Source organism: Eleutherodactylus coqui, chromosome 10, assembly GCF_035609145.1.
Source record: "Eleutherodactylus coqui strain aEleCoq1 chromosome 10, aEleCoq1.hap1, whole genome shotgun sequence".
Taxonomy (NCBI): domain Eukaryota; kingdom Metazoa; phylum Chordata; class Amphibia; order Anura; family Eleutherodactylidae; genus Eleutherodactylus; species Eleutherodactylus coqui.
This window is the reverse complement of record NC_089846.1, coordinates 93,919,582-93,991,670: the sequence shown is the minus strand read 5'-3', so window position 1 is coordinate 93,991,670 and position 72,089 is coordinate 93,919,582. Positions and strand designations below refer to the sequence as shown.

The following is a 72,089-nucleotide window of genomic DNA, read 5'->3' as shown; positions in this document are numbered from 1 at the left end:
TGTATAGAGGTATGCAAAATGAAGACAGGTGTCTGGAAAACTGAGGAGTCAAAGATGTCTGTCTGTCAAATTCTGCAGAGACAAATTGTGACTGGGAGGGAGAAGTCATGATGGCAGTCTGGGACGGTTGAAGAAGAAAAGGGAAAGTGAGCAACCCCAGTCAGAGGGGACATCAGTGTTTACTGGAGTTACTGTAACTGTACTGTAATTGCTTATACGGTCTGCAAAGCGCCTGTGTACTGGTATCTACCGCTCTATTGTTTTTATATGGGGCTAACATTGGTCTTTGTGTACTTTTTTTTCAGTAACACTATGGGGACATTTTATTATGGTCTGTTGGTATTATTAGTCTCTCATATATTGTTATTAGTAATATCAATCTTTGTAGTGGTTTTTATTTAGTAATAGCATGGTGTTATTTCATCACTATTTTGTGGTAATTTGTTGTCATGGTGTGCGGTATTATTTGGTCCTCATATAGTGTAATTTTTCATAATGTTGATCGTTGTAATTCATTCAGTAACAGTATGGCGGTATTATTCGGTCGCTATGTGGTGGTTAGATGCGATCATGGTGTGGCGCTATTATTGGTCCCTTATATACTTTTGTTACTGGTAATGTTGGTCTTGGTACAATGACTGTATAGATAAATGGGGCAGAGCAATCTCATTGATATTCTGTTATTTTTTTCTTTGACTTTTACAAAAAAAAGTTTTATGTTTTTTAACTGTGTACATTTTTATTAAACAGTGTTTATTCTGTTACTTATTTAGTCTTACTGGGTGTGGCACAGGGCGATCGGTATACTCTGCATAGCAAAAAATTATTCATTGTGAGTCTGAAACTGCAAAGCAATCTATTAAGCTGGGCTGAAGGCACCGCCTAATAGTCATACACCTGTGGCACGCCTGGAAGCCTTTCCTAAGCCTGGGACTGCCGAGGTTACCTATTCTCATCCCATGGAGACAGAGAGAGCCCCTTTCCTCTGATTAACCTCTTAGATTCTGTGGTCCGTATTGACTGCGGCATCTAGGGAGTTAAATAACCGATATCTGAGTTTTCTCTGATCTTGGCCATTACAGCAAGAGCCCGGCTGCCAGTCAGCACAGAGCCCTCGCTGTGATTATGCGGACGCAAGGCCCGTGACATAAATGTCCGTCATGGAGGCTTAACAGGTTAACGTGGGCGGCACCTTAATGTATAATAGTACCGCCAGCTCTAACATGTTCTGTGCTGCAGCGAGCTAAGTACGCCGCGTAGCCTTCTCCTTTAGCAGAGCTACGGCTGGTGATTTGCTGACTTGGGCCCACCTAACATAGGGCACTTTGTAATTATTCTCCAGAGCCACTTTGGGTTCCCAATCTGCCCCTGGTTGAAGGCCACAAGGATCTGTATGGGGGGCAGTGGAATAATGCTGGGGACAATAACCCCAGAGCAGGACTTGCATATTCTGGTTACAAGTACACTATAAGCTTAGCAGTAGTACTCAATGTCAAATAGCAGCTGCTAAAGCAAATAAGATTTTACGGTCCCTAAATCTCTCGTGAGACCAGGTCTCAAGTATGGGTTTAATGCCACACTTTGCATCCATCGGCTTACCCCCTCCTCAGCAGGATCCCTCCTCCAGCAACTGCTTGTTCACTGACAGTGGCCCAAAGGACATGTGGGTGTCGTTGGATGCGTTCTTAAAGGGCCAGTGTGCACTTAACATATTCCTCCCTTGCCAATCATGGGGCACCCTTGGTTCTATCAGGCATCGTCCTCCCCCTGCAGGGCGCCTGACTTTGTGGTGTTTTTGTGCTGCATAAGGTTCTACTTAAAATTCGTCCTGGTTCCAGTCTTTGGCTATGTTTTCGTCTATGCTGCTGCCGCCGGCTTGTTCTACTGACTATGCTGCCCACTTGACCTCCGGCCTGCCGTACTGTCCTGACCCGTTGTGTGTCCTGACCTCCGACTTGTTCCTTGTGCTGAAGTTGGGCTGCCTGCCCCGACCCACATTGTCAGACTACTCTTCTGCTCACACATCTTGCTCTGTAGTACTGTTGGCTGCCACTAGGACCACTGGCAGAGTAATGGCCTGGGGTCCCTGTAGTAAAGTCCATATCCCGATTGATGGGGTTAAAGGGTGAAGGCTGGGGACCTCAGGTGTCCCCTCTGGATTTGGCCTAACCAGTGTGTGGCACAGTGGGTCTACGGCCGCTGACCCTTAAAACTTAGCTTTGGCTCCACATTGTAAATATATGGACAAGCGGGGAAAAAGTTCAAAGGCGCCCATTGGATTATTATGAGAGGCTAGAAAATATGGCTTGTTCAGCTTGAGACACCTTAGAGGTGATATAATTTACATGCATATGTGTGGGTGCCACAAAGAATGGGAACAGGGTTTATGCATCCCAAGGACTGTACAGAAGCCGAACGGACATTCATTATGTGTGGAGGAGACTTCTATATAGGAAAGGGTTCTTTACAGTTAGAGTAGTCAAACTATGAAATACACTATCCTACTAAAAGTAATTGGACATCTGAGTAAGAATAAAAAGTAGTCATTATTTCCACATGGTAATGCTTAGTGGGGCTCCTTTGGCCCTAATGACATCGGATACTCTCTATGGTGGACTTTCTACTAACATCTGATACACTTCAGCTGGTATTTCCCTTCTTTCATCCTGCAAATGTCTGGCGAGTTCTGTTTAAAAAGATGCATCGGCCCATCTACAATAGTGCAAGGAGCGTCGTCATTGGACAATGAGCAGCGGAAGAATGTTCTATGGGGTGACGAATCCCACTACTGCACCTTCAGATCAGATGGATGTACCCGGGTGCGGAGGAGCCTGGGAAATGCCTTCTGCCTGAGTGTTTTGTTCCAACAGTTAAAGGGGTTGTCTGCCATCTTTTCTGCTGATGACCTATCCTCTGGAATTAATGGGAGCGCCGCGCTGCTCCTCCTCGTCCTCCTCTCCTGCTCAGGCCGTCACATCCAGTCCTGACCATGAGAGAAGCAGGAAGTGTGGTACTCCCTATGATTTCAGTGGGCGTGAAGCCAGTGCCCGCACTTCCTGTCCGCTGATAAGGACATCCGATCCGCTGCACTGGACACCAGGTGGATGATCAGCTGATGGATGGAGGTCCCAATCGTCCATCAGCTACTGATTACCTATCCAGAGGACTGACAGAGGATAGGTCATCAGTGAAAAAAAGGGCAGACAACCCCTTTAAGTACGGCGGAGATTCCATTATGGACTGGGGATGTGTTATGTGGCATAGTCTCAGTCCGTTGGTTGTAGTAACAAGAACCATGAACAGAGAGGTGTACCTTCTAGAGCAGTGATGGCGAACCTTGTAGAGACCGAGTGCCCAAACTGCAACCCAAAACCCACTTATTTACTGCAAAGTGCCAGATGTCAGGGGGCGGGGCTTATCATGACGTACTATTTTACCCCTGTCGTTCTAAAAGGGACAGGGCCGCTTCAAAATAGACCGTGCAGATTTTGACTGCTTTTTGGATGCGGAAATACTGCAGAATGTCCTCAGCGGTGATTTCTGTGGAAAGGTCTGCCGCATTTCCACATCCAAAAAGCAGTCAAAATCTGCACGCTGTCTATTTTGAAACAGCCTTGCCTATTTCCGCCACATGTAAACATACCCCAGCCGTAATAACGACCTCCCCCAGCGGCATAGTGACCTCCCACAGCGGCCCCCAGCGTAATAGTGACCTCCCACAGCGGCCCCCAGCGTAATAGCGACCTCCCACAGCGGCCCCCAGCGTAATAGCAACCTCCCACAGCGGCCCCCAGCGTAATAGCGACCTCCCACAGCGGCCCCCAGCGTAATAGCAACCTCCCACAGCGGCCCCCAGCGTAATAGCGACCTCCCACAGCAGCCCCCAGCGTAATAGCGACCTCCCACAGCGGCCCCCAGCGTAATAGCAACCTCCCACAGCGGCCCCCAGCGTAATAGCAACCTCCCACTGTGGCCCCCAGCATAAAAGCAACACTCCACAGCGACCCTCAGCGTAATAGCGACATCCCACAGCGGCCCCCAGTTTAATAGCAACACCTCACAGCAGCCCCCAGTTTAATAGCAACACCTCACAGCGGCCCCCAGTGTAATAGCGACATCCCACAGCGGCCCCCAGTGTAATAGCGACATCCCACAGCGGCCCCCAGTGTAATAGCGACTTCCTATAGCGGCCCCCAGAGTAATACTGACATCCCACAGCGGCCCCCAGTATAATAGCGACACCCTACAGCGGCCCCCAGAGTAATAGCGACATCCCATAGCGGCCCCCAGTGTAATAGTGACTTCCTATAGCGGCCCCCAGAGTAATACTGACATCCCATAGCGGTCCCCAGAGTAATACTGACATCCCATAGCAGCCCCCAGTGTAATAGTGACATCCCATAGTGACATCCCATAGCGGCCCCCAGTGTAATAGTGGCATCCCATATCAGACCCCCTCCCCTCACTCACAGTTTTGGTGAGCTTTCCTCCTGCGCCTCAGCCTCTGCAGCTCCCAGGGTCGGCGTTGTCCTCTGTCCCGGTTCTCCCTGCCTCGACGCTGTCCTTTATGCCGGGGCCACTGGCCAGGCCCTGCACTGCCTGTGCTCCCAGCCTCGGGCCCGCCGCTCTCAGCCTCGCAGCAGTCCTCCGCCTGCAGCCAATCAGAAGCTGGGGGTGTGAATCAGTTGTTTGACAGATATATTATGTCGCCACCCCTTACTTCCGGTGGCGACATAATACACCAGTACCGAGGAGACGCCGGGGGAGGAGGATCCTGGCGGCACACTGACGTCACAGTGTGCACTGGGATCGGTGCTCCTAGCAGCGCAGCTGAGTAAATGCCGGCAGGGGAGCCACGGTCCCTGCCGGTATTCACAAGTGGTGAGCGGCCGATGGCGGTGCATACCAGTAGAAAGGGCTCTGCGTGCCACCTCTGGCACGTGTGCCATAGGTTCGCCACTACTGTTGTAGACAATAATGTGGTAATACCCTGGGAATGGTCGGCCATATTTCCAACAAGACAACCTGCCTCGTCACACATCCAATGCTGTTTTACGTTGGTTTGAGGATATGGATGCTCTACGATTGGACCGGCTACACAGAGTCCCGACCTGAACCGCGCTGAACATCTTTGGGATGAACTGGAATATTGGTTCAGGAAATATGAACAGCATCCATCTTCTCTGAGAGAACTCGCCAGACATTTGCAGGATGAATGCAGGGAAATACCAGCTGAAGTGTATCAGACATTAGTAGGAAGCATCCATGGGGAGTATTTGGTGTTATTAGGGCCAAAGAAGCCCCACTAAGTATTAACATGTGGAAATAAAGACTACTTCTGATTCTTCCTAAGGTGCCCAGTTATTTTTGGTAGGATAGTGTAGTGATGGCAGAGACACCGGCAGCCTGTAATAAAGCGTCGGATGCTTCTGATAACTAATGGCATTGAGGGTTATAATTTATCTAGCGACTAAAAAGCTTGTTTCCAAAACCAGTTTGCAAAGTTTTCAGGAGGGCAAAAAAACTAAAACAACAAATTTTGTGTTTAGCGCTGAGCACTTGTAGTTGTTCTGTATATTAAGTCCAATTTACACACAATGATTATTGCTCAAAATTCATTCAAACAATGACTTTTGAGCGATAATCGTTGAGTGTAAATGCTACCATCGTTTACTTTTCGGCTAAACAATGATTTTTAGTTGAGCTTAAAATCCATCATTCAGTCGGGCAGCTGATAGCATGGAATGCGTGTTGTGATTCTCCGTGGGAGCGCTGATAACACTGTATTCAGCTGCAGTCCCATGGCAGAACAAAGCGGCTGTATGCAGATAACTGATCACCTGCTGTTCTCTGCATACAGCTCAGTGAAGCTCATTTACTTGCAAATGCAGGTTATAAGCTACTAATGGATATTAGTGCCCATTAGCGGCTTATGCAAGATGATCGCTCAAACTGTCAATCATCCTATCTTTTGAACGCATATTGAGCGATCATCTTTGTGTGTAAATGGGGCTTTACAGAGGTTGCTGCAGACTGCAAATACAACATTTTGACTGTGCAGGTTGTCTTATTATTGGGCACAAATAGTTTCACTCTTAGGGCCCCTTTCCACTGACGAGGAAATCACGCGTTTTTCCTGTAATGCGAGAGTGAGTGAAAACGCATGATTATGAAACCATTGAATTTCAATGGTTTCATTCTCATGGTCTTCACTCCAGCGATGCTGCATGAAAAAAAGTTCATGTGCAGGGGGGGTGGAGGATGGAAGAGCCAGGAGCAGGAACTGAGCTCCCGCCCCTTCTCTGCCTCCTCTCCACCCCTCTGCACTATTTGCAATGGGGAGAGGCGAGACGGGGGCGGGGCTAAGTTCTGAGAATTAGCCCCGCCCCTGTTCCGGCGTGAAAACCGAGCCGATATACGTTTGTGGGAATGCAGCCTCAGTGCGGGTCTCCCACAGGCTTCTATTGAAGCCTATGGAAGCCGTCTGGATCCGTGGCACACCCGCAGCTGAATTCCTGCTCTCCAGCGCGGGAGAGCAGGAGTTCAAAAAAAAAAAAAAAGGAATGCATGGCGAGCACAACTGCTGGGCCGAAGACAGAAGATTCGGCCGCGACGGAGGGCAGATCCGCAGCGTCCGGCCAGGTAAGTAGATTCTTATTTTTAGGCCTCATGTCCGCGGGAAAGGAGGGAGCAGCTGCGGGATTCTGCATGAAGAATCCGTGGCGGGCCCGATTTTCCCCGTGGACATGAGGCCTTAGGCTGGCTCCACATGGGCGAGAAAATTGTGCGATTTTTTCCCCCTGCTGCGATAGTTAGTAAAAAAAAAAGCAGAATATGAAACCAATGATTAACAATGGTTTCCTTCCCATCTGTGATGTTTTCACTGATGCGATATTGAGTGGATAAAAGATGATGGCGTGCGCTATCCCTCTGCGATGTGCAATTTTTTTTTTTAATTTACAACCTACAAACGAGGTTGTGATGAGATTTTAACATTACAAAGGCCCATTGACTTCAAAAGTTTGGAGTCACCCAAACAATTTTGTGTTTTCCATGAAAAGTCACACTTATTCACCACCATGCGTTGTGAAATGAATAGAAAATAGAGTCAAGACATTGACAAGGTTAGAAATAATGATTTGTATTTGAAATAACATTGTTTTTACATCAAACTTTGCTTTCGTCAAAGAATCCTCCTTTTGCAGCAATTACAGCATTGCACACCTTTGACATTCTAGCTGTTAATTTGTTGAGGTAAGCTTGTGAAATTGCACCCCACGCTTCTAGAAGCATCTCCCACAAGTTGGATTGGTTGGATGGGCACTTCTGGCGTACCATATGGTCAAGCTGCTCCCACAACAGCTCAATGGGGTTCAGATCTGGTGACTGCGCTGGCCACTCCATTACCGATAGAATACCAGCTGCCTGCTTCTGCTGTAAATAGTTCTTGCACAATTTGGAGGTGTGTTTAGGGTCATTGTCCTGTTGTAGGATGAAATTGGTTCCAATCAAGCGCTGTCCACTGGGTATGGCATGGCGTTGCAAAATGGAGTGATAGCCTTCCTTATTCAGAATCCCTTTTACCCTGTACAAATCTCCCACCTTACCAGCACCAAAGCAACCCCAGACCATCACATTACCTCCACCATGCTTAACAGATGGCGTCAGGCATTCTTCCAGCATCTTTTCATTTGTTCTGCGTCTCACAAACATTCTTCTTTGTGATCCAAACACCTCAAACTTGGATTCATCCGTCCACAACACTTTTTTCCAGTCTTCCTCTGTCCACTGTCTGTGTTCTTTTGCCCATCTTAATCTTTTTCTTTTATTGGCCAGTCTCAGATATGGCTTTTTCTTTGCCACTCTGCCCTGAAGCCCAAAATCCCGCAGCCGCCTCTTCACTGTAGATGTTGACACTGGTGTTTTGCGGGTACTATTTAATGAAGATGCCAGTTGGGTACCTGTGAGGCGTCTGTTTCTCAAACTAGAGACTCTAATGTGCTTATCTTCTTGCTTAGTTGTGCAACGCGGCCTCCCACTTCTTTTTCTACTCTGGTTAGAGCCTGTTTGTGCTGTCCTCTGAAGGGAGTAGTACACACCGTTGTAGGAAATCTTCAATTTCTTAGCAATTTCTCGCATGGAATAGCCTTCATTTCTAAGAACAAGAATAGACTGTCGAGTTTCAGATGAAAGTTCTCTTTTTCTGGCCATTTTGAGCGTTTAATTGACCCCACAAATGTGATGCTCCAGAAACTCAATCTGCTCACAGGAAGGTCAGTTTTGTAGCTTCTGTAACGAGCTAGACTGTTTTCAGATGTGTGAACATGATTGCACAAGGGTTTTCTAATCATCAATTAGCCTTCTGAGCCAATGAGCAAACACATTGTACCATTAGAACACTGGAGTGATAGTTGCTGGAAATGGGCCTCTATACACCTTTGTAGATATTGCACAAAAAACCAGGCATTTGCAGCTAGAATAGTCATTTACCACATTAGCAATGTATAGAGTGCATTTGTTTAAAGTTAAGACTAGTTTAAAGTTATCTTCATTGAAAAGTACAGTGCTTTTCCTTCAAAAATAAGGACATTTCAATGTGACCCCAAACATTTGAACGGTAGTGTATGTCATCACGCAATTTTGTTGTGCGATTTGATCACGGGCGGCAGCGATGCGATGCGAGATTATTCTCCAAAAAAAGCTTCGCTGATGCTCAAAAATCGCAGTGAATGAAGAATTTCTCACGGCAAAATTGCGATCGCCTGTGTGGAGGAGCCCTTAGGCGGTCTCACACAAATAATTACGGAATCTGCGATTTCTGCAGACATTCAAAGGCATGTAGCTTTGATTTTTCCTTCACACTTGTAGATACCATTTGTGTATTCCGCTAGCGGAAGAAAAATAGTAGCATGCTCTATTTTGCAGCGGACTCCACACGGACGGCCTCCATTGGAGGTATCTGACCCGCAGGCTATGCAAAATTAATATTGGTTATCGGCTGCGGGTACCCGCGTCATTGCTAAGCAACAGCACCAGAAGTACAAACCGAAAAAAACTGTACTGCGCATGACCGCCTGCGAGCCCAGGCAGCCATACGCAGGTTAGTGCCGTGCGCAGGGTCACCGGCCGGGCTCACACTTGGAATGCGATCCGGCCGTGTGAGCCCAGCGTTAGTAGCTAACCACACTGCCGTGATTCGCCTCCGTTTTACATACGGAATCTGGAAGTGTGTCCCAGGCTGACCGCTGATCACAAGCTCCTATGATCCCCATGGTTTGGGTCAGGCCCCCGCGGTCAGCCCGAGACACGGCAGTCCAAACAAATATAATTGCAGCATGTCCCATCTTGTCAGACGAAAATCGCCCATTCACATCTATGGCTGCATTTCAAAAAACAGACTGCACTCATTTGATGCGATTGTGATCCATTTAATTGTATGTAACCATGGTAACCTTAAAAGAAAGTGTAGAAACTTTCATGTGTTTTTTAAGAACCTGAAAAAATGGATACAAATTGGATGAAAATTGCGTGGAAAAATCACTAGTGGCCGCCGAGATGCGCTCGCTGCTGTTATCCATTTGCGTGATTTAACGCTCAGATAGCCACACTGTTTTAGCGCGGCCGTCTGAACGCTCACACAGGGCTGGTGTGAAAGAGCCGAGGAACATCCTTTCATCAGAATGTGGACCGAGCTCGTTTTCACGAAAGATAACGCGGCCTTTTCTCTACCGCAGGTTGTTCTCCTTTTCTGCAGGAGAAAAGTGGTATAACAGCCAGAAATGTGGCTATTCCCCATGCAGACGGCTGCTGGGTCTGAAAGGAAGAGACAACGCACTGCAACTAGAGCGACCACCACTTTACAGCAGCTTCATGGGTCCTTTACACAATGGAAAGTAAGAAACACATTGACTTCTGTAATATAAACACAAGGAAAAAACCTTGATGCTCGGCGTGTAGAGAGTAGATTCTTGGGTTCTCAGAAGGCAATGTTTATTGGAACATTGCCTTCTGAGAACCCAAGAATCTACTCTCTACACGCCGACCAGGATCACTGACACGCCTACGAAGTAAGTCAGCCTTCCACCTATTATCTATCTGCCCAAATATACTGGAGCATCAAGGTTTTTTCCTTGTGTTTATATTGCTGTTTGCTGCCTCTGGTAATTTTTTGCCTAGAGCCACCTTGTGATGCTCTCCTTGTCCTTGGGATGTCCTCCGGACCAGTAATTTGGAGCAACATTTGACCTTATCTGCTATCCAGGATCATTAGACGAACCGTGACCTCTTCTTAGGGTCCGGTTACGTCTGGGGTGAGTTCTACCTTACTCCTCTCTTTTCCTCCACATTCTGCCATTTCCTCCACCCCTTATTGGAGCGCTACTCTCACATCTTTTTACATTGACTTCTGTGGGAGAGCGTTGTGGTCATGTTCTGTGATCTGTGCAGGGAGGGGAAGAGGTGAGCTGTGACATCAGCTATCGTGAATGGTGAGTCCTGTGTTATCTATATATAGGTGTCCCCTCTCAGTGTAATCCTGTCTGTGATGATAATGAGATGACAGCTGAGAAGTTTTCTCTACAGGACAGGAAGTGTCAAACTATTATTAGGCTTAGTGGTCAGTGTGCGGAGAGGGGGAAGAGGTAAGCTGTGACCTCACCCATTGTGAATGGTGGACCCTGTGTTATCTATATGTAGGTGTCACCTGTCAGTGTAACCCTGCCTCTGATGATAATAGGATGACTGCTGAGAAATGTACTCTGCAGAATAGGAAGTGTCAGACTATTAGGCCTCGTGGTCAGTGTGAAAACTGCAGGATTTTAGGATACTTTTTTTAAATACAGATTGCGACATCAAAAATAAATTTAAAAAAAGTCACAAAATATTCTTATATGTCCTCTATATAAAAATGTGATTTATACAAGCGGGTTTTTCGGTTCTCTGTAAATAAAGAATCCCGTTGTGGGATCGCTAATGCCTTATTGTAGGACAGATGCCCCGCAGTACAGAAAAGCGGCCACATGGTGGCGGTAACGCCTTATGCAGTTTGGACAGCACGCATCATCATGTTGGACTTTACCAAATGCAGATGACACGTAAGCGCAGCCATTGTGCATCCCACCAGAGGAGTACAGTTATATCAGCGGCGGTGTTGGGGCGCTGTATGCCCCCAGCTACATTTTTTCCTACACTGTGCTTTTGTTATTGCAATGTTTTGTCCATTTAGATTCACCCTGTCCTGCGCTCACATGTAATCATATAGTGCATACATGTCTGCAGCGCTGTACACAGATCACATGGGTTGCTGCTTCCCTGTGCCGGCGCCACGTCACAGTTCGCTTCTGTTATGGAATCCTATGATGGAATCTAGCGGCACCAGGTGGACCTCATTCACTTTAAATGGATCCATTCAGCTTCCGCTAAGCCCTCCGGCATCTTCCTAGATAACGCAGCGTTCTGCGCTATTTCATCTGGTATGTTAGGCCAGATCTAGGCTAGTGCCTCGGAATGGATCCTCTGACAGAGGTGTGAACACGGCCTTAATATGTGGGGAGAAATCAGAGAACCCAAAGGAAACCAACATGGGAAGCACATAGAAGCTCCATGCAGAAGTGCAGAGCCCCAGCGCTGCAGAGCAATGTGAACCACAGACCAGCTATACAGTCACACCGGGTGCTGCCCCGCAGCGTATAGTGGGGGCACCAGGCAGATGGTCCACCCAAACACTGCAGCCGTGTCTTGTGGAGCTACATGAATCATCCTCCTCCCAGCTCTGGCTCCTCCCCTCTGATGTTCTGAGGCGTCGCCGTCAGCCTATCGGTGCTTCATAACACAATTACTTAGTTTGGCTACTGTGTTTAGGGGTTGTATTCATGTACTTCGCTGTTCTGGTATTGAATCTATGTACTGATCTTGGTTCTGGTGTCGTGTTTATCTAATGTACTTAGTTCAGTGGCTGCATTTATGTAGTGAGCTTGGTTTTGCTGTTGTATCTATGTATTGAGCATGATTCTGGTACAGTATGTCCTGAGCTTGGTTCTGGCACTGTATTTATGTTATGAGCTTGGTTCTGGAGTTGTATTTATCTTATGAGCTTGGTTCTGGTGCTGTATCTATGTTATGGCTTATGCCCACTAGCGTATGTGTAAATTGCTGCAGGTCTTACTCATTTTGCAGCCATAAAGTGCCCGCAGAGACCACGTATGGCACTGCACATACCTGTCTATCACACACACGTGCAACTTTTTTTTTTTTAATTCCCCTCTCTGTTTTAGAGTGGGGATGTGTATGAAAACTCTGCGCATATGCAATGTACTACCTATGGACAGCGTATTATACACAGCCCAAACAAATGTATAGGGCTCATACACAGAGAAATAGAGCATGCTGTGATTTAGTGCATGCTGTGAAAGTCCATTGACTTTCATTGACTCCATTAACTGTGTAGCACGCGTCCGTGGACATGAGCCTTTAAAAGCTTGGCACTGGTGCTGTATCTATGTGATGAGCTTGATTCTGGTGCCGTATTTATGTTCTGAGCTTGGTTCTAGTGCTGCTTTTTTATACTGAGCTTGGTTCTGGTGCTGTAATTGTATTATTAGTTCTGCTGCTGTATTTGTTATCCGCTTGAGTCTGGTTCTGTATCTGCTCTCAGCTTGGTTCTGGTACATCACTTATTCCCTGAGCTGTGCTGTTGTGGGGATGCTGCAAGTAGAATACAGGCAGACTGCCCATCAGTACAATATGTATAGTTTTTTCTGCTGACAGGGTAGAGGGGGCACCAAAGAAAATTCTGTCCATGGTGCCATCTAACCTACAGCTGGCACCGACCACCAGGATGCCATTTCTGTTTGACAGTTGGAAGCAGGTATTGGAATATTCTTAGTTTTCAGCTCTAGTACAAGGTGGACTGTAGAGCAGCGCTGCAGGGTAAAGCAGCAAAGAGGTTCTGCCAGCAATAACATCAATGCAACCCCTAAGTTTTCACCAGGAGACCCAAAATATGAAGATGTGATAAACCCAGCAGGTGAATGGCTCTGTATCCTGCTGTACAGCGAGGCAGTTTGAGGCACATCCTACCTCGCACCTCCAGCCTCATTAGCTCCTGTACATCTAGATTACAATGTCTGCCTTGTTATGTGGATGGCACGTGGCTGAGCTCCACCCGTATCACGCAGGATAAGCATCGGCTGCCAACGCCCCTCAGGTAAGTCCGCAGACGGGCAAAACCAAAGGGACCGTTCACGCGTGCCGGACTATTCTGTAACAGTGTTGCAGTATAAGTCGGCCAGGAATTCCGCAGCAAAATCTGTGCAGCAAACTGCGGACTATGATGTGGAATTACCAACAGGATTCCGCTAGTTTCAATTCCGCACCAAAATGCGCCAGTAAGCAGTGCGGATTGTGGGGCTGAATATTCCGTCGACGGGCAGATTGTGCGGCGCGGTTGTAGAATGTGACATCCTGTGTGAAGCTGAAGTTACAATGTGGCGGCGCAGACAAACTTGGGGAAGCTGAACACAATAGCAGATCTCCAGGCTGAGTGTTTATCTACAATGATACATTGTAACAAACAGTCAGCCGTGCGTGCAGCACTAGGTCAGGAGGGGTACTGTTGTGTTTAGCTTTCAGTATTTAGTCTTTGGATGTAAATAATGAATGTTTCTATTCACTGCCAGCAAGCAGAGATCTGGAAATGCTTAGGAATGTTGTCGCAGTGTGTTGGAAAGTTACAGAAGTGTTCATTCTAGCAGGAGCAAGTTTCATCTATTTGTTTTATTTACTGGACCGGCCCTTTAAATAGACAAAGGCGTTTACGTCGTTTAGCCGGAGATGTTTGTCGTCTGCTCGGAGTTGCCAAAATAAGATTAAATCAGACGAGCGGCTGCGAGGGTGGCGCCAAAAATCACAGCCGCCAGCTAACCTCCTTACAGCATATTGGGTGATGATGCTGGGTAACTGATATACCCCCTCACCCCATATCGCCAACTAGCGCCTCCCCCACGGGCCATCACCCAGCTCTCCCCAACTCCTGAAGAGCACATTTACACAGTAGTCGCATTCAAATCCCTGGAAACATTGTAACAAACCCTCAGCAGTGAGAAGTCTCGGGTCAGAGCAGAGCATCAGCCTCTGTGTGTAAGGCGGGTGGCTACGGGCGGATGCTTGCTGCGGACTCTGGAGTGGGCGTTCTGCAGCAGATACCCTCCGTGGCACGCTATGGGAAAATGCTCCTTTATGCACACGAGCGGAAACCAGTTGCGGTTTATGCTTGCGGATGAAAAATCGCCACATGCTCCAACTTGCTGCCGTTCCCGCACGCTTCTGTGGGGGGTCTGGAACGTAGACCGATATGCGAATGTTGCCTGTATCCAAATTAAGAGGAAATATTATATAGAGTACTCATAGTTGAGAACCATAATTAACCACTACACAGACTGTCTAGTGATCAGAATGAATTCTAGTTTATTTTTGAAGATTGCTAGTTTTTATGCAAGATGAAAAGAAGGCATTTCCAAATGTTACCTGATGCCTAGTTACAAAGTACTTTTGGTGACCAAACCCTCATTCCAACAGGTTACAACATGACTGTAAATCAAAAGCTTTCTAAACAAAAGGTATCAACAAAGCTGTTTGAAGTGTACATAAAACAGTTACATGTGATAATAAAGGTTGACTCTGTACTACTGGCTGAGTACATTTTTAAAGGGGTTGTCCCGCGGAAGCAAGTGGGGTTATACACTTCTGTATGGCCATATTAATGCACTTTGTAATGTACATTGTGCATTAATTATGAGCCATACAGAAGTTATAAGAAGTTTTTCACTTACCTGCTCCGTTGCTAGCGTCCTCGTTCCCATGGAGCCGACTAATTTTCGCCGTCTAATGGCCAAATTAGCCGCACTTGCGCAGTCCGGGTCTTCTTCTCTTCTCAATGGGGCTCGGTGTAGCTCCGTGTAGCTCTGCCCCGTCACGTGCCGATTCCAGCCAATCAGGAGGCTGGAATCGGCAATGGACCGCACAGAAGAGCTGCGGTCCACGGAGGTAGAAGATCCCGGCGGCCATCTTCACCGGGTAAGTAAGAAGTCACCGGAGCGCGGGGATTAAGGTAAGCGCTGTCCGGTGTTCTTTTTTAACCCCTGCATCCGGGTTGTCTCGCGCCGAACGGGGGGGGGGGGGGGTTTGAAAAAAAAAAAAAACCCGTTTCGGCGCGGGACAACCCCTTTAAGATTACACTGTTAATTACATTCCCAAACCAGAATGTAATCTTCAAGGTCCATCAACAATTTGCACATCATAAGAGGGGACATTGTTTCTAGTTTACACATAGAACTGGTTCAGCCACCTACTCGGGAGTCAGCACAAAGTTGATAAGTTGGTATTCAGTAAGATAGCTGAATAAAATCTAATTAATCATACATTTAGTATTCTAAAATCAATATTCAAATAAACGCTTGATATACCTTTTTACATATGATTCTCCATCCAAATTCTACTAGCAACTTCCGGAATGTTTTACATATAATACATAACATTATATAACCAAATAACTAATGTCACATTTATTACACTGTTTCCTTATCTTTCTTATGTTAGGTTATTAAAAATATTGATTGACCCCTATCACTTCCATTGACTTCATTCCATTTACATTGCGGACGGGCCACGGAAAAGATTTTTTTAAAAACTATAAAAATCTGTACTGCGCAAGTCCAACGGCGAGGCGTGCGGACCGTCCGCAGTACAGGAATAGATGTCAGATACGCGCCGCCGGCAGGGTGGGATTCCGCTGCGGGCTCCCGCATGTGGAATCCGACCCGCCTGTGGGCGTAAGCCCTAAATATGGCGCAAACTGAGCCAGTGGATTTCACTGGGTTTATTCACACGCGTGTGTAATTGTCATGGGATGTTCAGTCGGGTGAAGGAAACCGCAGCCTGGCCCATTCTGGACTGAAGTAGCCCACATGGGAATGCTCAAATATACGTATTCATGGCGGTTTTGTCATTGAAGTCAATGGGTCCCGTTGCGAGTTTTTTTCACGTGTGTATGAAAACAGCGGACGCACGGAATCCGCAGCCTGTGTGTGATGAGAAGGAATGTGGCCTGAAAGGGTTAACGGCCGGACACTCAGGGGTTAACCGCCAATGAAGACATTCTTCCTGGAAATTCCCAGCGCGGCGGCGGAGTGTGCGCGGAGCTGAGAGAAATAAAGTTTATTGAAGGAAAAAAAAGGCAAGAAGCTCCCCGCCTGCTGCAGAAGCTCACAGAACATCGCAGCCGTCCAGGATGGTCATCAGGGTGTACATCGCCAGCTCGTCTGGGTCCACATGTGTAAGAAGCCCCCACATTGTGTGCATGGGCAGGGGGGTGTAGTACATGCACTGTCTGATATATGTTGGGGGGTATATTCTGTGTATGTATATGCACCGTCTGATGTATTGGGGGCCGTGTGTGTATATACATATATATATGGGGGGATTGTTCTATTCTGTGTGTATATGCACTGTCTGATGTATTGGGGGCCCCGTGTGTGTGTATATGTATGTATGTGTGTGTATATATATATATATATATATATATATATATATATATATATATATGTGTGTGTGTGTGTCTGTTATATTGGGGTGGGGGTCATATTCTGCATGTATGTCTGCACGGTCTGATATATTGGGGTGGGGGTCATATTCTGCATGTATGTCTGCACGGTCTGATATGTCATATTCTGTATGTATGCATGGTCTGATATATTTGGGGGGGGGGGAGGTCATATTTTGCATGTATGTATTTATGCACGGTCTAATATATTGGGGGGGTCATATTCTGTGTGTATATGCACGGTCTGATGTATTGAGGGAGCCCCCTCTGTGTGTCTGTATATGGATGGTCTAATATATTGGGGGGTTCTGTGTTTGTGACTGTAGATGGGGGAGGGGCAATACGGTTATCCAGCTGTGGGACGCTAGAGAATGTCAGTAGAACAGAACAGAGATTGACTCCAGACCTCTGCCTGCGGATGGTGGGAGTCATTAACCCCTTGCTGGGCCGCAGTGGATATTCTCGCTCTGTCCACCCTCAGCAGATGCCGTATTCTCGTTCTACAAATGGCACAGTGCTTTGTCGTTGTATAATGAGATGCTCCAGTAGACTTTGTGTGTCCGTTTTTCATAGGTTTCAAGATCTCTACTTGCTATCAGTGAATAGAAACAGTCCTGACAGCCCTTTCTCACTCAGCTGAGTCTTTGTTACAATGTGTCAGTGCAGGGTGTCTGCATCAGTCTGGAGTCCTGGATGTTTACGTCACAGAGAAAACAATGGTAACAAACCCTCAGCTGTGAGAAATATCAGTTCTGTGCAGCTTGTCAGGCTCTGTATATAAACCAGAATGTTCCAGTTCACTGACAGCAAGCAGAGATCCTGAAAATGGTGAGAAACGGAAACACAAAGGGCCTCATTTATCAACACTTAGGCCGGTGTCACACAGACGGATTTGAATTGCGGATTCTGTGGCCGCCGTCTGCAGTATCGTTTCGCGTTTTCCTTCACACCCGCGGATACAAATTAGGGATTCCGGGAGCGACAGGAAACTCGCAGCGCGTTCTGTTACTGCACAATGCATGACATAGAGCCCACTGCGCTGTATGGTCGCAGATCTACCGCAGCCCATATGCAGCGTTACATTGTGCATTAGCTGCGGGTACCCGCTTAGCGACAGGGCGGGAAATACTAACAAAAACCTGTACTGTGCGTGACCGACTGTGTGCCTTCGCGGTTATGTACAAGACAATTAATTGCCTACGCAGGGTGACCGACCGGCCGACCTCACTGACGGAATCCGCTGTGGGCCTCCTGCATTCCGAATCCAACCTGCTCGTGTGAGCCCGGCCTAACAGTAGAAGTGTCTGTGATCTGGATTATAGTTTTCTCCAGCAGGTTTTGGGGTATTTTGTAGCTTCCGAATTGTATCGTGTGCACACATCATCGACCAGAATCAGACACAAATGCTGGTCTAAAACTGGGAGAGTCTCTACAATGTGTAGAGGCTCAGGCTTTTTATTATAACACATGATAACCGCCCTTTAATGGGCGTGCAACAGATTACATCAGTAACATATAGGATTCTCATTTGTCGGATCATATAGAATCCCCCGCCTCTCTGCCCACCCTCTACTAGCCAGGATGTAGGTTAGACTTTGTCCTCTATGCAGGCAACCTTAAAGGGTTTGTCCCGCGCCGAAACGGGTTTTTTTTTTTTTTTTTTCAACACCCCCCCCCCTGAATCCCCGCGCTCCGGTGACTTCTTACTTACCCGGTGAAGATGGCCGCCGGGATCTTCACCCTCGGTGGACCGCAGGGCTGCTGTGCGGTCCATTGCCGATTCCAGCCTCCTGATTGGCTGGAATCGGCACGTGACGGGGCGGAGCTACAAGGAGCCGGCATCTAGCACGAGCGGCCCCATTGAGGAAAGAAGAAGACCCGGACTGCGCAAGCGCGGCTAATTTGGCCATTAGACGGCGAAAATTAGTCGGCTCCATGGAAACGAGGACGCTAGCAACGGAGCAGGTAAGTGAAAAACTTCTGATAACTTCTGTATGGCTCATAATTAATGCACAATGTACATTACAAAGTGCATTAATATGGCCATACAGAAGTGTATAGACCCACTTGCTGCCGCGGGACAACCCCTTTAAGCAGTTTCTGTGTATGTGGCAACCCATTTATTTAACTAGCTTCAGGATGGGAGGGGTGGAGAAGTGCTAGAAAGACACTCAGTATATACATATAATCCTATAACCTTTAACTCTTAGAGGCTGGTTGTGCAATTCCTATGTACTTAACTAACATTACATCATACATCCATTGTCTAGCAAATACCATGATTAGATTGTGTGTGTCCTTTAAACTCCTCAGAGCTAAAAGTCATTACAAAAGCATAATACATTTGGTTTATACAAATCAATAGACATTTTATACTAAATAATCATCATGTCTATCACATCTGTTGCCCCCAGCAACCAATCAGAGTGCAGCTTTCATTTTACCTCAGCAGGATAAATGACAGCTGGGCTCTGATTGGTTGCTACGGGCAACAGACCGTTTTACTGTTAGATACGTTGGGGCAGATTTATCAGCACTGTCTGGGAGAAGGGGGCATCTGTAGTGTCCAGTCTCCAGGCGGGCATTGTGTGTCCCGCAGGCCCGAACCCTACTCCTCCCTGTTCGCACTAGTTGTTATATGTGGGGGGCCCCTCGCTGTCCCTAGGATGTGTCTGCTGAGCTGTGAACTTATAAATCCTTGTCTGACTCGGTTTCCGTATTAATGGCGTTCATTACCGAGCAGTAAAGCGCCGCTGATCTCTATAAAGTGCGGGAGGGGGTGGCCGCGCCGGGCTCGCCCTATTGGCAGTGACACGAGGGACGTGGCTGCCATTGTTATGTCACCACTGCCCGCCGGTAACAAGGAGGGTGCCCCCGTGTCCAGTCAGACAGCACCAATCCAGCTGCCTGTGGGTGCGACCAGTAATGGGCAGGATGACTGTTAAAGTCTATAATGCGCGCCAGAATACACGTGTAATTTGCGTCCCACTGATTTGTGAAGGCTGACCGCGATCCTGCCTTGACAACGCGTTTTTTCCTGATGCGTATTTGAAATAAGCATCACGGACAAGAGAAGTGGCATGGCGCTTCAATTATCGTCTTCCATGTTGGGTTTGGCTCTGCGATCAATAGGGCTACAGAACACGTGTCGCCAGGTGCCGATGCGTGATTTGGCGCGTATCCACGCATGAAAACGGAGTTCTCAGTGGCGTATCTTTACGTTTTCCGACCCGGTGTTAGCATAGCCTTACTGGGGAGTCCAAACACAGCGCCCAGATAACGAAGATGCCTTAGCGGCTGGGTGACGACCAATATGGCTGCCATGACCGCTTCCAAGTCTTGTGGCCGATGTACTACGTGTGATGGCGGCCATATTGGTTGTTGCCCAGTTTTCCTAGGAACAGACAGAGGACACGTTGGACCCTCTCACATCTGCTGTGTCTGACATGCCCTTGATAGTTGCCGTCCCGGCCGGGGAACGTGTGCGCCGCTGCTGCTTAGCCTCGGGGTATCCTGGGACTGACAGGCCCCTGATAGTTGCCGTCCCGGGGGACGTGTATGCGCCGCTGCTGCCGCCTAGCCTCAGGGCACCCTGGGACTGACAGGCCCCTGATAGTCGCCGTCCCGAGGGACGTGTATGCGCCGCTGCTGCCCAGCCTCGGGGCACCCTGGGACTGACAGGCCCCTGATAGTCGCCGTCCCGGGGGACGTGTATGCGCCACTGCTGCCCAGCTGCCGAGTATCAGTTTTCACATCTGCGCTGGACACACTGCTGCATCCAGGCAGTAAGGAGCTCTGCGACTAGGAGCTTACAATCTAGGAGGAAGGGTCCTCAGGAGTGAATTAGGCAGTGGGGGGTGAGTACTTTGTCAATGGAGTTTGGGGGGAGTGCAGGCCCCAATGTGTGAGAGGAGGGGGGAGGGGAGGTTCAGGGGCCGGAGGGGGGGGAACTCCTGCTCATGTTATACTACGGATGTCTTTCCCCCACAACTTGGAGGTTATATCACTGCTGGAGCATTATAAGAAGAGCGCCTAATATCGGTGACATATACAAGATAGGGTGTATAGTAGAACACTGCAGTCATCCTCTCCCCAGCCTGAAATGGCTGATAACGGGGAGCAATAGACTGTCCTACAGTGAGCAATTTTTAGCAAAGAGTATTGACTAAAATCAAGATGTAGAACCAGTCTTCCTCTCACCGCTGAGGGTTTGTTATAGTGTATCAGTGCAGGTAGGAACGATCAGCCTGCAGTCCATTGGATTGCTTGCACTGGTTCTGTGAACAAGGATGTCCCCGTTCACTGACAACAAGCAGAGATCAGAGTTCCGTGGCTCCTGCTTGACCTGTGTATGCTGGGGTGGCACCGTCGTGGCTTTGTCTCGGGTCTTATTATCCACCGTCCTATTCACCTTTATTTACTCCTCAAACAGAAGGTGGGTGTCTGCAGCGAGAGCAGAAGGCGAGGACATTGCAGAGTGCTGAGGCAGCTGCACCGCCGAGGGATGGGTGGACTGAGATAATAAGGATAGCATTATATAGGTGATGACTATAGGGGGAGCGGGGGAGGGCCACAGGCTCCTCTGCCTTCAGTAATCCCTGAGCCGGACAACTCCCATCATGCACCTGTTATAATCATCACCCAGACTTTTACATACAGTATATGAGCTGGGGGGCTGACAACCACGCTGCGGGACACAGTTGTCAGACGAGCTGGAGGGCCACATGTCCAAGGGGCCAAAGTACAAGGTCACATGATCATGATTTTGCTACGGAGACGACAGTCATGAGGGTGGGGGTTGGTCTCTGCCCCTGCAGAACCTGTTACGGGCAGAGCTGACGGTGTCAGCCTCCACCCCCGATAGTTGTACCTGAAGTGTTATTTAAAGGGCCAATATCCCGTTCACCGTAGATGAAACTTGTTGTAGAATCAAGGTTCTGCAATTTTTTATTTTTTTTAATAGACTTTTAGTTTTTCAGCCTCTTTGCCATTTTAAAGATCTCTGCTTGCTTTGAGTGAAAGAAAACACATTTTACAAGGTACAGACCTTGTAAATGGTTAATATTTCCATTCACTGACAGCAAGCGGAGGCCATGAATTTGGTGATGGGCTGATAGACGAAGGGGGACATTTCTGAAAGCTTTTACACCAGAAGAATTCAAGTCCCACTTGCACAGAAACGTACAACTTAGGCACCGACTTCGCCACACTTCTGAAAAGTGTGCAGGGCTTGGCAGTAGGGGGTATGGGCGTCCTCGACCGACAGACTTATGTATAATGTATGCCAAGTTGGACCTGGCGTACGTTTCCACGGAGGTGCCGAAGTGTGCCTAATGCATGAAGATGGTGGTCAGTCCGCTACCATCATGCACTGTGCGCGCTGCCTGGCGTAGGATGCCGCAGCGAGTGACACCCCAGATTGTGCTGCGCAATATCAGAACACGCACCCAGGGGCCGTATGGGATCTTGGCCACGTTTCTCCTATCCTAGCGGTTGCTTAGGTCTTCGTATAAGAAACCCAGTCATGTGATCTATGACATCACTTCGTTATGATTCGTGTTTAACCCCTTAGTGACCAAGCCTGTTTGCGCCTTAATGACCAGGCCAAATTTTGCAAATCTGACATGTGTCACTTTAACATGGAAAAACACCAGAAAGGTTTTGCATATCCAAGCGATTCTGACATTGTTTTTTCGCCACATGTTGTGCTTCATTTAGGCGGAAAAAATAGACCGATAGAAATTGTGTTTATTTATTAAAAGCGCCAAAATTGGGAAAATTTTGAAAAAATCGTCATTTTTTCACATTTCCAACTGCAATATCTTAAATATGTGCAAACATAATATAGAAATTTTTGCTAAGATTTATATTTCCACCCGTTTACTTTATTTTGGGCGCACATTGGAAAAACTTTCGTTTTTTTTTAACTATTTAGGAGACGTACAAATTTAACATTACTTTTTAGCATTTTGAGGAACACTTTGTTTTCCTATACCAAGCCGAGATTGGAATGGCTCATGAGTGTCAGAATAATAGATACCCCCCCAAATGACCTCATTTTAAAAACTACACCCCTTAATGTATTCACTGAGGGGTGTCATGAGTATTTTGACCCCACAGTTTTTTTTCAGGAATTAATTCAATTTAGAGGAGAAAAAGTAAAATTTCATATTTTTGCAAATCTGTCATTTTAAAGACATATTTTTTTCCTATAGTTTACATGAAAATCAGGATTTACACCCCAAAATGGATACCCCTATTTCTGCCGTGTTCAGAAATATACCCATTGTGGCCCTATTGTTATATCTGAGTCCACAACGGGGCCCAAAATGAAAGGAGTAGTCAGTGTCTTTCAAAACAGAAATTTTGCTTGAAGTCCTTTTAGGCCCCATAGCACACATGTAGAGTTCTTGAGCGCCCAAAACCATAGAAAACCCCCACAAATGACCCCATTTTGAAAACTAGACCCCTTAAGGAATTTATCTAGGGGTGTACTGCATATTTTGACCCCACAGTTTTTGAATGAATTCAAACCAAGCAAAAGGAAAAAATTGTGATTTTCGTTTTTTCGGCAATTCTGTCATTTTAAAAACAGCTTTTTTTGTACAGCACACATATGAAGGAAGACTTGCACCCAAAAATGGATACCCCTGTTTGTCCCGTGTTCAGAGACATACCCATTGTGGCCCTAATCTTATGTCTGGATACACAACGGAGCCCAAAATGAAAGGAGCGACCGGTGGCTTTCGGAACACAAATTTTGCTTGAAGTCCTTTTAGGCCCCATTGCCCACTTGTAGAGTTCTTGAGCGCCCAAAACCATAGAGAACCCCCACAAATGACCCCATTTTGAAAACTAGACTCCTTAACGAATTTATCTAGGGGTGTACTGCGCATTTTGACCCCACAGTTTTTGAATAAATTCAAGCAAAGCAAAAGGAAAAAATTTGGATTTTTGTTTTTTTGGCAATTCTGTCATTTTAAAAACAGCTTTTTTTGTACAGCACACATATGAAGGAAGACTTACACCCCAAAATGGATACCCCTGTTTGTGCTGTTTTCAGAAATATACCCATTGTGGCCCTAATCTTATGTCCGCATGCACAACGGGGCCCAAAATAAAAGGAGTAATCGGTGGCTTTCAGAACATAGATTTTGCTTGAAGTCCTTTTAGGCCCCATTGCCCACTTGTAGAGTTCTTGAGCGCCCAAAACCATATAGAACCCCCACAAATGACCCCATTTTGAAAACTAGACCCCTTAACGAATTTATCTAGGGATGTACTGCATATTTTGACCCCACAGTTTTTGAATAAATTTAAGCAAAGCAAAAGGAAAAAAATAGGATTTTCATTTTTTGGGCTATTGTGTCAATTTAAAAACAGTTTTTTTTGTACAGCACACATATAAATGAAGGCTTTCACCCCAAAATGGATACCCCTGTTTGTCCCGTGTTCAGAAACATCCCCATTGTGGCCCTAATAGACTTACAGGACCCATGGCTAGGCCTACAATGAAAGGAATACCCGTTGGATTTCAGGTTACAGCTGAATAAATTCCAGGCCCCATTGCCCACTTATAGAGCCATTGAGCGGCCAAAACTATAAAGAACCCCCTCAAATGACCCCATTTTGAAAACTAGACCCCTTAACGAATTCATCTAGGGGTGTACTGCGTATTTTGACCCCACAGTATTTGAATGAATCTAAGCAAAGCAGAAGGAAAAAGTTACGATTTTCAATTTTTTTGGCAATTTTTTCAATTTAAAAACAGTTTTTTTGTACAGTGCACATAGGAATGAAGACGTTCACCCCAAAATGGATACCCCCGTTTGTCCCGAGTTCAGAAACATACCCATTGTGGCCCTAATCTACTTACAGGACGCATGGCAAGGCCTATAAAGGACGGAACACCTGTTGGATTTTAGGGCACAACTGAATAAATTCCAGGCCCCATTGCTTATTTGTACAGAATAAAGATTGACTCCCTAAAAATCCCCCCCCTCCCCCTCAGCGCCCTTTTTGGCGTTCGCAAATCTTAGATAAAAGTAAAAATGTGAACTGTGTAGTATTTCCGAAGACAGGGGTAATTACGGAGGCTGGTTGAATGGGCCCATGGGGCAATAAAACCGGGTATCCCCCCCCCCCTCCTCTCATGCTTTTTGGGGGTATTTCGTGACCTCAGTGGCAGGTATGGGGTGTAAAAAGTGGCGTTCCGTGAGTCTCCGTAAGCTTGATGAGGTGCGGCGGTCTCACACAGAAGGCGCTCAACAAGGTGCTCCTGGAACTGCAGGAAAGCGAGCGTTCCCGGGGCTTCTTGTAAAATACGTATCACAGGTAGCGGTCTGAATAACGCCGGGCTCACGCGGGTGCAGGCGGAATCCGCTTGCGGAGGCCCACAGCGGATCCCATCTGTGAGCCCGGCTGTGACCCTGCGTACGGCTGCGTAATGTACTGCGCATAACTGCCTACTCACACAGGCGGTCATGCACAGTACACCTTTGTTTGTATTTCCCGCACCATCGCTTAGCGATGACGCGGGTACCCGCAGCCCGTATACAATGTAGTTGCGTATGGGCTGCGGGTATATCCATGACCATGGAGCACAATGGGCTCTATGTTGCCGATATCCGCAGTAAAATAGAACCTGCTGCGTTCTCTTTTCTGCGAGTGGATTACACAATTCCAACCCGCTAATGTGAGCGGAATTGTGTAATCCGATACGATTGATCTGCGTATTACCACGGATCAGACGCATGCGGAATCCGTCATTCCTATCCGGTCATGTGAGACCGGCCTAAGGTAGATCTCTACCTTTTTATCACGTGACCGGGGACCGCTCAACGAGGCCACCCGTCACTGCTCCAGGCTCTCTGTGACCGTTGGTCGCTGGGAGCAAGGAGATTTTAAATTTCCTGGGCTCCCTGACTCCTGCGCATGTGTCCGGCTTTTTGCCGGCAATCGCATGTGCAGAATCCTGGAAGGTCCACGGAGGAAGATCGCGTCGGGATTCAAATACGCAGGCCTCCGGTAAAAAGATTCATCTCCTCTCACCGATCGCATCAGTGAGGGGAGATGAAACTTCAAATTTTTTTTTAACTTTTACGTGATCGCCATTATTGGATAATGGCGAACACGTGACCAGGAACTGCTCACCGCGGACCCCCATTAAATCTCCATGCTCTTGGCTACGTTTTGTAGCCAGGAGCAGGGAGAATTTAAATTATCCTGGCAATCCACAGCTTTTGCGCATGCGCCCGCCATTTTGGCGACGGGCGCGTGTGCAGAAGCTGTGGTAAGGTCCGCGGATAAATCTGGGGGCCTTAGGTACGTACTTTCATCCTCCCTCACGGATATGATCCATGAGGGGAGATGAAACGTACGCTTTTTAAACTTTTAAAAACTTTTTTTTACTTTTTTTTTTTTTTACTTTTTTACACTTTTTTCTCACTTTACATGATCACTGTCATCCATTGGATGACAGTGATCATGTCCCCGGTATAATCTCTCTGCTCCCAGCTACACATGGCAGCCAGAAGCAGAGGGATTTTAAATTTCCCGGGGCTCGAGCCCGTCTGTTCACGCGCCCGATGTCAATCATCGGGCGCGCATGCGCAGACGGGGATTCGGGTCCCGGGACATCGGGACACCGCTGAGGACTGGGGGTGAGTATTTTCACCTCCCCTCATGGATCCGATCCATGAGGGGAGGTGAAACTGACTTTTTTAAAACTTTTTCGCGATCGCCGCTAACCATTGGATAACGGCGATCGCGGTACCGGGGACCGCTCACCGCAGTCCCCGCTGACATCTCCTGCCTCCCGGCTACCTACAGGAGCCGGGAGCCAGGAGATTTTAAATTTCCCGCGCCGCCGGGCCTTCTGCGCATGCGGCTGACGTAATGCCGCCTGGCGCGCATGCGCAGAAGGACGGCTGCGGGGCCCGGAGCATCGGGACAGCGGGGAGCCGTGCGATGGACCTCGGTAAGTAGTTTCAGCTGCTCCGATGGATCCGATCCATCAGAGCAGCTGAATATGTCACTTTTTTTGCAGTTTTGTTTACTTTTTTGCGATCGGCGCTATACATTGCATAGCGCCGATCGCAATGCCGGGGGGGGCTCCGAACAGCCCGGGATGACAGCTCCATGCTGTCAGCTACCTGCGGACACCGACAGCATGGAGCTGTCACGTCCACATCCCGAGGGGCACTATTCTCTGCAGGAAGCATGTTTTTACGTCCTCAGAGAATAGAGCCCACTTCGGGAGGACGTAAAAACACTATGGGCTGGTCGTTAAGGGGTTAAAGAACATGCTGTGAATCGCGCTTCGCCGGGCTCCGCAGTTTCGGTCGGTCTTCCGTTCTTTGAGCCGTTCCTACAGTTTATGGACAGTAAATCTCAGCACGATGCAGAACCAGCGAGGTTTCCATCCGCACCGCAGAGAAAAACGGAGGGATCCTGGAACAATGTGTGCTAAATGCCCGTAATTGTATACAAACTGCTGCTGTTCTCTGGTATCTGCCATTTAGTTCTGTGCTCTGTAACCAACGCCGTTGTTGTAGGTAGCCTTTCCGTCACTCTGGGCAAAACTTCAGTTTGCTGCCCCTCCCTGTATCTAAATACCCTGACCGGGCACTTTGGCTGCACCCTTCATAAGATCCGCGTGACTTCGTTTACCTCATGGATTTCATTTCCTGGCGCTCCTAGCGGCGACGGGCACGCGAGGGCTGCGGAGCTGAGTCATCGCCCTGCAGATTCGCAGCAGACGTCTGTCGCTTCTGCCAGGAAACCTCATCACACATTAATAATGCAAATTAACGAGCGTCTGTCCTGAGCGCAGATCACCATGGTGACCAGCGATGTGAGGTAGCAGTGCTAACCACCGAGCCACTGTGCAATGGGGTCCCTAACGGAAACACTGAGGGGACCCCTAGAGCACAATGACAATGAATGTCACATTCCCTCTCTTCCAGATCTGGAGGTGCACTGTACTACTACTCCCTCCCTCTCCCAGGTCTGGGTACTACTGCTCCCCACCCCCATCAGGGTACTACTGCCTCTCCCTCTTCTCCCTCTCCCAGGTCTGGGTACTACTGCTCCCCACCCCCATCAGGGTACTACTGCCTCTCCCTCTTCTCCCTCTCCCAGGTCTGGGTACTACTGCTCCCCCACCCCCCTTCCTCTCCCACGTCTGACTACTATTCTTTCCCCCCTTCCTCTCCCACGTCTGACTACTATTCTTTCCCCCCTTCCTCTCCCACGTCTGACTACTATTCTTTCCCCCCTTCCTCTCCCACGTCTGACTACTATTCTTTCCCCCCTTCCTCTCCCACGTCTGACTACTATTCTTTCCCCCCTTCCTCTCCCACGTCTGACTACTATTCTTTCCCCCCTCATCTGGTTACTACTTCTCCCCCCTCTCCCAGGTCAGGGTACAACTCCTCCTCCTTCACTCCCCCCTCCTTTTCCCACGTCTGGGTACTACTACTCCCCCTCTCCCAGGTCTGGCGGGGCAGGGTACTGCTCCCAGTCTGGGCAGTGATGTTGTCTCCTTATTAGGAGGTTATGCGCCTCGTACCTCGGTCTGTGAGGAAGGAGGGGGAGGGAAGCCTGTCTGCAGAAGGGAAATCTGCTGCCTCCCCCTCAGGAAAGTTTAATTACAAGTATATAACCTCACAGGAGACGCGATGATCTGCAGCGCCTCCTTGTGTCCATGCTGTGCACTGACTGTACCACATAATGTATGTAGAGGGTTACCGGCGGCCCCCGCTGCACATCTGTGTTGGGTTTTCCATTATATGTTGCTGGTTGCGAGCTATGCAAATATTATTACCTCCGTACTTCAAACCATAGTACCGCTGTCCCTTATACCTCGTACCGCTATAGCTGTTGTTACCTTGTGCCTCATACCTTTCTATCCAGTGGGCCTCCCGTGTCTGCGGGCGGGGGGGGGGGGCCCGTTACTTTGGGCCTCTTGTAATCTGTGGCTCTTGCTTTCAGATTAAGAAGCAGCAGCAAATGGTTTTGTGTCTCCTGGAAGCGATGAAGATCGACTGCGAGGAAATGGACATCGCAACCAACGAGGAAAACCGGAAATTCATGAGGGAGAACGTTCCGGAGAGCTGCAGGCCTGCGAGCGGCATCCCGCTGCCCCCCCAGATCTTCAGTGATGACCGCTACCTTGGGGTAAGACTTCCACATATGTGTAACGTGTCGTCCCCCTCCATTACATATCTGCTCAACCCCCCCCCCCCACACACACAGCAACAGGAAACCCCTTCTGTGTCTCACAGCTGAGGACTTGTTACAGTGTGTCAGTGCCTGAAGTCCAGGACGGAGGAGAATTATTTATGTCGCAGATGATTGTCTGTACTGAAACATTGTAACAAACCCTCATCTGTGTGAGCAGGACTCGCCTCTGTATGTAAACATTAGTCATACTATTCACTGGCAGCAAGCAGAGATCTTGGAAATGGAGAGGAACTGAACCACAAAGTCTATTAAGAAGTTGTGGAACTTCTCACTCTGCACTGCTGAAGTACAATTTACATGGGACTGCAGGTCAAAGAGGCTTGTCGGTGCCCCTGGAGCTTGATGCCAGGAGGGGGCACCAGCAACCCCTCGCTGAAGTATTTGGCTCCCAGTTGATACATTGTAACAAACGTTTAGCTGTGTGAGGTATCAGGTCGGAACAGATGCACAACCTCTGGATGCCAATGTGAGTGTTCCCAATCACTGTCAGCAAGCAGAGATCTTGAAAATTGTCTCAAACACCTGAAGCTGGAGGTGCCGGAAATGTTGGCGCTAATTTATTTGTGTCCCATTTGTTGCCCTCAGGATTACGATGCTTTCTTCGAAGCCAGAGAGAATAACGAGGTGTACACCTTCCTGGGACTGACTCCGCCTCCAGGGTCAAGGGTAACGCCACATCGTCACTGCTGTCCATGTTTGGTGCCTCTATGGGGGTCTCTTCTGACAGTCTGGGGATGGGTTGTGGGAGGATTAGAATATTGGGGTCTCCCTAAGCTTCAGCAGGGGCAGACCCCTCCCACCCCCCATCGCTGACCCATCCAGGGTTCTCGGGAGTCGGGGCAACATCCTTGTTCAGGTTTTTGTAGCACTTGGGTGACTGGATGATGAACATTGATACAGGGAGGGGCGGGGCCGGTGATTGCCGTCACGTGTCGTTCCATGTTCAAGGTCACGTATGTCAGCGCTTCTCTTCCTTGTAGGATTATTAACCCCATAATGTCCAGCGCAGTCTCCACCTCCTCTTGATCATTATCAGCCACGCACGAGGTGGTAGTTACTTAGGACGCCGCACAGCGGCCGCGGTCTTACTGCGCAGGTCTGATCCAGCTCTGGGACGGCCAGGTGATTCACGGGTCTCATGTTATTTCCTCTCTATCCGCAGGAAGCTGAAGAGCTAGCCAAGCGGAAGGCGTGAAGCCACCATTTCTCAACACCGGACCAGAACTTTCCGAGCCTTCAGGGCGTCTTTGATGCTTCGCTCCTCAACTCTTAACTTCTGTCCGTGCAGCAGTGATTCTTCGTTTGGCCGCCCCCCGCCACCCGTGTCATAAGAGCCGCCATAGTCTGTGCCAAAATGAACCCTTAGATGCCAACGAAGGCCAAAGAAATCTGGGGAGAAAGATGGTCTCAATTTGTGAACATTTGTCTTCCAATTCCCACAGCGCCATCTGGTGGTCGGGTCGGCAAACTGAAGTGACGTCCCTGCGCCCGCTGCGCTCCTATGGTCCGAGATTGTTTTAGATTTGTGTTCTTAATTAATTATTGTCTGATTGTTAGGGTGGAGCCCTCAAGGTACAAGCCCCTCCCCTTTCTAGGACTGTCCCCTACTTACCCACGTGCCTTTAATCCATATTACTCTGAATCAGGACAGAAGACGCAGTGGAGCAAGAGGGACGCTGCGCCACAGTGAGCTCTAATATGTTATTTTATCATGAGGTTTTCTTAAAGAGACAGTCACCTACAATAAGATTGGCGACGCTGCTGCGGTACGTTGTGACGACGTGGTAAGATGAGACTGCGGCTGATGTAGTGCGCACCGGCCCCCAGGGCACAATTAGAAATTTCTCAATACCTTTGTCCCTTACTGAAAAAAAGTTTGTGCACCCTTGTTCTCTGCAGGCTACACTGTAGACCTGACCGCCACTGACTTCTGCTCCTGCAGACATTATTTTGTGGGTGACTGTCTCTTTAAATCAGCAATGAGCTGCGACAATCAGCCATCTTTTTACACCACAAGGCTGCCAACCCCCTGTTCACCCACCACCCCCTCACCCCCCCATAGCTACTGCTTCTTCCATCACACATTCCTGACGTTTTATAGGACCGCGACGCCTCTGTCATGTATATTCGCTTTCTTCCCGGAACACAATGTTGTGTTAAGGATTATTACTGATTTAAAGGTGCCAAGACTCACCCCCACCCCTCCCAAACTGGAGTCGCTGTCCAGGGTAGATATAATGGCGACCAGCAGTCTAATCCGAAGAGCTTGCACTCTGACCGGAAAGAGGGAAGAACGGACACTGCCGTTACTGTCTGCTTTATTGTATTATGGGCTGGATGTTCGGCAAAAAAATGGTAGAAAGCAAGTGTCAGGAATCCTCACTGTGTAATAGTGCCATCTGGTCATGCTATGAGGAAACATATGTTTAGCGCCATCTAGTGACCGTATAAGGGACCATGACTATACACAATACCGCCATCTGGTTGTATTGGGAAATATATAATAGCGCCATCTGGTGATAGCATGAGGAATCGTATAATACCACCATCTGGTGATAGTGTAAGTGACCAAATACCGCCATCGAGTGACAGTGTAAGGGACCATCACTATGCACAATACCGCCACCTGGTTGTATTATGAGGAAATGTATAATAGCGCCGTCTGGTGATGGTGTGAGGGACCAAATGCCGCCATTGGTGATAGTGTAATGGACCATGATTATGTACAATAGCACCAACTGCTGATAGTATGATGAAATATATAATGCCGATAATGTGTAGAATCATTCTATACGTCATCTGGTGATATTTCAGCATACTAATAGCGCCATCTGGTGATAATATGAAGAATCATCTTACATCTATATTCGCTCCATCTAGTGGTAGTGTATGAAACAATCTCTGCACAATACCGCCATTGCTGATGATAGGAAGAAATATATATATAATGGCACCATCTGGTGCTTATATGTGGAATCGTATATAATAGTGCCATCTATTGATTGTATGAAGAAATATATATTAATGTGACCAATCATTATAAATATATGTATGTGGAATAAATATATCGCCCCATCTGGTGATGATGGTGTGAGATCATGATATATAACGTTGCTATCTGGTGATGGTGTAAGGAAGAATCATGACAATACTGCCACCTGCTGATAGTATGAGTAAATATATAGATGATAGCGCCATCTGCTGATAGTATGAGGAATTATTATATAATGGCAACATCTGGCGATAGTATGAAGAACCATCACTGTGTATAATGGCTCCATCTGGTGGTAATAAACAAGTACTGCAGGTCACCCACAATGTACAGGATGAAACCTCATCTACATATTTTTTTCCCCTTCTGCCAGTAGGATTTTATCATATACATCAGTCCATCATTCCGCGGGGCAGGCAGTAAGGAGTTAAGGACTCCCGGTACGGTTTAATATAAGGGCGGCCATGATGAATTTGCTGCATCTCATTATTTATGTAGCGTCAGGACGATCCTATAAACGTGTAATAATCACTCGTGTGCTCACCGGGTCCCTGAGAGTTCTGAACTACAACTCCCAGCATGCCCTGACATTCCTAATCCCCTGGTGGGTGTACTGCAGCGGACCCCCATCTTTGTGTGGTTCTGTGTTGCAGTCGCCTGCAGCTGTCTCATGTCACCCTCGCTGTCATCACATCTTGCCGCACTTTTCTCTACACCGCTCGCGTTTTCATATCTGCCGAGTGTTTTTGTCACTAATCTTCGTGTTTATTAAAAAGTCTTAAATTTTTTTTGTTTTGTTTTTTGCAAGACATTCAATAAAAAGAAACCTGAAGAACTTTCCTCTGCGGCTCCAGTCATTTCTCACTTGTTTTGCAATTCCAAATAGTGAAATAACGAACAGGAAGGAGCAGATTGTACAAGATGAGCAGCGAGACACATCCTGGAGCTCCTCGTGGAGAGGCCGACCGGCAGATGTGCTACAGCCTGGAGTAACTGTAGATACCGATCATAAATAGTGGTGGTCGGCCGGCCAATAAAATAGGGTCAGTTTCTTGCAAAAATTGGATCATCCTGTTCTGATTTTTAGCAAAAATTGCCAAAAAATATCAGCACGTTGCTAGGAGTAGAATGGACAGGTGGTTGTGGTGGCTTCATGCTCCTGTCCTGCAGTGCTGGAGTTGAACCTGGGACCCCACAGTGCTAACCACTGGGCTAGGGTGAAGAATTGGTGCAGCGACTGGCACAGGGTGGAGTCAGTGTTACAGGGCCTGGCACAGGGTAGAGGCATCAGTCTAGTGCCTGCCACATGGGGCAATATTATAGTGCAAGGTAGAGGAAGGATTATCGGTGCCGCAACTGGCACAGGGTGAAGGCATCAGTGCAGCGACTGGCGGAGGGAGAAGGCAGTGTTGTAGTGCCTGGTGGTGTCAAGTGCTGCTTAGAGACCTAGAAGGATCTGTAGAGAGTAGTCGTTAAATTTCGCAATCAGGTCATGTAACACATTAGTAAGGGCGGTTTTGGTAGAATGACAAGTACAAAAAACAATACAAGGCGTGAAGAAGAGCGGTTACAGAGCGATGGCGGATTAGTTGAGCGTAGAGCATGTGTGGGAGATTGGAGACGGGTCGGTAATTAACCTCACAGGATGGGCTGAGAGATACAATGTAGTGGACTGCAGCACAACACAGAGCCTAAGCTGCTAAGGGGGTGACTGGCAGCACCATGCTGATGGCCTCCCATGTGGCAGACCGTGGAACTGAGACTACAGCTCTGGATGTGACTGGAGTATTCACAACATTGTCCGGTCATGATGGCACACATGGAGGTCGCCCTCTGACCTGCGGTGTCCACTTGTAGGAACAGGAAGGACTCAAGCAGGAGCGTTCCTTTTGTGTGGACCGGGCTTCAGTGGGAGCTGCGGCTCTCCTTCCTCCCCAGACTACATAAGCTAAAACCTTTCTATAGCTTCCTTAGCCTTCTGCTCCTGGTACGAACGGTGAAGTGATCAAAAGAACGCCGGTCCAGCATGGAATCGCTTGGAGCACTCGTGGTAAGGAAAATCACCATACTTAAACGCTGGCGGGTTTCCATTTGATGTAGTGTGCACTTTGCTGTATGAAGGGACGCCGGGCATAGGTGAGCTCTGACATCACGATTCCTCGGAGGTAAAGCCCGCCAGAACGCCATATTTATATCCTTCTACCAGGGCGGTTGGTGGGGAGCTCCTTTTAGCCTATAACCGACTTTCAATAAGGCTGTTTTACTTCAGTAGCGCCATAAATGGCCATGAAAGAATGTGGAGACCCAACAAACCGTGAGCGCTCCTCCCGGGCCAATGTCTACAATGCATTATTCTGTGTATAGCAATTTTGGGTTTCTTATTTTTCATGGTAAAGAAATTTGGAGGTCTAGAGCCGACGTCAAGAGGAAGGCTGGGAAATGTGCCGGGAAAATGTTCCCTCCCATTTAAAGGGGTTGTCTCGCGGCAGCAAGTGGGGTTATACACTTCTGTATGGCCATATTAATGCACTTTGTAATATACATCGTGCATTAAATATGAGCCATACAGAAGTTATTCACTTACCTTCCCTGCGCTGGCGTCCCCGTCTCCATGGCTCCGTCTAAATTCAGCGTCTAATCGCCCGATTAGACGCGCTTGCGCAGAAGGGTTCTCTGCCTTCGGGTCTGTTCGGCAGCAGCGACGTTCTGGCTCTGCCCCTCACGTCATCGCGTAGCTCCGCCCCGTCAGGTGTGCCGATTCCAGCCACCTGATTGGCTGGAATCGGCACACGTGATGGGGCAGAGCTACGCGATGATGCGTAGAAGGGGACGGAGCCAGAACGCCGCTGCTGCCGAACAGACCCGAAGGCAGAGGACCCTTCTGCGCAAGCGCGTCTAATCGGCCGATTAGTCGCTGAAGTTAGACGGAGCCATGGAGACGGGGACGCCAGCGCAGGGAAGGTAAGTGAATAACTTCTGTATGGTTCATATTTAATGCACGATGTATATTACAAAGTGCATTAATATGGCCATACAGAAGTGCTTAACCCCACTTGCTTTCGCGAGACAACCCCTTTAAAGCCTCCTCACAGCTGAGAGAGGCTACAGGAAGGTAACTAGACGTCTTACTAAAGAAATCCTAGGGGACGTTTTATACACTCTGGAGATAGACCTTGTCGCTGCCTCCACTGCTCACTCCATGTACATATGGCTCAACAGCTTGACAGCCACCTGAAGCAGAGAACTTCCTAGCAGATGACTCTACTGATATTGTGCGGTTTGGGGCCAAAATCATTGAATTGGGCAACTCAGCTAGGCCAGCACTATGGCTTAAATCATGGTTAGGAGATAGAAGATAGCCTTGGGATACAAAGTCAATTTACAACTCTTCCTCCCAGAAAGTTCCAAATATCCCCCTCAGCGCCCTATTCTCCAGATGAGACTGGTGTCCAGGGCTTATCCATGGGGTGGCTATTCGGATACCCAGGGAGGAGCAGGGATTGGGCTTCTGTTCTCCATTATTCTTAGCAAACCCAACTGTTCTTTTAGAACTATCATTAATCTGAAATCGCTTAATAATTTATCGCAGCTTTAAGATAGAGACCATCAGATCCCCAATCCCACCGTCTAATAGAACTCATGTTATATGCACAGTTGACCTGAAGGATGCGTACTACCTCACCCCTGAAGACCCAATATACCAGAGATCTCCTACTTCCAATTTGTATGCTTACCCATTGGTGTTTCCACCGCTCCTAGAGTATTTACAAGGGGGTAGTAGAAATGGTAGACTACCTCAGAGAAATGGGAATATACATTATTTAATACCTGGATGATTTCCTAGTGAAGACTCGTACACCGGGAACCGGGTCTATACACCGACTGCCAACAATGAAGCTCCTCTGCAGGCTGAGCTGGATTCTTAGTTTTCAGAAATCCAACCTCGTTCTAGGAATCCAGAGGACGTTCTTGTGTCGCCCGGAACTCAGTCTTCCTTGTCTTCCACTATTAGGAAAGAAAATCTCCAGTCTGTAACCCCCTCTAGAGAAAAAAAAAAAAAAAGTCCGTAAAAGGGGCAGTGAGAATCTTGGACAGATGACCTCATATATGCAGAGGGTCCCCCGGGTGCAGCTCCATTCCAGGCCCTTACAGACTTCTGTTCTGTCAGCATGGGACAGAGATCCATCATCACTGAATAAGGAATTTAGATAATCCTGGTACTTCCGGACACATCCGCAGTAGAGAAAGAACACCACCCGTACAGGTACGCAGGGTCCTCGGGCCGCGGGAAGGGTGGGATTCTGCTGTGGGCTCCTGCATGGAGAATCTGACCCGCCCGTGGACATGAGGCCTAAGAGATCCCTTACCTGGTGGATGCCCTCCTTTAATCTCAGCAAGGGGGTGCAGTGGTCCCTCTTCCTCTTTGTGTCAGGAACAACAGACACAAGTCAGGTAGGCTGTGGAGCTCAAGTCGCGGACCAAGTTTTTCAGGGCTTCTAGGGTTCTAATATCAGAATTAGAAGCAATTTGGGAGACCCTCCCACAGGAAGAAGAGTTACTTAGGGGATGACACATTAACATCTTCTCTGCTAATATAACGGCCGTGTCATGTATTTGCCATCAAGGTGGCACTGGGCATCCAAATTTGCAAAAGCTTGTGGAAAAAATGTTCTCCTGGGCAGAAGCATGAGTAATATAGTTTTCAGGGGTGCACTTAAAGGGCTCCCAGAACATCAGAGCAGACTACCTGAGCCGGAAGAAGCTAAACCCTAAAGAATGGTGTCTGACCTCTAAAAGAGTGGGATATGGACCTAACATTTTCCCCATCACCACCACCTTCTCGCTGCCCAGAGCTGTGCAGAAGATACGCGAGAACAGCGACAATAATACTCGCTGAACGTCATGGGTAAAGAGACTGTGGTTTCCGCTACTAAAATCACTCAATTCAAGACCCCGTGCCTCTACCTCCGGGCAGGACCGTCTAGCCCAGGACCCACTGCGGTACCAGGTCAAAGGGTAAAGCTGATGGCCTGGTGCTGAGAAGCAGAGACTCTTAGATCTTATGTCTCTCCGACAAGGTGATAACACCCTTTTTGAGAGTCGTAAAGCGGTCACCTTGACTATATATATATTAGAGTATGTGCTGTGCAAAAATGTTTTGTCTCTTGTTATGTGTAGTGCATAGCTGCAGCAAGTGAGAGGTTAATATTTGCATGTCATGCTTGCACATGTATCAGTTTCTGTCTTGTCATGTAGTAAGTCTGAGAGCAAGAGAGAGAGTTCCATTTCTTCTGGGTTCCTTAGTAAGAGTGTCAGCCACATGGGGGTACCTTCGAGGAGGTGTGGTTTCTGAGGATCTATATGCCAGTATCCGCAGAGGTGAGAGTGGAGAGACAAGGTTGAAATCACCGTGCAGAGGTACTATAACCAAGAGTGTCTACCCTTAGGGTGCCCACCCACTAGCGTTTTTTTACTGCGAAATTCGCAGCGTTTTTTTTCTGCAGGGGTCTTTGGGCTATGGGACATGCAAAGCTAAAATCGCGATCGCGCAAAATCGCGATATCGCGAATTTCGCAGTGAAAAAAAAACGCCAGTGGGTGGGCGCCCTTATTCTCCTCTGGAGATTTCCCTCGTCCAGAAGTGGTGCCTGTCAGATAGCTTGGCCTGCAGGACCGGTGTCATCCTGTGTTTTCGTCCCAGACCTTAAAGGGGTGGTCTCGCGAAAGCAAGTGGGGTTATACACTTCCGTATGGCCATATTAATGCACTTTGTAATATACATTGTGCATTAAATATGAGCCATACAGAAGTTATTCACTTACCTGCTCCGTTGCTACCGTCCTCGTCTCCATGGTTCCGTCTAAATTCGCTGGCGGCTTGCTTTTTTAGACGCGCTTGCGCAGTCTGGTCTTCTGCTCTGAGCACGAGCCGCTTCAGTGTGCTCGCCGCTACAGCTCTTCTGCGCATGTGCAGACGAGCTGTATCTTCTCGGGAGCGCGCTGGAGCGGCCATTCTGCTACCATCCTCTGTTAGAGGAAGGTGCAGAAACTGGAGCCGCCCAGCCGAGAAGCCCAGCCCAGCAGCGCCGCCCAGCCCAGCCGCCCAGGTAAGTGATGGGTGACGGACTGATGGGGGTGACGCGTGACTGACTGCCGCTGTGGCCCCAGAGCCTACCGCTGGGCCCCGGGGCCTACCGCTGGGGAGCCGGGGGGCCTACCGCTGGGCCGCCGGAGCCTACCGCTGGGCCCCGGAGCCTACCGCTGGGCCCCGGAGCCTACCGCTGGGGAGCCGGGGGCTAGTGCGGGGAGCTGGGGGCTAGCGCCGGTTACCTGCTGCCTGGCGGTGGGTGACTGGTCGGCCGTGTTCAATTCCGGGGTCCGGTCGGCGGCTGCGGGGCGTCTGGTTGTCAGGGAGACACAGCTGGTAGCGTCTCGGGAGCGCGCACGTCGGGCTACAGCAAGCGACAGGAAAAGAGCCGGCGGCCATCTTGGGGAAATTTTTTATAAGTTGCTGAAACGCTGGAACTGTAAGTACAAACCAGCTAGAAAAGTCATTTACAGGGGGGCTTAGTAATGTTTGCTTAATTAGGGGGACTGGGCAAAAAAAAAATTTTACTGCTTCCTCGAGACAACCCCTTTAAGTCTACTGTTTTGTCTGCACGGCCATCTTGTATAATTGTGCCTTGTACTAAGTTCATATCAAGTAAAGTTTTGCCAGTCCCTGACCATTCTCAGGGACCTGAGGTACGTTACACAAGTCTGTGGCTCATTTATCTACCACCAAGGGTCATTCTGGTGGGTAAAGGAACTTCACCCATGACAACTTCAACGCCTATTCGCATTTTTACTGGCTATCCCTCTCCTAGGGGTGTCCAGAAGAGGCCCAGTGCTATCCTGGCCGAGGCTATGTGTGTCCCTCCGGGAGGGAGCCTGGTAAGTGCCACCGTGACAAGCGTCCACTTTACCCTCCCAGCTCCTCAACGTATGCCCTGTGTCCGGGGTCACCCTATGGGAGGCTGCATTTTGTGCTTGGGGTTGTCCAGATCAGCCTGACTTCTACAATCCTAATCTACCTAAGACTTTCTTCAAGCAGTCCTAGGACCATGATGTCCGGTTGACAGAACACAAGTGGATCCGGACATTCATCAAGTGAGCAAATAGATCCTTTACTAGAAAATCTGTTCCTTCCTGGGATCTAAACCTAGTTGTGAACAGTCTCTACAGCTGCAGATCCTGGAACCGTCGCTGTGATATCGTCAGCAGGATGTTCCGTCTCAAACTTTTTTTCCATGAAGGAGGAAGTTCTGTGACCAGAAAACGTCCTACAGAATCCTCTGCGTGCGCTATTTCTGTTCTGATGACACACAAATGTTATATCCCCATCATTTTCAACATCATCAACCTCCACTACGGCGAGGACCCGCAACCTGCAGTAATACAGGATGTCAATCAGTACAGGATAAGTAATGTATGTACACAGTGACTCTACCAGCAGAATAGCGAGTGCAGCTCTGGAGTATAATACAGGATATAACTCAGAGTCAGTACAGGATAAGTAATGTATGTACACAGTGACTCCACCAGCAGAAGAGTGAATGCCGCTCTGGAGTATAATACAGGATGTAACTCAGGATCAGTACAGGATAAGTAATGTATGTACACAGTGACTCCACCAGCAGAATAGCGATTGCAGCTCTGGAGTATAATACAGGATGTAACTCAGGGTCCGTACAGGATAAACAATGCACATAGGTGGTGTCAAGGCTTCCTGTTTGGAGCTATGATTGCATAAATGTTACTTTTTAAGTTCTATTAATTTGTGGGATGATCCTTTCATGGAGAAGAGGAGTGTGTGATGTGGGATTCTCAAATCTGTCCTCCTGATGCCCCTTTAGACCCTCCTTGTATGATGGATGCAGACATAATAATGTAGTTATTCTGGATGCACGTCTCTTCGGTCATTTGTTTCCTCTTTGGAGAGGACGAGTTGTCGGGATGTTTTATGAGCTGCCATAAAATCTCCTGTACGGATCACTGAGAATGGACATAAAACGGCGGCAGAACCGGCGAGCGATGAAACGGCTGGATAAATGAGGAGGCAAGGAAATCCACAATGACCAAAACAATTGGCAGGAGCAGCAGTATAAGGTTAATACAGAGTTCCTATAAAGAAAGATCTGTCTATTAGGTACAGGAGACCCCACATGATGCCCCCTACTGCACACAATGTACACATGCAACGTTCGGTGCAAATCACAAGCCAAAGCCGTAAGCAGCTATAATGAGGGCAATGTATATATAAAAGGGCTCGCTGGTGATGGAAAATATGGAGTATAGGGGCATTTCATGGCTGTAATATGTGGGCATTTTTGTGTGTGGCAGAATCATGTGTGCATGTATCAGTATCATGTGTGCACTGTATGATGGTAGCATGTACACCGTATATCAGTATTATGTGTGCAGTCTATGGTAGTATGGTGTGTACATGTGTATCTTTATTGTGTGTATGTATGTCAGTATCAGGTGTGCACCGTATATCAGTGTTATGTATATGGTGGTATGTGTGCACTGTACGGTAGTATCTGGTGTACAGTATTTTGTGTGTAGTGTATTGTGCAGCTGTATTACGTGTGCATTATCTGTGTTTTTATAGCGAGTTCTACGACCAGAATAAATGGATCTCTCTCTCCCCACCACTGGATGCTAGTAAGCTCCGCGATATGTACCTTCCGTCCCTCACTTCACCTCTCACCCTGCTACATACTCCCTCTGCCCCAAGCGGTGGGGCTGGGCACCAACCTCTCCCAAACAACTGACCCTGGACAGGGCATTCGCATTGCCATTTGCCTTTCCTAACCTATGTTTACCCTCAAAGTCGAACTCTTGTAAGGCCAGGAACCACCTTGTTACCCTGGCATTGTTCCCTTTCCTTTTGTACATCCATTTCAGGGGGGCACGATCCGAAACCAGCTTGAACTTTCCTCCCAGGAGGTAATAGTGGAGTGAGTCCAGGGCCCATTTTATAGCCAACCCTTCCTTCTCAATTATTGCGTAGTTTTTTTCACAGGCAGCAAGTTTTTGGCTCAAAAACATTACAGGATGTTCTTCACCGTTAACCTCCTGTGACATTACTGCTCCTAGCCCTGCATCTGATGCATCTGTATGGACTACAAACGTTTTTGTAAAGTCAGGCGCCACCAACACGGGCTGCTGACACAACGCATGTTTTAGAAGCATGAATGTTTCTTCCGCTTCTGGTGACCAGTGGGCCATTTCCGATTTCCCCCCTTTTGTTAGCTCTGTTAACGGGGCTACCATCATAGCGAAATCCGGGAGAAAACATCGGGCAAAGAACCTCTGCAGAATGCGCTCCTGTGTCTTCTCTTCCCCCAAATGGCCTCCCAATACGTGTGAATGGGCCACGTGTAACACTGTTTGTCTATAGAAACCAGGTACCAGAAGTTGTTCCACCACCTCCTCTCTAACTCATTATTAATAGAAAGATGAGGGAACCTCCCCTCGACCCATGCATCTTCAGGAATACCATTCAACACAGTTACATTTTCAAAGGCATGTTTCAATGTGGGGTCATTGTGTTGTGCAGACCCAAAATTACCCGGCGATACCCCGAGATCAAGGAACGGCAACTCCTGATCTGCAGCGTAATTGACCAAAGCAACCTGGCTGAGTCCTGGAGCACCGCCCTAAAAAATAGTGTGTGACAGCTTAGTCCACAAGCTCCAGAATTGAGGAAAGTCTCTTCCGATTATCACTGGGTGGAGTACGTTCCTCACCACCCCAACTTTGTGTACACAAGCCCATAGTCAGTGCCTATAGACACATTGGAAACCGGATAGCCTTTAGTATCCCCATGGATGCATACCACCCCAAATTTTTCTCCATGAACCATCACATGTGGGAGGGAGGCAGCGATCAAAGTCACCAGGCTCCCTGAGACCAACAATGCCGCCACCCTGGCCCCATTTACCGTTACCTTACACATTTGTGGTTGAGAAAGGTGCCTGTGTGCACTGAAACGCGTTGCCCGTTGTTTTAAGTGAAGTTTGAGAATAAAAGGTGTTACTATTACGTGTGGAAACATCTACTTGGAGACAGAGGGAGATATCACTTCAAGGAGGGGCTCATGGTCATCATACCCCCCTCCTCCCCAGTAAGTGTAACTCCTATGCATTTTATCTTGACAGATTACTATTTGTGGTTGCACACTATTTTGTGAGCGCAGAAAATATTTTGTTTGCTGATAGCTTTTTGTACATTTGTGGTTGTGGGTCTTTGGATGGAGCTGCACTGCAGACAGGGTCCACAAACCAGGAGCAGCGCCGGCCATACATACACTCCATTGGCTCGACGCATGTAGGGCAGTGGGCTGCAATATGCCCTGGAGCCTGGCACTCCCAGCAAACAATCGGGATGGCTTGGCTCCTCCTGGCAGGTGCTGCTCCCTGTGCGTTCTTTGGCCTCTCTTCGACGTTGGCCGAAGAGTTCTTCCTCTGGGCATCCACTCGAGGATTGGTGCCACGATGAATGGATCTTGTAGTAGGAAACGCCTCCTCTGTGTGAGGTATCTCTCCACAATGCCCACCAACTCATCGGCATTCCGCGGGTCTCCCTGGGCAACCCACCGCTGCATGGACCTAGGCAGGGACTGCATAAACCAGTCCATCATGACTTTTTCCACCATCTGCGCGGGTGAGGACATCGCTGGCTAGTATTATGTGTGTATTGTGTATCAGTATTATGTGTCCAGTGGATGGTAGTATTATGTGTGCACTGGTTGGTAGTATTATGTGTCCACTGGATGGTAGTGTTGTGTGTGCACTAGATGGTAGTATCATGTGGGCACTGGATGGCAGTATTATGTGTGCAGTGGATGGTAGTATTATGCGTGCATTGCATGGTAGTATGTGTGCAGTGGATCGTAGTCTTATGTGTGCATTGTGTATCAGTAGTATATGTGCTCTGAATGGTAGTATCATGTGTGCAGTAGATGGTAGTATAAGTTTGTGCATTGTGTATCAGTATGATGTATGCAGTGAATGGTAGTATTATGTGTGCATTGTGTATCAGTATTATGTGTGCAGTGGATGGTAGCATTATGTATGCAGTGTGTATCAGTATCATGTGTGCACTGGATGGTAGTATCATGTGTGCACTAGATGGTAGTATCATATGTGCACTAGATGGTAGTATTATGGGTGCATTGTGTATCAGTATTATGTGTGGAGTGGATGGTAGTATCATGTGTGCACTAGATGGTAGTATTATATGTGTGTATTGTGTATCAGTATTATGTGTGCAGTGGATAGTAGTATGTGTGCAGTGTGTATCAGTATTATGTGTGCACGGGATGGTAGTATCATGTGTGCACTGGATGGTAGTATCATTTTGGGCATTGTGTATCAGTATTATGTGTGCAGTGGATGGTAGTTTTATGTGTGCACTGTTTATCAGTATTAGGTGTGCAGTGGATGGTAGTATTATGTATGCATTGGATGGTAGTATTATGTGTACCCTGGATGGTGATAGTATGTGTGCTGTGGATGGTAGTATTATGTATGCATTGGATGGTAGTATTATGTGTACCCTGGATGGTGATAGTATGTGTGCTGTGGATGGTAGTATTATGTGTGCATTGTGTATCAGTATTATGTGTGCAGTGGATGGTGGTAGTAAGTGTGCAGTGGATAGTAGTATTACGTGTACATTGTGTATCAGTATTATGTGTGCACGGGATGATACTATCATTTTGTGAATTGTGTATCAGTATTATGTGTACTGAAATGCGGAATTGCACTTGAGTAGATGGTTTGTATTTCACAGTCCTATATTACACAGACAACCTTCTCCTCATCATACACTATCTATTACACAGACGACCTCCTCCTCATCATACACTATCTATTACACAGATGACCTCCTCCTCCTCAAATACTAATATGTTACACAGACCTCCTGCTCCTCAGATAATAACATCTTACACGGACAACCTCCTCCTCTGCTCCAACTACCACACAGCTTCCAACCAGCACTGAACTACTATGTACCACACAGAAATGAGCTCAGCACCCACCCTTATGAAAGCTGTCCAAAATTAAATCTGTGTTGCCCAAAGCAACCAATCACAGCGCAGCTTTCATTTTACCTCAGCAGTATAACAAGTGAAAGCTGAGCTGTGATTGGTTGCTATTGGCAACAAAAATTACAGTGGAGGTCGGTGAGTATTACACAGACCTCCTGCTCCTAAGATAATATATCATCTTACACAGACAACTTCCTCCTCGTCAAATACTATGATTACACAGACGACCTCCTCCTCATGCAGTAGGATATTACACAGACGACCTCCTCCTCATATACCAATATATTACACAGACGACCTCCTCCTCATATACCAATATATTACACAGACGACCTCCTCCTCATATACCAATATATTACACAGACGACCTCCTCCTCATATACCAATATATTACACAGACGACCTCCTCCTCATATACCAATATATTACACAGACGACCTCCTCCTCATATACCAATATATTACACAGACGACCTCCTTCTCATATACCAATATATTACACAGACAACCTCCTTCTCATATACCAATATATTACACAGACGACCTTCTCATATACCAATATATTACACAGACGATGTCCTCCTCATATACCAATATATTACATAGACGACCTCCTCCTCGTGCACTAATATATTACACAGACGACCTCTTCCTCTTCATATACTAATATATTACACAGACGACCTACTCCTCATGCAGTAAAATATTACCCAGACGGCCTCTTCCTCCTCAAATACTAATATTACACAGATGACCTCCTCTTCATATACTAATATATTACATAGACGACCTCTTCTTCCTCATAAACCAATATATTACACAGACCACCTCCTCCTCATGCAGTAAGATATTACACAGACGACCTCTTCCTCCTCATATGCTAATATATTAAATCACAACACACACATACATATATATATATACACACACACACATATTTAAATTCTTTACGAGTCTGAAAATAAAATACACGGGCGAGGCCGGGTAATCAGCTAGTAATTACATATTTAAGGACCAGTACCACCACAGTCGGCTCCTTATAACAACGCGGGAGTGGTATATGAGGAGTGAAGGGCATCGATTGTTATAAACACAGATTATTAACATCTGTCCTGCAGTCAGCCTCCCTTCAGCTTGAAATGGCTGATAACAAAGGACAACAGCTTGCATTAATCCACACAGCAGATGGCGGGGAGACAGGCTACAGGTGTACTGGCCCTTTAAGGTCCTGTGCCTAGTAAGACAACAGCCACTTTCACAATTTCTTTTGTTCTGTATTTACTGGAAACGGACAGTCCGGCAGCATCGGCGCAAACCAAGCCTGAAATCATTATGTGATGTATGGCTGCTAGGTGTGAGCCGGAGCAATCATACGGGAACCCGGGAATTACAGGTGGACCTCCAGCTACCGTTCCCAGCCTCTTGCTCATGGTTGTATTATGAGACAGTGTTGTATGGATCTGTCATTTGCCATGGAGACATACATTAATTGAATATGATGCCAGAACTAGGAAGAGATTTGTAAATGCAAATGTAGAAGTCATTCTTGACTGAGGAAAGTAGGGTAACAATCGCGGTCATGTCTGTAGCCTGGGTGTGGTCACATGAGAAAGCACTAGTCGTCCTTGTATACACCCCCATCTGTGGGATCTATATATGGCGCCTCAGCAGGACATTGTGACTAAAACTACCTTTAATTCCGTTATGCTGTTGAAAGATTCTTGCAGAACTTCTCCTTTCTGACCGTCATTCTGGAAAATAAAAAAGGGAAGAGCTGATAATTCGTTACTCGGGGTCAGGAGGCGGAAGACGGCACATGCTGCTGGACGGCTGCATGACAGGATGGTGAGGGGACACCGGCGGCTGGTCTGATGAGCAAGGGGCGCCGCGGCAGCCGGTAAGGTAATAATCATATGCATCATACAGAAGTAACATGTAGGGCCGTACTTGCCATCAGGGACCAGAGGGCCAGTGCCTAGGGCATCTAGATGCCGGGGGCGGCCCCAAGGACAGGTTTGAAAAATGTCTTTAACCTCACCTCCCCAGACTCCTCTACAGGCTCAGCTCGGCTGTCTCTAACAGCTCTGCTAAATGTCGGTGGGCCGGTAGCTAGGGCCAAGGGGAATTTGGGGCTGATGGCTGCAGTCAAACTATGATAAATGGGGGGGGGGGAACATCCGGGACTCTATGGCCGTCAGACCTTGCTCTAGACCTGGAGTATGCTTGCCTAGCAGACTCCTAACTTGGTTCTGATAAAGTATCTATGTAGTCAGCTTGGTTCTGGTACTGTATTTATGCAGTAAGCGTGGTTCTGATACAGTATTAGAACCAAGCTTACTAAATAAATATGGTATCGGAACCAAGCTTACTACATAGATATGGTAAGCTTCGTTCTGGCACTGTATCTATATAGTAAGCTTGCTTTCCTTACCATAGTTATATAGTAATCTTGGGTCTGTTGCCCTGTGAATGTTACCGCTGGAGATAAGCCCATGGCAGAGGTATCTAACAATAGCATTTTTCCTTCTCAATAACGAAAACCCATACGCCCTCGGCCGAGTGGTACATATGTATGGGAGAGTCAGGACTGATAGTTGTCAGTTTAATGAGTGTTCGGCCAGCAGCTATCTTAAGTATATAGGCAGCAGTTTTAATGTGACTTACCAATAGGGGGCGTAAGCACTATGAGCGCCAAGAGAAGCATGAACTCTAAATATGGCGCTGGGGAAACATGGTTTGATCAGGCAAGAGAAGACCAATGTTGCAGCTTTAGGTACCGCTGCCTCTGTCTATGGGCACAGTGGCGTCCGTCAATGAGCAAATGGGGGGGTCACAGAACCAGCGGGGTTGTGTGTGTGTGTGTGAGAGAGAGGAAGGGGGGGGGGGGGGCTGCACTTTCCAGGACTTACAACATATCCCTTAAAGGAATATCCCTTTAAATCTTCATAATTTTTCCTTATATTGGAGACTCGTGTGATATCACGAGTTATCCATCGGTCACATTTATGTCACTGAGTCAGCCATCATATCAAGAACTGTATAATAATGACCCCCAGAGTGCTGATAGGAATGCCGAACCTATATACACCATATATACACCATATAAGAAGGGGGTCATCCACCATTCATTACATCCATAGGCAGGGAGGGATTTTCTGGAGGCGTTCTTCAACTACTCCCTCTCTCTAAAAAGAAATACCTCCCACCTAAGTCTAACTATTGTATAACTATTTTAGGTGCCTGTGCAGTGTAGAGTGCAAGGAAATAACTTTGCTGCTAGTTTTTGCCTCCAACCTCCATTCTTTGCACTGCAGGCGGCATCATTAGAGCTGGAAAATGGTGCAAAATCTCAGCAAGGTTACAAAGTGGCCCTTGATCTGTGATGAATGCAGCAGTGTACACAGATATCGTAGGGCCCCATTACAAAACTCAGTATACCCCTTAGAATATGTATGGTATAGAAAAAGTAAGTGAACCCTTTGGAATTCCCTGGGGTTCTACAGTGATTACTAATAACAGCGGGTCTGATTGTATCTAAGTCACAATTATCAACATAGTGTAACTGATAACACACAGACAGCGGTACCGCTCATCATCCACAGTGCAGGGAGGAACAGTAACTGAACCACTGAATGTAATAGGCCTCATGGCCACGGCTGGGTCAGATTCCAACGACGAAATCTTGCAGCGGAATCAGACCTGGTGCCCAACCTGAAACACATACTCACCTGTCCGGATCTGCTGCGAGTGTCTCGGCCGTCGAGCATGTGCAGTGCAGGGCATGTCGTGCCGGCAATGACAAAGATCCACGGCGATTTCAAAATTAACATTTTAGAATCGCCGCGGATTGGACGGCTTCCATTGACTTCAATTGGAAGCTCTCCGTGCGATTTTGCGCACCAAATACAGCATGCTTTGATTTACCTACGAACGGAAAGCGCAGTTGATTGCCACTCGTGGGCATGGAAGAATCTTTTAACATAGCATGCTATAGACGAACATTGCAGTGGAATTCGCGGCGGGCGTCTGGCCACAAGTTCTGCAGCAAAAATCCGTCCGTGGGCTTTGGGCCATAATCTGTAGATCCTACTTTAGCAGCAGTCACCTCCACCAAATGTTTCCTGTAGCTGCAAACAAGATTCACAACAATGAGGAATTTTGGACCCTTCCTGCCTGCAGATGTGCTTAGGTTCATCGTTATTTCTGGGATGCCTTGTGTGCACAGCCCTCCTCAGGTCATGCAACAGTGTCGCCAGGTCAGGACTCTGATTGGTCATTATACAACACAAACCTTCTTTCTCCACTATTCTTTAGTTGATTCCTTGTATGCTTTGGGCCATTATCGTATGACATCACCCAAAGTTTCTACAGCTTGAGGTCCTGGACAGCCACCCTTGCATTCTCCTGTAAGATGTACTTATCCACCTTAGAATTCATTGTTCCCTCATTGATCACAGGGTGTTCTGGCCCTGAGGAGAAAAGCAGCCCCAAATCATGATGTCCCTTCCACTACAGCCCCAAACAATGATACCACCTCCACCGTAGCCCCAAACTACGATTTCCCCTCCACCACAGCCCCAACCTATGATGTCCACTACAGCCCCAAATCATGATGTCTCCTCCACTACAGCCCCAAACCATGATGTCTCCTCCACTACAGCCCCAAACCCCGATGTCCCTTTCACTACAGCCTCAAACCATGATAACACCTTCGCCATAGCCCCAAACCATGATGTCCCCCCCACCATGCCCAAACCATGATGCCACCTTTACCATAGTCCTAAAGCATGATGTCCCCTCCAATACAGCCCCGGCCCACGATGTCCCCTCCACCACGGCCCCAACCCACAATGTCCCCTCCACGATAGCCCAAACTCTGACACCTCCTCCTCAATAGCTCAAACCATGATGCCTCATACACCATGACCCCAAACTATGGTACCTCCTCCACCATGGCTCCAAACCATAATGCCTCATCCACCATAACCCAAAACTATGATGCCTCCTCCACCATGACCCCAAACCATGGTACCTCCTCCACTAGGCTTCACAATTGGATGAGGTTTTGGTGTTGGTCTGTAGTGTTCTCCCTATCTATTGTGCATTGGTGCTAAAAAGAAAACCTTCCACTTTTGCCTCATCTGTCCATAGAATGTTTCCCAGAAGCACTGTGGAAGAATCTGATGGTCTCGGTGAACATGAGACAGACCACCATATTGTTTTGGCCAGCAGTGTCTTCCTTAGTGGTCTCCTTCCATCATCACCATTCTTGGTCAGTGTTTCTCTAATAGCGGACATGAACAGAGGTTTCTGCGCATCTTATAAAGCGAACATGCCGAAATTCAAGCTGGCCATCACGATTGGGCGTTGGACAGCTGCCTGTGTGTTATTAGTTGTATTGTGCTTGTCTACAATTGTGACTTAGAATCAGATACATTTTATTAATGATTGGTGCAGAAATCCAGGGATTCCCAAAGGGCTCACTTACTTTTTTCTTGCGACTGTACTCTGCCTGTATTACAGTTTATGTGTGCTGATTCATTGTGCAGCGTCCGAGGAGCGGCCCTAGCCTATGGGACAGCGGGGATTAGATGTAGGCCTTGTCACGGTGGCGCTACCATTTTCCACCCGGAGGACATAACCCAGACTGTAACCCATTCAGTGCTGCAGCTATGCAATACACATTATATTTACTCATATGGAACACATTGACAAGACACATAAGCACAAGACTACATAGATCATCCATTTCATACATTAACTTCTGTGCACCACAATTGTATAACCTATGTGTAGAAGTGACGCAGCGCAGTTGTTCTGATGATAAAGAATATAATTCTATCTGCCTGCAGCTGCCACTAGAGGGAGCTGATTGCATATGGATAGTACTGAACTCAATGAGAGCTGTATAAATTGTATCCATGGAGCTCTCCCTAGAGGTGACTGCAGGCAGCTATTATAACAGTGTCAAGCAGGAGAAGCAGGTCAGTGCTGGGCATCATAGTATGCTGGCCTCTATAGCAGATACGCCACTGACTGAACAGACTGAGACTGGATTATACCTGTGATGACCCCCATGCTCCTGGTTGAGCTCCTGGGGAACAGGGAGGGGGTCTGGAGCCAGAACATCCTTCCCTTTCATTTTCAGGTTCTACAGTAAAATCATCTACTTTCCAAGTCCCTTACTTTCTGGACCCTTATTTACCAGGTCTCTTACCTGCTAACCCCTATTTACCAGGTCTCTTACCTGCTGACCCCTATTTATGAGGTCTCTTACCCGCTGACCCTTATTTACCCGGTCTCTTACCTGCTGACCCCTATTTACCAGGTTTCTTACCCGCTGACTCCTATTTACCAGGTCTCTTACCTGCTGATCCCTATTTACCAGGTCTCTTACCTGCTGACCCCTATTTACCAGGTCCTTTACCTGTTGACCCCTATTTACCAGGTCTTTTACCTACTGCTAACTCCTATTTACCAGGTCTCTTACCTGCTGATCCCTATTTACCAGGTCTCTTACCTGCTGATCCCTATTTACCAGGTCTCTTACCTGCTGATCCCTATTTACCAGGTCTCTTACCTGCTGACCCCTATTTACCAGGTCTCTTACCTGCTGAACCCTATTTACCAAGTCTTTTACTTGCTGACCTCTATTTACCAAGTCTTTTACCCGCTGACCCCTATTTACCAGGTCTCTTACCCAATGACCCCTATTTACCATGTCTCTTACCCGCTGACCACTATTTATCAAATCTCTTATCTACAGGAACCCCTCTTCTCTGGACTCTACAATTGTGTGGCCTGCCTCATGTTGCTGGTACTTGTAGTGCTGCGCGGGCCGTACCGCTTTGGTCAGAATGACCTGCACCACGCTTCGCCTTACTTCCTGTTTCTCATAAGTAGTCACTGGAAAGAGGAACACGGAGAAAGACGAACTGAGCATTATATCATGGGAAGGAGGGGGCGGCACGTGACGGGTCAAAGATTACCACTAGGAGGACTACAGCTCCCAGCATCATTAGTTGTGCAGTCTAAACTCTGCAACACAAATTGTCCATCTTGTGATTGTGCTCCAGTTTCCAGACTGTCATCCATGAATGTTGTATAAAGTCTTTCCACAAATCCCTGCTCTGAGGCACTTGCCTGTCCAAAGGACATCTATAACAGTCTTCATCCTGAGCCTCCTGGTTCATGAATAGAATGTGACTAATGCAGTATAGACTGACACACAGGTACAGCATTGTCTGCTTCTGTTCCAGTCCTCTTCATCCTCTTATCTCTCCACAGACTTTCCCGGTCTCCACCATGCTGTCGGAGTCTTTCCTGCGCACGGCGGTCTACAGGGAGCTGCTAAATGCCGACGAGCAGAAAGGAGAGAAGAAGGAGCTGCAGGAGAAAAAGAGGTCCTCCTGGAAGCGGCGCAGTGCGGGGGGCGTCTCATCCGACCGCAGGCAACTCGAGGTGCTCTACCACGGTGAACCTTCAGGAGCGCAGTCACAAGCGTTAAGTATCCCGAAGCGCGAGGCGCTGAGCGACGCCACTCTGGATCTGTACACCTCATGGTCAAACCTCTACGGCAGCATCTACAAGAACTACCCGGATCTGCACATTGGCGGCGACCACATACTCCACAAGGTGGACTCTGGATGCATCTTAGACGCCGACTGCGAGGACGGGCCGGTGCTGCTCTCAGCAGACATTGATAACAGCAGCAGCCCTCCTAAAGTGAGTCTGTGGGGCCTCCTGGATAAAGAGGGGCCCCCCAGTGTAGAGAGCCACACTCTACTCTCCGCCCCCGCCTCCAACTCCGTCCTGAACGGCTTCATCGAGAAGAAGATGCAGGAGCTTTATAAGCAGTGCTACGAGGAGACGCTGACGGCCAACGCCTCGCCGCAGACCCTCCTGTGGTCCACCGTCCTCATGCACAACATACACCAGATCAGCCTGCAGATATCGCAGGAGCACAACATGGACCACTCCAAGGCCACCGAGGCCGTCCTGCAGTGTCTGTGCTGCGCCACCAGCGGGGGGAGCTCCGAGTTCATCACCCCAATTCTACACATCTCCAGCCAAGACAGCAAGGCAAAAGTGGGGGCGCCATCAAGCAACTCCGCCCTTATCATGAGCGGCCGGGTGCACAGCAAAAAGTGACACTGCACCATATTACAGCTTATGTCTCATACTCTAATCACATCCAGAGCTGCAATCACACTCATGCTGTAACATCAGGTCTTATTTCAAACTCACACCCAGAGCTGCAATCACATTTCTGCTGTAACATCAGGTTTTATACTCCAGTCATATCCAGAGCTGCAATAACACTTCTGCTGTAACATCAGCCCTTATACTCCAGTCACATCCAGAGCTGCAATCACACTTAGGGCGCCCACCCACTGGCGTTTTTTTTCCCTGCGAAATTCGCAGCATTTTTTTCTCTGCAGGGGTCTATGGGACTTGTAATGTTAAAATCGCGATCGCGCAAAATCGCAATTTACCGCGAAATCGCGATTTTGCGCGATCGCGATTTTAACATTAAAAGTCCCATAGACCCCTGCAGAGAAAAAAATGCTGCGAATTTCGCAGGGGAAAAAAACGCCAGTGGGTGGGCGCCCTTAGGCTGTAACATCAGGTTTTATACTCCAGTCACATCCAGAGCTGTAATCACACTTCCGCGGTAACATTAGGTCTTATTCTCCACTCATATCCAGAGCTGCAGTAACACTTCTGCTGCTCAGCTTTCAGCTGTAAGACCTCCCCCCTCGGTGCTGCCTCCTGCTGGTTCGGTGTCTGTACAGAATAGCTTCTGCTGATGTGTGTTCTATGACTTTTAGTGTGCTGTGCAATAATCTGATGTCTCCCAGAATGCACTGCATTACAGTTAAAGAGGGGGGTACGATTTTACAGCAGAATTGTAACTGCAGCTTTGGATGTGATAGGATGATAAGACTTGATGTAACAGCATATATGTGACTGCAGCTCTGGATGTGACTGGAGGATTAGACACAGTCTAGCAGGCAGTCAGTGATCTGCTGACTACGCTGTCGTCTCTCGGTGAGATCGTCATCACGTCTATCATACATGTACAAGTCGCAGGAGGTTGGAGGATCTGATGTCGGTTCTGCCGCTCACATATCTGTCATCACGGATGGCGATGCTCGGTCACCATTGTGTTTATTATTCGTTTATCTAGATTTGCTGCAACTTCTGATGTTTTTGCACTTTTTTGTATGGCTGACTGTACGGGAGCGTTCACATGCCGTTGATTTCTACGTATTTTATGACAGATTTTGTGCAGCTCTGTAGATTTCACCCTTTCAATTTGAATTCAATTAAAGAGGTGAAATCTAATATGTGAACACACCCTAAGAGAAGCGCTCCTTGTTGCCCCAATAACCAATCACAACGCAGCTCTCATCTCACAGTGCTCTCACAGGATGCAAGCTGCGCTGTGATTGGTTGCTAGGACAGAGTCTCTTTCAGGCAGTGTCATAAATGTAGCCGTCTTATAATGTCTCCTGATTACTCCTCCTGTGTCTTTCATCGTTAATTCACTTATTAGATCCGGTCTGATATTAAATAGAATTATGTTCACGAACTATAAATGGGGCCAATAAACAGTTGATGTGCGATTATTAGAGATCCAGTCAATTCGAGGCAAAAACAGCGCAACCGACTCACAGCGCAATTACTGACATGTGTAAGGTGCAATTCACATCAGACAGAACACAGATACCAGTCCACATGATGTCCAATATATACGGACATAGATAGGGTGGCCACCTTTGTCACCAAAAAATACTGGCAATAGTAAAAGGGGTGTGGTTTGTGGGTGTGGCTAGGGACATGGCGTATCACAGCGTATGTTTTTACCTCCATTATACCAGTGGCCTCAACAGTAATAGTGCCCCATTTAGTGCCCCCTCTAGTGGTTCCAATAGTAATAGTGCCCCATTTAGTGCCCCCTCTAGTGGTTCCAATAGTAATAGTGCCCCCTCTAGTGGTTTCAATAGTAATAGTGCCCTCTCTAGTGTCTGAAGTGATACAGTGATAGTAGTAACCTCAATAATAATAATGCCCTTCCAGTGGCCTTAGTTGTATTAGTGTCTCCTTAGTGAATCCAGTAATAATAGTGCCCCTCTCAATGGCCCCAATAGTAATAGTGCCTCCTCTGATGGCCCTAGTGATAATAATGCCCCCTTTAGTGTCCCAGGTTGTAATAGTGCCCCCTCTAGTGGTTCCAATAGTAATAGTTCCCTCTCTAGTGTCTGAAGTGATACAGTGATAGTAGTGACCTCAATAATAACAATCAAATTTGGTGCAATTTTAGGGGTAAACTAAATCAACTAATAGTTGGTATAAGGCTACAGTAGCTACCCTTTTGCCATACACAGCAAGTCACACCGCAGGCGGGGAAGGGTACCTTTTTGCCATACACAGCTAGTCGCACCGCAGGTGAGGAGTTTATGGCTTGCGTTACACAGCCGGTCGCACCGCAGATGGGAGGCATTTTTTTGTCATACATAGCCAGTCGCACCGCAGGCAGGAGGACCCATTTTTGCCATACACAGCCAGTCGCACCGCCAGTCGCGGGGGTACCTTTTTGCCATACACGCCCAGTCGTGTCACAGGTAGGGGGAGGGTAACATTTTGCCATACACATCCAGTCGCACTGCAGGGAGGAGGATACATTTTTGCCAGACATGGCCAGACGCAGCGCCGGCCGCACCTTTTTGCCATACACGGCCAGTCACACTGCAGGCGGGGGTACCATTTAGCCACACATGGCCAGTTGCACCGCAGGCAGGGGGGGTTGTACCATTGTGCCATACCTGGCCAGTCACACCGCAGGTGGTGGGGTACCATTTTTCCACAGCTATTTTGCAGGGATAAAACATTGGGCAAAAATTGCGACCACTCGAACTATTGGATTCCAATGTATTCATTCAGATGGCCGATTATCAGCCACGTCAAAACATTACGGTCGGCAAAGATAGGACACTGCAGCCAAATATATCGGACGATGTTTTGGTCTTGCCTTATCTTTCAGCCTATATGACTCTGCTCCTGGACACATACACTCTAGGACACGGGATGACACCGGGCCTACAGTCTAGGTTATCTGTATGACTCCACTCCTGGACACACACACTCTGGGACACAGGATGACACCGGGCCTACAGTCTGAGTTATCTGTATGACTCCTCTCCTAGACACACACACTCTGGGACACAGGATGACACCGGGCATACAGTCCTAGCTATTTGTATGACTCCGCTCCTGTGCATACACACTCCCGGACACAGGATGACATCGGGCCTACAGTCCTAGTTATCTGTATGACTCTGCTCCTGGACACACACATTCCAGGACACAGGATGACAACGGGTCTACAGTCTAGTTATCTGTATGGCTCCGCTCCTACACACACACTCCAGGACACAGGATGACAACGGGCCTATAGTCTAGGTTATCTGAATGACTCCGCTCCTGGACACACATACTCTAGGACACAGGATGATACCGGGCCTACAGTCTAGTTATCTGTATGACTCCGCTCCTGGACACAAACATGCTGGGACACAGGATGACACCAGGCACATAGTCTAGGTTATCTGTATGACTCCACTCCTGGACACAGGATGACACCGGGCCTACAGTCCTAGTTATCTGTATGACTCTGCTCCTGGACACACACATTCCAGGACACAGGATGACAACGGGTCTACAGTCTAGTTATCTGTATGACTCCGCTCCTGGACACACACACTCCGGGACACAGGATGACAACGGGTCTACAGTCTAGTTATCTGTATGACTCCGCTCCTGGACACACACACTCCTGGACACAGGATGACACCGGGCCTACAGTCCTAGTTATCTGTATGACTCCGCTCCTGGACACACACACTCCGGGACACAGGATGACAACGGGTCTACAGTCTAGTTATCTGTATGGCTCCGCTCCTACACACACACTCCAGGACACAGGATGACAACGGGCCTATAGTCTAGGTTATCTGTATGACTCTGTTTCTGGACACACACACTCTGGGACACAGGATGACACCAGGCCTACAGTCCTAGATATCCACTCGTAGACAGGGGGCTGCGCTTTCTATAGCAGCGCTATGGAAAGCGTGCACTGCTTTACTCGTGTCTGGATTATCGCCGCGAATAACACAATGCAAGATTGTCCATGGACAGGAGCCCTTAGCCCTAGTAGTAATAGTGACCCCCACAGGAGCTCCAGTAGTAAAAGTGTACCGTATATTAGCCCCAGTAGAAATAGTGACCCCTCACAGTGGCCCCAGTAGTAATACTGTCCCCTATATTAGCTCCAGTAGTAATAGCGCCCCCCTGAGACTGATATACTTACCTCCTTCTGGTCTTGAAAGCACCGCTGCTGCTTTGCATGCTGCTTCTGCAGGCGGAAGTGTGTGCGCCTGGACTTCTTCTCCCTTCTCCTCTTCTCCAGTGGAACCAAGGAGAAGAGGTCAGGGAAGGAAGATCCTGGGTGCACACACCGCTGTCAGTTTGTGCACCTATAGATTACCAGTCGGGAAGCAGATGCCCCAAAAGCGGGACAAAAGGCTGTACTGCTTAGTGACCCTGGGGACAGTGGGATATAATGTGCCAAAGCGGGACTGTCCCACCTAAATCAGTATGTCTGGCCATCTTAGACTTCTATAAACCTCTAAGCATCCCTCTTCAGCAGCCAACAAGCAGCCATGGCAGCTGAAAGGCTGCAGCACGCAGGCGAGCACATCTGCTCCTTCATGTCCATGATCAGCGGGGGTCGCAGCACTCGCTCTGACATGTCAAAATTTTTAAAAATGGCAGTTACATTTTAAATCTATTTCAGTGTTCAGTAGCTGCAGATCACAACCTCTATCTTTACAGAGGAGCAATAACCACAGAGACACCCCACACCAATAAAACAGGGCCGCACAGAAAACGCACCACGCACTGAATAAACAAGAGCAAGAAAATATAAAAGCAGTTATGCATGGAGAGCGAATAGGCACGCCGCAGAAATAATACGGAAGTTTATTAACCCCTTTTTTTGTCATTTTAGTTTTTTCCTCCCCACTTTTAAGAAATCATAACTGGTTTATTTATCCATTGATCGCTATCTGAGGGTCGTTTTTTGAGGGACAAGTTGTTTTTTTTCAATGGTGCTATGTAATGCACCTTATAATGTACTGAAAAACTTTTTAAGAATTCTAAGTGGAGTAAAATGGTGAAAAAAGTGTTACTCCATCCGTGACGTATCCTGGAATGGCCCAGCGGTCACACCGGCGGTCCGCTGACACTTCACCTTCATGATCGGGGACAGAACAGCTGAGCGAGGGTTTCCATCACTCCTTATTGAGGTTAAGGGGGCTTGCAATACAGATGTGGTGAAAGTGTCAGCGGACCCCGTTCTGATAATTCTGGGGGTCCCGATATCAGACTCCCACCAATCACACATTGATGCTATCTCTCTAGACTCACTGTACCCTCTATTGTATACTGGGGGTGACATGAAATGTATTTAGGGTTGATGGTGACATCTCAATATGTCTGCTATAAGCGGTAAGAAAACGCGTGGGGGGGGGGTCAGCGGTACGCAAAACGCATAAAATACATTTATATCTATGGAAAAACCTGGAAAAAAATTCTCACTGACTTCTATAAGGGGAAACGTAGATGATAAAGACCAAAACACACAAAATTATTGCTAACAGCAATAAGAAAAATTCATACAACTTTTCCTTAACCCCTTCCCTCCCCATAACGTAACGACTCGTACAAAAAATTGAACACACTTTTTATCCTACACAATAAATGCTGCAAAAAAAAAAAGATTAATAATGCAGCCCAAGTGCTTTATTTGTTTATTTTGGCTCCCCAAAAAATGCCATAAAAGCGATCCGAAACCGGACAGCGGAAAGGGCTTGAGGCCGGAGGCCAAAACCGGAGAGTGGAAGGGCCCGAGGCCAAAACCAGTGGGCGGGAAGGGTCGAGGCTGAAACCAGAGAGCGGAAAGGGCTTAAGGCCCAAGGCCGAAAGCAGAGAGAGGAGAGGCTTGTGGCTGAAACCGATGGGCGGGAAGGGTTGGGGCTGAAACCAGAGAGAGGAAAGGTCTGGACAGCAGAAAGGGCTTGTGGCCAGAGGCCAAAACCGGAAAGAGGAAGGGTCCAAGGCCAGACTGGTGGGCGGAGAGGGCCGAAGCAGAAACCGGAGAGCGGAAAGGGCCCCAGGCCGAAACCGGACAGCGGAAAGGGCTTCAGGCTGGAGGCCAAAACCGGAGAGAGGAAGGGTCAAGGCTGAAACAGGAGAGCGGAAAGGGCCCAAGGCTGAAATCAAACAGCAAAAAAGGCTTGAGGCCTGAGACCAAAAATGGAGGGAGGAAGGGGATGAAAACAGAGGGCAGGAAGGGTCTATCGCCAGAGCTCGGGATGTGAAGGGCCGAGGATCTTAGATTGTAAGCTCTTCGGAGCAGACTATATATGTGTCTTTACAGTATCAGCTCTTCTCAGCCTATAATTACATACGTATATACAGCAATATGCAGCAGGACAGATTGGATCCAGGGTGACAGCCGATCGCCACATCTGGGGTCAGAAAGGAATTTTTTGTCCCCCTGAGGTCGAACTCTCCGAGGGGGTTTTCGCCTTCCTCTGGATCTTTGCGGCCAGTGGCTCTCATCTCAGGACAATGGTGGAGTGGCCAGAAGGACCGCAGCACGTTCTGTGGTCTCCACCAGTCCTGACCTGAGGGTCACTGTGCTCCTTGTGTCATTAATTAAAGGGCTGGTAATATTTCATTACAATGTTGCTTATTGCTCTTCTAATAAAGAATTCTATCATCTACATGGCGGTGTTTGTCTTTTGTCTGGATTTCTCCTTACACGGCAGCTATGATTAGAGCGATCGCTGCCGCCCAATATTCCAAAAGTATCTAATAACGTGTATCATCCCTCAAAGACATAGAGGCATCTGCTGCGGGGCAGGAACTATAGGGGGTTCTATATGGAAAGCTGAACACATAGCTCCACCTAAAGAGACGTCATACTGTCTTCTCCTGTCCCCAGTTACAAGTGTTATGGGGTTCAGTCTCTGATGGGGGCGCTAACATTGTCCGTGTCCTCACATCTACACAACAGACTACCTGAAAGAGACCGAAGACTGTGACAAGAAGAGCAACTGAGTACAGAAGACACAGCAGAGGGTCTCATATAAAAATAGGAAATGGACTAGAGGGGTGTCGTTCACAGGGGGGAACAAGAAGCCATGCGACTCCCGATCCATACAAATGCCACACCCGGGTGACATATAATTATGTCCTCTTGGGTGAAGGGGTTAAACGCCTGACAGTCATCCCGTTTAAAAGTACCCTTAAAGGGATTGTCCAGAACTACAGTAACGTGACTGCTTTCCTCTAGAAATAGTGCCACCCCTGACCACAGCTTATATGTGGTATTGCAGCTCAGCACGACTTACTGCGATGGATTGGAGCTGCAATACCAGACACAACCTGTAGATAGGGTGGTACAATTGGAAGAAGAAAGCAGCTTTTTAAAAACTGTACAACCGCCTTTAACCCCTTAAGAACATGACCTATTTTGGGCATAAGGACTCAATGATTTTTGGCGGATTTTCATCTCCACTTTTCAAAAGCTATAACTTTTTTATTTTTCCGTCCACATGGCTGTATACGAGCTTGTTTTTTACGTGGTGAACTGTAGTTTTTATTGGTGCAATTTTTGGGTACATAGACTATATTGTAAAATTTTTATTAATTTTTTTATGAGAGCAGGGAGAGAAAACACATCAATTCTGCCATAGTTTTTTGGTTGTTTTTTTACAGCGTTAGTCATGCAGCATAAATGACACAATACATTTTTTTCTGTGGGTCGGTACGATTACAACGATATGCTTTTTGCCGTGCAGGATAAAAAGTGTGTTCAATATATTGAATGCACTGTTGCAGATATGATGATACCAAATATGTGGGATTTTAATGAAATAAAATAAAACTTTATGCTAATATGGGAAAAAGCACAAAATGTTTTTTTTTTTTACATTTTTATTACATTCTTTTTATATTCTTTTAACACTTTTTATGTCCCTGTGGGGGACTTGCACCATAGCACCTATGATCGCTATGAAAAGGCATTGCAGGACTTCTGTCCTGCAATGCCTTATCGCTTGTTACAGCGATCATAGGCACTGGCAATGCAGGATGCCTGTATCTGGCATCTTGTTGCCATGGTAACACATCGGGCTCTTTGCAATTTCATCGCGAGAGTTTGATGATGTTACAGAAGGAGCGTGCTCCCTCTGTGAACCCCTTACATGCCGCGATCTACATAGATCGCGGAAGGGAAGGGGTTAACAGCGGAGGCCGCTGCACCCCCCCGCTGTTGCAGCGGGAAGCCGGCTATCGGTGACAGACGGATCCTGCTGCCGGATAGCACGAGATCTCTTCTAATCTTACGCTATCCCCAGGACGTAAATATACGTCCTGTTGCGTTAAGTACCCCTCTGCCAGAACGTACATTTATTTCCTGTGACGGGAAGGGGTTAAAGTCAATGCTGTATATATACAACTGTATACAGCACATCGTTAGCATAGCAAAACAAACTACAGCCCAAGTCATAGACCCTCATAGCCACAAGAATGGCCCCCCTGAGATTATAAAGGGGATCATAGAGCATTGTTGTGTTTTGCAGTACACAGCCCTTCCTGCACTCATTATGTGATGCTCAGGGAAATTAACACTGAGATTTGTGTATGGCCTAGTCCTTGTCACAGTGTATCCGAGTGGTAACACGTAGGGGAATGATTGTAGAAATATATATATATATATATATATATATATATATAAAATGTCTTGACGCCACCGTTCCCACACCGTTATTCTGTAGGGCGGAGTAATAAACACTGTGTATCGTATCTCGGGGCCTCAGGAACGGTTGAGACCCGGAAAACTTTACTTAGATCAACTTGAAATTACAGGCAGTTACAGGTATTATTCACAGCAGTAGCTACAGGCAGAAGCTCAGAGGTTGGAAGGAAAAACACACAGGAACAATATGGCCCTATAGTCCATGTTATCCATATGTCACCGGTCCTGGACATTAAGTATACTCCGGAGGAGGTAAATGGTAGGGGTCTCTCCACCTACACTCTGATAGGCAATTACTGAAGAAAAAGGCTTAGTCTAGATGTACCCCGCATATTCTCCACATAGGTGTCACAAATACGTACCTCTATGTGGTGATCCTAATGGCGGACGGCCACACAGGAAAAATTATTGCCTGTAGTGTGAACAGGTACCTGTTTTAGTGACTGGGATTTGTTGTGCTCTCTCTCTCTGGAAAAGGACTCACCCCTACATCATCCATACTCCAGACACTACAGGAAGTCGCTCCTCTTCCTCCATCTTCACCAACATGGAAGCTAAAGGTGCTTCAATGCGGCTTTGTGCTAGCACTCTCTCCTCCTGAAGATGGAACCGAAGATGGATCTCTTCCCGTTCTCAGACACTCACATTTATCACTTACTTGTACCACATGACACAGTAGATTAGATACATTCAGTAGCAGAGCTGACAGGCAATGATTTTATGGGAGTTAACCCTTCAGACACCGCAGCTGTGCAACATATATACAGAAAATTGACATGACAGTTTTGAACAGTGCATCAACATCAGGCAATACATGTATGACAATTATGGAGCGGTCCAGAATGTTATTCTGGGACACTACAATTACACATCCTTCCGCGGCTATCCCTGGTTCGGCACAACAATGCATCACTAGGTTCCTTATGCCTTGAAGGTGACAAGCGGCTTAAAGGGGTTGTCCCGCGCCGAAACGTTTTTGTTTTTTTTTCAACCCCCCCCCCCCGTTCGGCGCGAGACAACCTCGATGCAGGGACCTAAAGAAAAATCCGCACAGCGCTTACCTGAATCCCCGCACTCCGGTGACTTCTTACTTACCGGCTGAAGATGGCCGCCGGGATCTTCTCCCTCGGTGGACCGCAGGGCTTCTGTGCGGTCCATTGCCGATTCCAGCCTCCTGATTGGCTGGAATCGGCACGTGACGGGGCGGAGCTACACGGAGCCGGCATCCTGCACGAGCGGCCCCATTGAGAAAAGAAGAAGACCCGGACTGCGCAAGCGCGTCTAATTTGGCCATTAGACGCCGAAAATTAGGCGGGCTCCATGGAAACGAGGACGCTAGCAACGGAGCAGGTAAGTGAAAAACTTCTTATAACTTCTGTATGGCTCATAATTAATGCACAATGTACATTACAAAGTGCATTAATATGGCCATACAGAAGTGTATAGACCCACTTGCTGCCGCGGGACAACCCCTTTAAGGATGGCATCAATAGTCATGAGATGGCCGATGTGTACAGAATGGGGATCACATGCTTTTATATCAAACACTGGAACATTATGTGGATAAGGGATACCAGATGGAACCGCGGGTGAGGGATACGGTTGCAGCGTCCCGTAGGGTGACCCCGGACACAGGGCGTATGTTGAGGAGCTGGGAGGGCAAGATGGATACTGGTCATGGTGGTGCTTACGACGCTGCCACCCGGAGAGATGCATGTAGCCTTGGCCAGGGCAGCGCTGGACCTCTTTCGGGCACCTCTTGGGGAGGGATGCCCAATAACTTTGCGAACAGGTATAGGGGTTGCTACGGGTGATGCTATGGAGAGCTTTCACTGTGTTCCCCGCGGCAATAATCCAGCTGCGGGGAACGCAATTCAAACTGACAGGCCCGTACACACAGACACTTGCTGTAAAGCACACACAGAATATACTTAACATCCCTTGTCAGCAGCAGACTCCTCTTCAGCAGCTGATGACGTCACCCTCAGGCTCAGTGTCGGGACCTCTCCCGCAGCAATGTCACTCTCTGGCCCTGGCCACTCTGGGACCCGCTCATCTTCTTCTGCCCGCTGGACAGATCCTCCAGAGGCTCCCTTGGCCTCCTGGCGGCGGCTCCTGTGCCGTGCCGATGTCCCCTTCCGCCCTGCTCCCAGCTCGCTGCTCGGGCCTGATGTCACTTCTGGAACTCCACACACACTGATTATCACAGCCGCATAACGGAAGAAAAACACGTTCTTTCTGTTTAAGCCCTAAAAACCACAGCAAAATCCATGTGTGATCCGCACTTGGAAGTAGTGATGTCAATGGGCAAAATCCCCATGTGGCATTCCGACACTGAAAATCATGTTTTCGCACCGAGGAATAACATGCTGCTTCTTGACACCAAGACCAATCACATTTCCACAAGTGGAATTTGCCCCTTGACAAGGCTGAATCCACACATGCATCTGTTGCAAAAAACAGGGCTGAAAGACGCAGATTTTAACCCCTGTAATAAATACTCAAACCCTGGGGGTCCCAGTAGTTGGACCCTCAGCAATCATCCATTTGTCATGTATCCTATGGGTAGGTGATAAATGATTTGGGTGAGATAACCCTTTTAAGTGACCAAGTGATGTAGCACTAACAGCCAGGGGGTGTTAAAGGAGATGTCTCGAGGAAGCAGTGAATTTTTTTTTTTGCCCAGTCCCCCTAATTAAGCAAACATTACTAAGCCCCCCTGTAAATGACTTTTCTAGCTGGTTTCTACTTACAGTTCCAGCGTTTCAGCAACTTATAAAAATTTTCCCAAGATGGCCGCCGGCTCTTTTCCCTTCGCTTGCTGTAGCCCGACGTGCGCGCTCCCGAGACGCTACCAGCTGTGTCTCCCTGACAACCAGACGCCACGCAGCCGCCGACCGGACCCCTGGATTCAACGCGGCCGACCAGTCACCCACCGCCAGGCAGCAGGTAACCGGCGCAGCCCCCCCGGCACAGCGGCAGTTCCCCCGGCCCAGCGACAGTTCCCCCGGCCCAGCGACAGTTCCCCCAGCCCAGCGACGGCCCCCCCCGGCCCATCGACAGTTCCCCCGGCCCAGCGACAGTTCCCCCGGCCCAGCGACAGTTCCCCCGGCCCAGCGACAGCCCCCCCCTGGCCCAGCGACAGCCCCCCCCCCCGGCACATCACTTACCTGGGCGGCTTCTCGGCTGGGCTTCTCGGCTGGGTGGCTGGGCTGGGCTGGGCTGGGCGGCTGGGCGGCTCTGCACCTTCCTCTAACAGAGGATGGTACAGAATGGCCGCTCCAGCGCGCTCCCGAGCAGTGACAGCTCGTCTGCGCATGCGCAGAAGAGCTGTAGCGGCGAGCACACTGAAGCGGCTCGTGCTGAAAGGAGAAGACCGGACTGCGCAAGCGCGTCTAAAAAAGCAAGCTGCCAGCGAATTTAGACGGAACCATGGAGACGAGGACGCCAGCAACGGAGCAGGTAAGTGAATAACTTCTGTATGGCTCATAATTAATGCACGATGTATATTACAAAGTGCATTAATATGGCCATACAGAAGTGTATACCCCCACTTGATTTCGCGAGACAACCCCTTTAAGGTATAAAAAGATCAGAGTTACAAGCCCAAAGTTACATGCTTACCCCATTACCAATATATATATACTGTGTGTGTGTGTTTGGATGTACAGTAATTTGGCAGTTATTCCTTCATCTAGGTGCTGTTTGCTTCCCGTTATTTCTATATCATGAATTGGATTAAATAGATATTTTTGTATACAATTAGTAGCTGTTGATTCTTTATTATTCAGTTTATCAGCCTTTGGGTGATTTCACACAGGTGATAAAATTGCGCGATTTTGACACAATGCAAGAGTGAGTAAAAACACAGAATTATGAAACCAATCATTTTCAATGGTTTTCTTTACATTTGCGATGTTTTCACTCATGCAATGTTGTGAGAAAAAAAATCGCGGCATATGCTATCTTTATGCGTTTTGCAGTTTTTTATCTCCCATGTTTCCCTATGAAGCCTCCTTTTCATTGCATCACAAAGCACGAACTTTCGATTATCGTGCGATGCAATGCGTTTTTAACATCAGAAAGTCCTATTGACTTTCGCACTAAAAAAACACGGGAGAAAATCGCAAGTGGCAGCAATATTTTTGTGAGAAAAAACAGCACTGAAGCTCAAAAATTGCAGGAAAAACGTTGCGATTTTCCTGCGATTTTCTTATGGCGATATGGCGATCGCCAATGTAAAACTAGCCTAATATACCACACTACTAGGTATACTACTAGAATTATGTGTACATAAAAAATGTACTTATATTATAGACACTTTGTACTTTACTAATGTGATGAATTATTTATGTGACATTACTTACTGTTAATTAAAGGGATCATTTAAGTTAAAACTTTCATGTGAAAAGCGGTCCCAAGTGTCAAAAATCTAATAAACAGTTTTCACTTCTCTCCACTAACTGTCAAGTCCCCACTGGCAGTTCGGGGTCTCCTCGCTGACATAATATGTACAGACTGAGCTCTGTCATTGGCTGCAGCAGCGGCTTTACAGGACATCACTGCAGCCTGTAAATGTTGTGTGAGTGAGGAGACTCGGAGCCACCGGCGGGGGACTTGCAAGGAGTGGGGAGACATGAGTATGAGCTCTTTACTATGTTTTTTCACATTTTTTTGTATAAAAGTTTTACCTTGTACAACCCCTTTAAGCGATTTACTAAAACTTCTTTAAATATTTCGTATCACCGCTGATTCATTATTTGCTAAAAGTGCCTGTAAGAGGAAAGAAACATAACTTTTTGGGTGAATAAATCACCATTGCATCGGATCTATTTGGGAGAGCTGCATATTTTTCAAAGATTATATATGAAGATGGGATGGAGTTTGTGCCTCCGCTGCCTATGCAGTGTCCGATGAGCGGGTTCACAGCCGAGGAGATGGTGGGGTAGTTCAGGATGATTATGTGACGGTGGCTCTACCATCATCTCCCCTGGGGTATCTCGGGACCCGTCCAAGTTACTGCTGGGGAAGGTCATAGGGAAAGTGTAACCGAAGGTTACATGACATCTTCTTGTCACTTGTGACGCCATTGTTCCGTCATCTGCGGTGAATCCTGGAGTTGCAATAAAGCAGTCCACACACAGGGATAACTTTCTGGGCAAACCAGGAATGGTCGGTAATGTCCGTTTAATGTAACTTGTTAATAACATCCACGGTTCAACAGTAGATTGGCACAGATAGAACAGGAGAAGGTATCACACCAAGGATGACTCTCTGGGCAATCCGGACAATCCACAGTCCTAGTTATCTGTAAGATCCCGCTCCTGGCCACTCTCTTTTTCTCAATTACTCTCTACCTGTCCACACTTACGCTTCCTGAGCCTTCATTTGCCCAGCAAAGATACCTTTCTCACTCCATGCTTAGCACTGGCATATCCCGGGTAGAATAGTCCTAGGCCAAGCAGTAGGGAATTGCTTGGCTTCTTCGATTCTCTCCCACACAGACCAATCTGTGTCTGTGTGGCTCATTTGCAGACTTAGGGCTCAGTCAGACGGGCGTTTTTTCGCGCGATTTGCGGATTGCATGACGGATGCGCATCCGCAAATCGCGTGACCGGTGCGCGCAAGTCGCCCGCAAATCGCCCGAAAATCTGCTCCTAGCTGCGTTTCATTAGAAACGGGCCGGAGCTGTCCAGCGCAGTGCATTCAATGGAGACGGCAATACAGCCGTCTCCATTGAAAGCAATGCGCTGCGGGCGAGCCCGGGATGAATTGTCGGTAAGGGCTTAAATATATAAGCCCTTACCTGCAATTCATCCTAAAATGTGTTAAAATAAAAAAAAATTGTATACTCACCTTCTGCCGGCAGCCGAAGCTCCGCGCGGCCGTCCTGCAGTGGGTGTGAAGGGGGTGTGAGTCAGACCTGCCCCCTGATTGGCTCAGCGCTGAGCCAATCAGAGGCATGCCTCACTCACACCCATTCATGAATTCATGAATGGATGTGAGTCAGACCTGCCCCTGATTGGCTCAGCGCTGAGAGGCAGCAGTCACTCACCCATTCATGAATTCATGAATGGGTGTGTGAGTGTTTTCAGCCTCTGATTGGTCAAGGCTGTGACCAATCAGAGGCAGATCATTCAGCAGGCGGGGATTTTAAAGCCCCGCCGGCTGAATAGTGCCGAGAAGCAGTTCAGGAGAACTGACAGCGGCCGCGGCTGGACTCCGGCTGCAGCGGAAAGGTGAGTATACAATTTTTTTTTTATTTTAACACATTTTAGGATGAATTGCAGGGAAGGGCTTATATATTTAACCCCTTCCCGACAATTCACCCCGCGCACGCCGGCAGCCCATTGCTTTCAATGGAGCGGCTGTATTGCCGCTCCATTGAATTCAATGGGCAAAGATCGTTCTTCTCTGCCACAGCTGTTACAGCTGTGGAAGAGAAGAATGATTTGTCTTCTATATGTTCTCAATGGGGTCGGCGCTGCTGCCGCCGGCCCCATTGAGCGCATATACAGAAGAGAACAGGAATCGCAGATCGCAGATAGGTGCGATCTCCGATTTTTTGTTCTATAATTTATCGGACGAGCGCATAAAAAGCGCTCATGTGTCCGATACCATTGCAAAGCAATGGTTTTAAAAAATCGCCGGACGCATGCGCATGCGCAAATCGCGGCTAAAAACGCCCGTCTGACTAAGCCCTTAGGCTGTTCTCTTCTGCTAATTTGTCAGAAAGCTTTGCAGAAGAGCATTCACTTCACTTTTGCAAAAAGGACCTTGCACTACACCTTGCAAACACATATATATTTTTGGCATACATGGCCAGTCGCACTGCAGGTAGGGGGATACCATTTTGCCATACATGGCCAGTCGAACCACAGGCCAGAGAGTAGTTTTTGCCATACACGGCCAGTCGCACCCCGCAGGTGGGTGGGGTACGTGTTTGTCATACACAGCAAGTCGCACCATAACCAACTTGCTTATAGTTGAGAGGTTTCTGGTTACATTGGCTGGCGGTCACTTGGTTTGTATTTCTGCTAAAATCCAAGCAACTCTGACAAGTGAGCGATTTCTCATTCAGTGTCTTGTTGGTGGCCTCATGTCCAAATTTACCTTTATCGTCCAAATTCACTGTTTACAGACATTATTCGGGTAATAATTACCCCGCGTAAAGGTACCTTTAGTAAATGAGCCCCATTATCGCTAACGCGCCACATCCAGCCTTCACAGACCCTGTAACCCTAACTAGATGCAAATACTACCTGCCTTCACTGGACCTTGTAATACCCAGCAGGCCATGTATACATATATTGGCCACCATAGTGTGTGGAGGACTTAAAGGGTTATTCCCATCCTACTTGAATGTTCGAAACCACAAAACAATGCACTCGCCTTTAAGGTGTTTATTTTCAGAATGCTCCATTCTCCAGATATTGCAGCTATTGATTCCTCTGGTGGTCTACCACTTGCTGCCATGGTAACAGACAAGAAATAGCAGAGGAGGCCAACGCTTCATTCACCTAAATCAGATGGTCAGGATCTCAGGAGCGCATGCACTAGCATTCGGTCCGGCAACGAGCTACCGCTGTTGCTCTGCTATTTCTTTCCATAGAAGAGGTGGTCTGTTTCCCTGGCAACAAGTAGTAAACAACCAGAGGAATCAATAGCTACAATATCTGGAGAACGGAGCATTCTGGAAATAAACATCTCATGGGCGAGCGCATTGTTTTGTGATTTCAAACACAATCAAGTAGGAGTAACAAGATGGGAGTACCGCTAACAAATCATCAGAATAATTAACCAAAGACTAAACAAGGGAGTCACAAAATGTCCAATAAAGTGTAGAAACGTCCGGAAGGAGTGTCCGGTCCTGGTACATTACAGCATCCTACTGCGCCGTGCACTGGATGATGAAGATGTTGGCTCTGTTATTTCTTGCTCTGCAGCAAACACAGTGGATCTGTCAGCACTCATCAGTGCCGCTCACACCCCATATGTCACATTGCCACCCGGCCAGACAGTGTTATCATAGCGAAAGATCACTGCGAACATTTCTATGTCTATTCTGCAAAATTCCAGAACATTTAATAAAAACCTCTATTGAGTTAGAAGAAAAAAATGCAGAAATAATCCACTGACTGACGACTGCTGAAGCCAAACCCTGGATAGAAGTCCGGTACACCAACACAAACGCCAGAAGAACTCCAGAAATAACGGCTAAAAGACTGTAAAATAATAAATGTTACTAAGTTCTATGATGAAGAAATGTAAATGACTTTCAAGATCAATTTTTTTTTCACCATTGGCTGCTTTCAGCATATTACAGGCGCGTTTCTGCGTCCAAAATAAAGACACGTGTCACGGCCCGACCACGGATTTTACTGACCCAAACGCAGAGCCTCGTATTTCCTCATGATGCTCCGAGTCAGTAAACCACACGGTCAGGCCAGAAGTACACCCGTAATATACTGGTCTGAAAACAGCTCCATGTATCCATACTAATATTATAACTCCGTCTGTCCGTCTGTTTGTTACCTTTTCACGGCTAAAATGCCGGAGCGATTTTGATGAAATTTGGCAGGGAGATAGCTGCATCTTGCGGAAGAACATGGGCTACGTTTTTTACCGAGTTCTATGGAGAGTGCGACAGGACAGATTTATTTGGTGATGCGCAGGTGCACCTCCGCTCCCCAGCCACGCCGTGCGGAGGGAAAGAGGGCTCACATCATAAGCTGTGCCTACTCAAACAGGCAGACACGGAAGGGCTGACGTTGTTGCTGCACGTATGCGATTATCAAGCTGGCAGGGATCCTCGTTGTTGCCCAGGATTAAAATTTGAACGAAAGACAAATTAACATGGATTGAGATTTTAAAGAAAATCTGTTTTGCCCCTAGCAACCAATCACAGCGCTGCTTTTATTTTACCTCAGCTGTATAACAAATGAATGCTGGGCTGTATGACAAAAAAAACAGGTATTGGAAGGTTTATTCTCAACTGCAACCTAATAGCTCACACCCACTGGCGATCCGACTTACCTGCGACGCGAGAGTGAATGAAAGCGCATGATAATAAAAGCAATGATTTTCAATGGTTTCATTTTCATGTGCGATGTTTTCACTGTAATCTCGCATCGCAAAGAAGAATGTGTGATATCGCCCATTGTTTTTAATTCATTGAATTCAATGAATGGCTGAGCACTGCCTCTGATTGGTCACAGCGCTCAGCCAATCAGAGGCAGCGCTTTCTGGAGGCGGGGATTTTTCAATCCCTGGCCACCAGAAGACAGAAGAAGATTGCCGGAAAGAAGAGCCGGACGGCACTTCTAGGTATGTTAATTTTTTTTTTAAACTTTTTTTTTACAGCTAGGCATGTTTTTTTAGGGAAGGACTTATAAGTCCTTCCCCAAAAATCATCACCACGGTGGTAGCCTTCATTCCATTGCTTTCAATTGGGCTGCAGCAGCGTCGTCCCCATTGAATGCAATGGAATAGCATTGTGGACCTCTGCCACAGCTGTTACAGTTGTGACAGGGCATTCCTTCAGGGAATCCCCTGCCATAGCTGTCACGGATGTGTCAGGGGAGCGCAATGTACTCCCTATGTTTTCAATGGGGCTAGCGCTGCTGTCGACGGCCCCATTGAAAACAATGGGCGATATCGCACATTCTTCTTTGCGATGTGAGGCTTAAAGGGGTTGTCCCGCGAAAGCAAGTGGGGGTATACACTTCTGTATGGCCATATTAATGCACTTTGTAATGTACATTGTGCATTAATTATGAGCCATACAGAAGTTATTCACTTACCTGTTCCGTTGCTGGCGTCCCCGTCTCCATGGTGCCGTCTAATCTTCAGTGTCTAATCGCCCGATTAGACGCGCTTGCGCAGTCCTGTCTTCTGTCTTCTGAATGGGGCCGTTCGTGCCAGAGAGCGGCTCCTCGTAGCTCCGCCCCGTCACGTGTGCCGATTCCAGCCAATCAGGAGGCTGGAATCGGCAATGGACCGCACAGAAGACCTGCGGTCCACCGAGGGTGAAGATCCCAGCGGCCATCTTCACAAGGTAAGTAAGAAGTCACCGGAGCGCAGGGATTCGGGTAAGTACTACCCGTTTTTTTTTTTTTATCCCTGCATCGGGTTTGTCTCGCGCCGAACGGGGGGGCTATTGAAAAAAAAACAAAAAACGTTTCGGCGCGGGACAACCCCTTTAAGTGAAAACATCACGAATGAGAATGAAACCATTGAAAATCATTGGTTTCATTATTATGCGTTTTCACTCACTCTTGCATCACAGGCAAGTCGTATCGCCAGTGGGTGTGAGCCCTAATATGGGGAATAAAGAATGGTTCTGTCAAAGGGTAAATTTGGCCCCAACTAATGAAACTAGACGACAGATGGATGAGAAAATTATTTCACAAGTCGAAGGAGAAATTGTAGCGTATCTGTGGGTGGATAACGTTCTGGACACTGAACACCTTGTACCCTGTAGAGTTCCTTCACTCTTTGGAATAGTCAGGATCACCTTCCCATAAGCTGAGGCTAATAGTTGATGTTCCGGTCCTATAAATGCATAATCTTGATGCGCAAAAACTATGCAACAGTACACGATTACAAATTACACACCTGGGGTGAAAGAGACATTATTATGACTGGAATAGCAAAAGAAGGAAGTGCTTTAATTCTAGGCATTCCGATAATACTGACGGATTTGCCTTTTCAATTCAAAAGGCTGCAATTCCCTTTAAAAATAGTATTTATGATGACAATGAATAAGGCTGAAGGGCAAACACTTAAGACAGCAGGTGTACATTTAGAAAAAACATGTTTTTCTCCTTGGCCGCTGTATGTGGTGGCACATGTGTATACAGCCCACAAAACCATTATATCCGAGCAAAAGGTGACAAGACCAAAAACATACAGAACTGCGCTGACAGCAGATCGCAGTTACATTCCTTTCACTTGTTCAACTTTTTACGTTTCAATATACAGCAAAACACAGATTAGATAAAAAATGCAAATTTAATGCAGACTACAAGCTAGAACAAGAATATAACTATGATAATACTGCTCCCCTATGTACAAGAATATAACTACTAAAATACTGCTCCTATGTACAAGAATATAACTACTATAATACTGCTCCCTATGTACAAGAATATAACTGCTATAATACTGCCCCCTATGTACAAGAATATAACTACTATAATACTGCTCCTATGTACAAGAATATAACTACTATAATACTGCTCCCCTATGTACAAGAATATAA

At 47.6% G+C, this 72,089-nt stretch overlaps 2 protein-coding genes across 3 annotated transcripts; both read left to right on the top strand.

Moving 5' to 3' along the window:
* Positions 1 to 16,181: 16,181 nt before the first annotated feature.
* SH3BGRL (SH3 domain binding glutamate rich protein like) lies at positions 16,182 to 32,670 on the top strand. Its single transcript, XM_066581472.1, has 4 exons — positions 16,182 to 16,330; positions 28,592 to 28,777; positions 29,429 to 29,509; positions 30,006 to 32,670. Exons 1-4 carry the CDS (start codon positions 16,286 to 16,288, stop codon positions 30,036 to 30,038), a joined length of 345 nt encoding a protein of 114 aa, XP_066437569.1. The 5' UTR covers positions 16,182 to 16,285; the 3' UTR covers positions 30,039 to 32,670.
* Positions 32,671 to 45,667: 12,997 nt separating this feature from the next.
* Positions 45,668 to 52,308, top strand: LOC136579777 (TLR adapter interacting with SLC15A4 on the lysosome-like). Of its 2 annotated transcripts, none has more exons than XM_066579842.1 (2): positions 45,668 to 45,829; positions 51,220 to 52,308. In XM_066579842.1, exon 2 carries the CDS (start codon positions 51,238 to 51,240, stop codon positions 52,081 to 52,083), a length of 846 nt encoding a protein of 281 aa, XP_066435939.1. In that variant the 5' UTR covers positions 45,668 to 45,829; positions 51,220 to 51,237; the 3' UTR covers positions 52,084 to 52,308. The 2 variants fall into 2 exon arrangements, with proteins under 2 accessions (XP_066435939.1, XP_066435938.1); XM_066579841.1 differs by having other exon boundaries at positions 45,668 to 45,834.
* Positions 52,309 to 72,089: the final 19,781 nt, after the last annotated feature.

What these genes read in the sequence shown, in the direction of transcription:
- SH3BGRL (XM_066581472.1), top strand. Translation starts at nt 16,286, where the DNA reads ATGGTCATCAGGGTGTACATCGCCAGCTCGTCTGGGTCCACATGT. An exon ending in GCTCGTCTGGGTCCACATGT is followed by an intron (nt 16,331 to 28,591) that starts GTAAGAAGCCCC and finishes TCTTGCTTTCAG; the next exon opens with ATTAAGAAGCAGCAGCAAAT. An exon ending in CTCCGCCTCCAGGGTCAAGG is followed by an intron (nt 29,510 to 30,005) that starts GTAACGCCACAT and finishes CTCTATCCGCAG; the next exon opens with GAAGCTGAAGAGCTAGCCAA.
- LOC136579777 (XM_066579842.1), top strand. Translation starts at nt 51,238, where the DNA reads ATGCTGTCGGAGTCTTTCCTGCGCACGGCGGTCTACAGGGAGCTGCTA.